The sequence below is a fragment of the Lactuca saligna genome, chromosome 1 (genome assembly GCF_052625555.1).
Source record: "Lactuca saligna cultivar CGN05327 chromosome 1, ASM5262555v1, whole genome shotgun sequence".
Taxonomy (NCBI): domain Eukaryota; kingdom Viridiplantae; phylum Streptophyta; class Magnoliopsida; order Asterales; family Asteraceae; genus Lactuca; species Lactuca saligna.
This window is the reverse complement of record NC_136417.1, coordinates 24,120,274-24,192,362: the sequence shown is the minus strand read 5'-3', so window position 1 is coordinate 24,192,362 and position 72,089 is coordinate 24,120,274. Positions and strand designations below refer to the sequence as shown.

Here is a 72,089-nt window from a genome sequence, read left to right as displayed (position 1 = left end):
ACACAAACTCCCTAACTATAATGTTAGATTCTCGAAAACCTTCAAGGCATCTCCAAGTGTTCTTGAATTAAACACTTCCATTCTTCAACAATCATCTACTGAAATCACTTAAGGTGAGTTCATACCCCTACATTTTCATGTTTTCTCAAGTTTTTAAGGGGGGAATACAAGTTAAAACACTAAGAACATAACTAAATTTCTCTAACAGCCTTCATCAGAAAAGTTCAACTCCATTCACGGACTGTTTTGGGCATCTTAAACATTTTTGTTTTCAAAACTGTACAAGGTGCAAATAATTCAAGTTCTTAGCTTTAAAATGGCTACTTGCACATCTCCATACGATTTTTCTACAATTTATGGTGATTTTTACAAAACTGCTTATCATTTCAAACAACCATCCGGACCAGTCTGTGATTTTGGACTTATTCACTCAAGTTGGAAGTCATTAAAAATCGTGATAAAAATTATGAGTAAACTAGACACATTTTTCGAACTCTCAGAATTTACGGATCTAGTTTTCGACTTCGTATGATTTTTCTATGATTTTTCCAAAAACAGGGCAGAATGGCTAAAGTTAGCCAACAGCATGTAAATATCATAACACTTTGTATTATGTTGAGCAAAGTGTATAATCATAAGTTCTAATATTTGAATGTGTTTCCTTGTTAGTTTACCATTATGAACTGAAACTAAGTCATTCATATTAAATATTATTCATTCATTTAGAACACGTATTATTTAACTATAAAAAGTATAGTTTGAAAAATTCACAACACTATTACATTTCCGTAAAAGAATTCATACATATTACATACATTTTAGATAAACTATAATAGGTATAGTTTATGATACATCACTCAACGCACTCGTACAAAAAGGGTACATTCATACAAGAAAGATTTATATTCACACACACATTTCACGTAAACTTGTTAACCTATGTTGTGAGACTCTCTCTCTCCCCGTACGTCCGAGTGCGGGATATAATTCCTGGTAGTTATAAACAAAATCTCCTTGAGGGAGAACGTGATACTTGTATATAGATCTATATTGGGTTTGACACCCCACACCTTGCTGCTAGCTACAGTGGGACCTGCAGGTCTACGGGTGACAAATGTCATTTCATTTTCGCGACGCCTGAGAAACGTTGTGGCAGGTTCACATAGTCACAGTATGATTATAGCGACTCACTTAGGGAGATAACAATTCATAAAGTTTACGGGGTTTCATAAAACCGAAGTAGGTTTTTGGTTGATAAAAGAAATTTACTTTCCATATCATTTTAAACTCACAATATTTCTACTAAGAAACGATGATTTCTCATACATTCTAGTCCTCGGTTATAAGGCTACATTTTTCGGATTTCAAGGAAAATATCGGATTTTTCTGAAACAAACGCGACATTTGCATGCGAAAGACTTTTACTAAGTTTATTAATAAAAGCTTATGAACTCACCAACCTTTGTGTTGACACTTTTCAAACAACTTGTATTCACAGGAAAACACTAATTAGGTTATCAAGTGCTTTTGAGGATGGGACGTTAAGGCGTCAAACTTTTCATATTTTGTCAACATATTGTAATTGATTTTGAAACATGTAATTCATACAAGTGATGTAACTTTTTCAACTATATATATGTTGGTTGTGTTTGCTTAAATTACTATTGAAATTGTGGTTATGATACTATACATGAAGTCCTCCACCCCCGGACGTTTCCGCCATCCTTGGTTTGGGGGTGTGACACATAAGCATAAACAGAACTTACATTTATTTACACTAAATGATTTATGTCTCCTTTAATCTCTCAGTAAAATATGTCTTCGTATTGATACCTGTGATACAAAGAAAACTGAGTGGGTTAGGCTTGGGAGCCTGGTGAGCATATAGGGTTTTCAACCCACAATAAAACATTTATTATATTCAATTATCAACAATCGACCCAAATACCCATCCCCATTATCTTCTTTATTTATTAAGGTTTTATCCTAAGAATCGATTATACTTTCTTCATTCATTCCTAAGGATTTGCCTAAGGAACTGGCACACAGTCCATTTGCTACCACGGTTTATACAACAGGCACTACGTCGCATAGTCACCAGGGTTCATACAATTGGCACTACATCTCATAGTCACCACGGTTTACACAATAGGCACGAAGTCACATCATCACCAAGGTTTATCAAATAGGCACGAAGTCGCATCGTCACCAAGGTTTATCAAATAGGCACGAAGTCGCATCGTCACCAACTATTCCATCTACCCATGTTCTACCCAACATTTTTGTAGATATACATACTAACACAATTTAAATCATTTAACACCCGTATAAAAACATCAATTCCAAATCCATCTCAAATAGATAGTTAATATATAACACATAGCACGTATTTCATAGCTAATACTTTATATTTATGTATTAGAAAAAAATACTATGCACTCACGCATATAAACAACAATATATATTTATACACATAACACGTATTTTATAAACTACTTCATATTTATGTGTAAGATGAAAGTGACTATACACTTACTTGATCAGAAGATGATCGGGCAGCACTACGGCTTGCAGAAGTAGTGTTTCTCCGTAGATCTGGAAGGTCTTCACAAAAACCGGGCTCCTCGCGGGCAGCGCTTCAGCTCGGGAATAACGCTCTTCGGGATCCTCGGGGCTTCGGATCTTACTTCAGGGCTCGGGAATATTACCGGGGCTTCGGGGTATGATTGGCACGCAAATCGAGGCAAAACTTAGAGAGAGGGAAGAGTTTGAACAAGAAAAAATGGCTGAATTCGAGTTCTATTTATAGGCTGCTGGGTCTGGGATTACGCGGGGCGTAATCTCAAATTACGCAGGGCGTACTCAGTACGCGGGGTGTACTTTGACGTCACTGCGTGCGTCGACTGGTGGCACTCGAGTATCGGTCAGACAAGTTGCATCCGACTGAGTACGCTGGGCGTTCTCAAATTACGCGGGGCGTAATTGACTCGTCGAACTTCTAAATTGTGTAACTTTCGCATACGAGCTCCGTTTTCGACGTTCTTTATATCCACGCGAAGGTCAGACCATACTCTACAACTTTCATTTAGACTCCGTTGGCTAATTTTGACTTTTATTTTTATTATTTGTTTTTAGAAGGCCGGGACAGAAAAACTTCGTTATAAATTCATAACTTCTTCATCTGACGTCCGTTCTCGCCTAACTTTTCATCGTTTCGCTACTAACAACGAGATCTTCAATTCTCATTTAGATTGTTTCGGCTAAAAACCGCTCGATCTCAAATCGAGTATTCGGGCTGCATACCGCTAAGTCGAAACTTCGAAAAATCATAACTTCCTCATACGAAGTCAGATTTTGGCGTTGTTTTTATGCACACTCACGGTTTAACGAACTCTACAACTTTCATTTAGATCACTAAGGCTAAATATCGCTCTAACGTAAACTCACTTTTTACGTCATTCAGCGTCATGCCGGTTCTGTCGCGAAACTTCGACAAGTCATAACTTTTTCGTTATAACTCGGATTTCGGCGTTCTTTATATGTACGGAAACCTTGTAACATATATTATAACTTAGTTAGGATTAATCATTCTAAATAATCTTTCATCAAAAATTCATTTTTTTGATGCCTATCGTCTCTAAATTGACTAGCCCTAATCTACGGGCGTTACAGTTTGTTTCTTTGAAATCATCAATTGAAAACTATTTGGAAACTATTAATTTTTAACACATGAATTTATATTTATACAAATATAAGATTTATATAATTTTTGATTAAATAGACAGTCGAATAAATAATTCTACCCCAAGCCTACAACCAAACAAGAAACAGGAAATGGAGTCAAATCATCAATTCTAACTATGTTGAACCCTAATTATATAATTTATATATACATAAATATATAATTTCATTGATAGCAACAAATAAATATTGAAAACATTTATATTTTAACACAAATATTTTTGTGTTATACTTGTATTTCTCCCCCTAAAACAGTGAAAATTTATAAAAAAAAGTAGGGGTATGAACTCACTTGATAAAGGTGGTGCTTTGGACAACACTTGGCTTTTAGAAATGATTTTCCTTGATGAAGCCGGTAGTTTTTGTTGAAAACCGGGCTTTACGATGGTAGAGTTTCAAACCGAAAGACTCTTTTCTTGTGGACTTCAGGGGTTATAGGATGGTTTAAAGGAGTAAAAGGTGTGAAAAATGGTGTGAAATTAGCAACAAAACCGGGAGATCTTGCACCCTTATATAGGGTTGAAGTCTCGCATCCGGAGAGAGGGGGGGGGGGGGGGGAGGGGGAAGCGTCGGACTCGCAGGCGAAATGGCGGGGGGGACACATCTTGGATTCGGACACGCCACAGCGTTGGACACGTGTTGGATTACGGAGGTGCCACATTTCGGACTCGTCACTGATCGGACACGCGTCATGCTCGCGAGGTGTAGGGCGACGTGGCTGAACCCAGGCCTAGCATATGCGAAGGTTCTCGGTTTTTGTGTCCAAAACTTCAAAAATTCATAACTTTCTCATACGAGTTCGATGTTCTTTATATCCACGCGTAGGTGAGACTGTACTCTATGACTTTCGTTTAGACTCCGTTAGATAATTTTGAATTAATTTTTAATATTATATTTTTAACAGGCAGGGAGAGGAAAATCCGTTAAAAGTTCATAACTTCTACATCCGATGTCCGTTTTTGTCTGTCTTTTTACTGTTGAACTACTATTGATGAGATCTTTGATTCTAGTTTAGGTTGTGTTGGTTAAAAATCGTTCGATCTTTAATTCGAATTTCGGGTTGTCTACTGCTATGTCAAATCTTAGAAAAATCATAACTTCTTCATATGAAGTCAAATTTGGACGTTCTTTTTATGCACACTCTTGGTTTAACGTATAATACAATTTTAATTTAGATACCTAAGGCTAAAAATCATTTTATTGTAAACTCATTTTTTACACTACACAACGTTTTGCCGGTTTTGTTGTGGATCTTCGATAGGTCATAACTTCTTCGTTATAACTCGAATTTCGGTGTTCTTTATATTTTCGGAATCCTTGTTACAATCTTTACCACTTTATTCATACCAATTAAGTTTATTTAACATTTTAGTTTTAAGGATCAAATAAGTAAATGCACATAGTATTCAAAAATTTCTCTTTATTACTTTAAAAAAAGTAGTTACAAGCTAATCTAAACTATATATTGATTTGAAATAACGGGTCGTTACATCGGGGGCTACCCAATTGTTTGTATCTCTTTCACTTAGTAAGTAGTTTCGGGATGCAACGGGGATTTTAGATTCCCCGCTTGAGGTTGAGATTGTGGATGACTGCACTGTGAATCTTGCGAGGGTGTATCGGGACTGTGTTTTGAATGTGCTTGGGGAGAGGTTTCGTGTTGATCTAGTCCCGATACTGTTGCGAGGGCTGAAAGAGATTATCGAGACAGATTGGCTAGGGGTCAATGGAGCCATTATAGACTGCGAGCGCCAGATAGTGAAAGTTTGAACCCCAAGTGGGGGAGAACTGGTTATTCATGATGAGAGGGCCTCATAGGGGCCAACACTCTATTCCATTGCGAGAGCTAGGAGGCTTCTCCATCAGGGTTTTTCGGTATTTTCGGCGTACATCTCAAATACGAGGGTTGAGCCTACGATAGATTTGGGTAGTGTGCCGGTTGTACGAGATTTTCGAGATGTCTTTCCCAAAGAATTGTTGGGGGTGCCTCTGGAGAGGCAAGTGGAGTTTCACATTGATTTTGTACTGGGTGCTACTCCGATAGGCAAAGCACCGTACCAGCTGCCTCCGCCCGAGTTGCAGGAGCTATCGATGCAACTTCAGGAGCTGCTAGACCGAGGGTTTATCCGTCCGAGCAGTTCCCAGTGGGGAGCACCGATCTTTTTCGTGAAAAAGAAGTACGGGTCACACAACATGTGTATTGATTATCGAGAGCTGAGAAAACTAACGGTGAAAAACCTTTACCCTCTACCGAGGATTGAAGATTTGTTCAATCAACTGCAGGGTGCTTCTTGGTTTTCCAAGAGTGATCTTAGGTTGGGGTACGATTAGATGAGGATTTAGGATAAGGATATATCGAAGACAACTTTTAGGACTCGGTATGGGCACTATGAGTTTGCGGTGATGCCATTTGGGCTCACTAATGCCCCAATAGCATTCATGGATCTGATGAGCAGAGTGTATAGACCGATGCTGGATCGGTCGGTGATTGTTTTTATTGATGATATCCTGGTCCATTTCAAGATCAAGGAGAAATATAATCAACATCTATGGTGTGACAACCCGATATTCTTCCAAAGCAATGTAACACTTAAAAGTCTAATACAACGAAACTATTTGGAATTAACAGGATTAGCCTAAAAAATAAAAATGTTCAAAATCTAAAGTTGGGATGCATCAAAGGATAGATATCGTGCCAAGGTTTCCAAAAACATAAAGAACATTCAAAACCGAGTTGTAATCAAAGATTTCGACTACTCAAATATTCACGACACACCAGGTGAAACATTATTAAAACGTAAAATAAGAAATTTCAATAAAAATGCATTTTAGCTTTAAGTATCTAAACGAAAGTCGTAGATTTCGTTAAACGGTGAACGTGCATAAAAAGATCTCTCAAATTGGACCTCATATGAAGAAGTTACAAATTTTCAAAGTTTCATAACGGTAGTAGAGAGCTACAAACTCGAATTGAAGATTGAACGATATTTAGCTAACGCAACCTAAATGAGAGTTGAAGGTCTCCACAATAGGAGTAAGATGACAAAAAGACAAACGAAAACAGACGCCGGATAAAGAAACTATGAATTTTTAACGGACTTTAGCAGTCCCGGCCTATTAAAAACATAGTATTAAAAATAAAGTCAAAACTAACCGACAGAGACTAAATGAAAGTTGTAGAGCATAGTCTCACCTACGCGTGGATATAAAGAACGCGAAAAACGGAGCTCGTACGCAAAAGTTACGGAATTTAGAAGATTGAAGCTGGGATTATGCCCAGCGTAATTCAGGGGTACGCCCAGCGTACTCAGGTGCAGGGTCGAGTCCCATCGGCTGCAGCTCTATGCCTAGCTAGACTCGAGTCGTAAGCCATGACGCAAAGTTACATCCAACGTAACCGAAGTACGCCCAACGTACTCCGGTGGTACGCCCAGCGTACTCGCATTTTCAACCCTATAAATAGAGGGCATAAGCTCCGGATTTTAGCACACATTTCTCTAACTCACACTTACTCTCACACACTTGCAAGCACCAGAGGCCTATCCTGTTAGCTACAGTTAGACCGGCAGGTCTGGGGTGACAAATGTCATAACACTACAACACCTGAAGAATGTTGTTACAGACAGTTTGTATCGATAGTATGGTTATAAAACTCACACGAAAGTATAAAAACAAACTTGATTTACGAGACTCATAAATGCATTCAGTATTTACTCTATTTTGAGCACAAGATTTATCTTTATCATTTAAGTACGAAAGATACTAACGCTCTCCAACTTTGGGAACTATTCGAAAACTATATGTGGAAAATATTGGATTTTCTGGAAACTACATTCATCTACTTTCTTCCAAAATGACATACTTTTCTATACAAAAACTCCTATGAACTCACCAACTTTATTGTTAACACTTTTTCGAAACCACTTGTATTTCTCAGGGAATCGGTAATACAGGTAACGACCAGCTTTTGAAGAAGGAACGCCATGACATTTATTATCAAACATTTTAAACCATCTTATTGTAATATTCTTTTGGAAACATGTATAACGCAACAATGAACGTTTTTATTACATATATGATGGTTGTGTTACTTTCTTTACGGTATTCAATTGTTATGGTACTACGTGAAGTCATCCACCCCCGAATGTTTCCGTCATTCTGGTTTGGGGGTGTGACATATGGGAAGTATTGGAGACACTGAGAACGGAAAGACTTTATGCTAAGTTCTCAAAATGTGATTTCTAGCTGCGAGAGGTGTAGTTTTTGGGGCACATCATCAACCAGGAGGGTATTTCGGTTGATCCAACCAAGCTTGAGGCAATGATGTGGTGGGAAGTACCAAATTACACATCTGAGATTTGTAGCTTCTTGGGTCTAGCGGGGTACTATTGAAGATTCATCCAAGATTTCTCCAATATCATCATGCCTTTGACCTACTTGACCAAGAAGAATGTGACATTTCGATGGGGCCTGGATCAACAATTGGCTTTCGAGACCTTGAGACAGAAGTTATGCGAGGCCCCAATTCTAGTGCTTCCTGAGGGGCTGGATGATTTGGTAGTGTACTGTGATGCATCAATATCAGGGTTAGACGCGATATTGATGCAGGGGGGTCATGTGATTGCTTATGCCTTGAGGCAATTGAAGCCTCATGAGGCGAACTACCCCACTGACGACCTGAATTAGGGGCAATGGTGTTTTCCCTCAAGATTTAGAGGCACTATTTGTATGGAGCTCGGTGCACCATTTTCACTAACCACAAGCGTTTGAAGTATTTGATGGATCAGTAGAGCCATCACATACGACAAAGGAGGTGGCTGGATGTACTAAAGGATTACGATTGTGAAATCTTATACCATCCAGGGAAGGCCAACGTGGTGACTGATGCTTTGAGCCGGAAGATGGTAGGTTCCCTGATTGGGAACGTTTGTTTGAGGATAAAAGTGATATCTCCATTGTTGGACATGATCAAGGAGGCTCAAAATGGAGGGTTTAAAGAGAGAAAATTGGAAGTTAGAGTGGATACAGGGTTAGATGCCTCTTTTTGTCCGGGATGGTCGTGGTATTTTGACCCAGTGTGGCCGAGTTTGAGTTCCAACATCTGGAGGAGTGAGGCAAAAAATATTGGAAGAGACACACAAGTCCAGGTTCTCTATACATCCAGGGGCTACAAAAATGTATAGAGACCTGAGGTTGAGTTACTGGTGGCCTTGCATGAAGCAGGAGATCGCCTGGTATGTAGAGCGGTGTCTGACCTGCCGGAAGGTCAAGGACGAACATTCGTGGCCTCATGACAAGGTTCAACCGCTACCCATCCCCATTGGGAATTAGGAATAAATCACCATGGACTTCATCACGAAGTTACCAAGGATGACAAGGGGTGTGGATATCATATGGGTTATCATCGACAGATTGACGAAGAGTGCCCACTTTATTCTGATTTTCGAGAGCATCTCCGTTGAGAAATTAGCAGATATTTATGTGCGAGAGGTGGTGGCTAGGCACGGGGTGCCGGTGTCAGTATTTTCTGACAGGGATGTTCGATTTACATCTAGATTCTGGAAGAAGTTCCACGAGGAACAGGGCACTCAGTTACTTTTCAACACAACGTACCACCCCCAGAAAGATGAACAGAGTGAGAGGACGATCCAAACACTCAAGGATTTGCTTCGGGGCATGCGTGTTGGACCTTGGAGGGATTTAGGATATATACCTCCCACTAGCAGAGTTTTCATATAACAACAGTTATCATTCTAGTATCGACTGACCTCTGTTCGAAATGTTATATAGTCAGAGGTGTAGGACCACGATTTGTTAGGGCGAGGTTGGACACCGAGTCATGGGGAAAACGAGGTAGTGCTCAAGACTACCGGGTTGATTCAGCAAGTACTCAACCGGCTACAAGTCACACAGATCCATCATAAAAGCTATGTTGATGGGTGCCAATTGGACCTTGAGTTCCAAGTGGGGGATTTCGTCTTGCTGAAAGTGTCACCGTGGAAGGGTGTCATTAGGTTCTGAAAGAGGGGAAAGCTAGGGCCTCGATATATTGGACCGTTCAGGATCACTGCCCGGGTACAACCGACACCTAATGTTTTGTTTAAGGACTTAAATCATGTTTTAACCCCCATCTATGCATGAAAAGACATAAAGTTTGTAACTTTATGGATTAGGATATCTTAAAGGATCTAGATCTATGTTTTGGATGTTAGGACTTAATGGATTAAGTCAAAAAAGGAGTCTTAAGGAAGTTGACTAGTACGTTGGGCGTACAGCCTGGTACTCTATGCGTATTGGGTTAACTTCCCACTTCTGGTCAAGGCCAGCGTACGTTGGGCGTACATGCCAGGTACGCTGCGCGTACGCATACAGAGTAACGGATATGGGTTTTTGGGTCTTAGAAGTTTGAGCCTAGATTATTGGGCCTCATGACCTACTGTGAATTAGGGCCTTTAGGCCTAAAACTGAGATTTATGGTATTGGGCCTTTTGGGCCATCAAAATTTATTTATGTTGGGCTAAGAGTATGTTGGGCTTTCGATAAGGCCCATTTGAGTAGTTGTGCCAAATTTAGAAAATTGGGCCAATGGTGGGCCACTAGTGGGTTTAGGAAGACTATTTAAATTTGGGCCTTTCATGTTATGGTGTTGGGCCTTAGGCATTGGCCAAATTAGATCAGGGGTAAAATGGTAATTTTACCCTAAGAAGGATTATTAGTTTTTGATTAAGTGTTATTGTGGTAATGATAGCTTGAGGATTCGTCAGAGCTGCCGTTAGAGATTTCTTATCATGAGATTCTGCATTCAGCTTTGCGAGGTGAGTTACCTTCTAGTATGAGTGGGTCGAAGACACCAATACCGACCCACTAGTAGTTGTTGTAGTAGAGATGATTGTCTTTGTGATAATTGTCTGGCTTGCCACTATCTGTTATGTTTTATGTGCTTACTTGTTACAATATTATATGGTAGTGGTAGGGGGTGAAATAGACTTAGTATCCTGTTGAAATAGACTTAGTATCCGGTTGAAATAGACCGAAGGGGAGGCCAACACCCATATATGCTTGACAATATTCGGTCGAAATAGACCGAAGGGGAGGCAAGCAGCCAGATATGCTCGACAGTATCCGGTTGAATTAGATCGAAGGGGAGGCCAACACCCAGATATGCTCGATAGTATCCGATTGAAATAGACTGAATGGGAGGCCAACAACCAAATATGTTTGGCAATGTATTTGTTATATGGTATGTTGTATGATGGGGTAACTCACTAAGCTTTGTGCTTACGGTTTTCAGTTTTGGTTTCGGGTACCTCTTCTTCGAAGGAAAAAGAGCCGGTGTGATTGCAGTGCATCACACCATGGTTTTCGCACATGAGATCTCCAGGAGTCATACTCTGATGTTGTTTTACTATGACATGTTTTGATTAGTGACATATTGAGTTTTGACATGGATGATATTATGAATGTTTTTGAATTACTGATTTTGTAATTCCTTAATTAATAATAAAATTTTTGGTCTGAATTTTAGGATGTTACAACAATTGCCCTAATTTCCCTGTTGTATATATTGGGTTTTTAGTCTTGGTGTTGATTTTTTTTGAATCATTGCTCAAATCATATTCATGTTACAATACAAAGCTGTTGGTTCTAGAAGTTTGACATGATGGAAAAGTATTTAGTAAAAAGTGAATCTTTTACTGTGGGTTCCCAATTGAATAAGAGGCGGATGCCAAGAGGCGGATGCTCTACGAAAATGTGATGTTGGTGAAGTGGCATAAGTGTTTTCAAAATCCAAATGAAGTCTGATTTGAGTAAAAAATTGACATTTTGCCCTTGAAGTGGTCACGAGTATTACATGTTGATGTTTGGGTTTTTGAAGAGTGATGTTATGGTGGAATTTGGTGTCAACAATAAGCTAAATGGGATAGAGATTTAATTAGAAGCTTCCTTCTTTTTGGGTAAAAAATTGGACTTTTTCCCCTAATACAATGGAATTGCCCAAAACTCTTGGTGCTCACCACTTTAAAAGCGCCAATCCTTCTTGCATGCTTTCTTTGTTGGTGTTGCGTAGTTTATTGGCATGTTTTCAGCTTTAGTGATCATATATGCTTTTAGATGTCTAGTTTTTTTAGTTCTTTTTTTCTTATATTTTTTTGATGTCTAGCTTTGTTAAAGAGGTCAATTAGATAACCGTTTTATTTATCATAAAAACAAAGTACATAGTTATTGTGGGTTAAATATTATACGTGCATTGCTATATTTGTGTGTTACTATGGGTAAAAAAGATTATAAGTATGTTATCTTTTAGCTATGTTTCATTTGAAGATACATTACTTTTTCAACTATGTTTTACTGCCATTTAGTGTTTCATACATTAAATTTTATTATTTAACTGTCTCTATTTATTTATTTAATTATTATTTTTTTTTAATTTTCATTTTTGCCACGGGCTTCAAATTGGCTTGGGTCGGCCATGATGGTTCGGGAGTAGGCAGCAAGAAGTCGATGATCACAGAACATGAGTCAACTGTCGACGGTCACAAAAGGAAGTAGATCGATGGTTTAGTAATTGGCACAATACATCCATTTTTTTTTTCATTAAACCAATTGGGCTTACACCTCTTTGTTTCTTTAAACTAGTTGACATGAGCTTAAAATTTTTGGACAATTTAGGCTAGTTTTTATTTTGGATCATTTAGAAAAAACCTGATTTTTGTAAGGTAGCTTAATTTTTATGGGGTATAAACTTAACGTAAAACAAATTTTTTTTTTGAAACATTACTAAATTTTTTTTTAGGGGCATCCGGTGATCCTAGGAGCCAATGTAAATCCGCCTATGGTGTGAACACCTTTAATTGGATAAAACTTATGTCCAAATTTTGTAATTTAGATTGACCGGTTTGGTCTATATCTACTACTTCAAACTTCCGTTGTATTTGACTTGAGCGCCTTGCTTAAATTGTATTATTTTTGGTAATATATTTAACTTGCTTGCCGTTAAAAAAATAAAAATAAAATAATAATAATTAAAACCATTTTATTCATGCGCTTTGAATTACAAATTTATACCATAACGAGTTATTGAGTTTAATAAAGAAAGAGATGGAAGTCATAAAAAGGATGAATAAGCTGGTTGCTTGTAACTGAAAAGCAAACCTTTCTAAAGCGACTCTTTTGGCAGAAAAACAAATAATAATGGAGTATAATTCTTGTAAGTTGTTTTCACTTTTCAATGACAGACGAATTATCCCCCCCCTTTTTTTTTCCCATGTGACACAACCACACATTGCTCGTCACTTTCCACACGCGGCTAAATTATTTATTTATATAACAAAACATATACATACTAAAATAGTGTGTATAAGTACAATACAACCAATTTTATACGTATAAAATTGTAATGATTTGAAGTTAGGTAATTAAAAAAGTATGCTATATAAAGATTGTAAATATATATTAAAATGGTTATCAATAAAAAAAACGTCCAAAAATATTTCAATAAAGTTTTTACATGGTGAAAAATGGTAAATTTCAAAAATAAGCATGTTATAAAGATTATAATTATTTAATGTTCTATATGTCGATGACACGATTCAAGAATGTTGTCTCCATGAGATCATAATAGTGCTAAAATTTATCCGTCGCTATTGCAGTTATTGCCTTTGACATCGTAGATGTTGTCTTTGATGTGTCATTTGGCATTGTGTTGATATTTTGGGTGTAACTCTCTCTCATTCATCCATACAATACAATGATACATTGCACTAATTTTTTATTAGAAATAATATTTACATTAAAGGGAAGGCTTGAGGACCGATAACGTTTTCAGCATCAGTAAAATATGACTTAAACTAAATTAGATATAAAAAATAAAAAATTATTTCTTAGTTTCTATGCGCGCGTGATTTTAACATGCCTCACCTGCGCGTGGGTCTTTTCAACTCCACTTCCGCTACATTATTCCGTATATTCCTACTTTCGTCTTTCCACTTGCTCATACCCGCGCGCGCGGACCCTCTCTCCCTTTTCCCAGTGCAGCGTTCCAAAAGTCGGCATGAAGCTGCCGGAAAATGAAGACGACGCCGTCGATGCTGAAACCATGCACGTTCTTGAATCGCTACTCGATTCAATCCACAACATTCAGTCTTTCAAAGGGAAATGGTTGCTCATGGAAACAAAACTTTCTGATCTCAAAGTCCAACTCTCTGAGCTTTCCGACTTCCCTCCGAACTGCCTCTCCGTCGACCTCCTCCGTTCTCTCTTCCGGACTCTCTCCGACGCTTTGACTCTCTCCCTCACCTGCCACAGCTCGAATGTCCCTGGCGGCAAGCTTAAGACCCAAAATGAAGTCGACTCCATCTCAGCAAAACTCGACAACCAAATTAGAGACTGGGGGGTTTTAATCAGAAGCGGCGTTCTCAACGACGGAGTCGTTTCTTCCTTGTCGGTTTCGAAGAGGGAATCCGTACGAATTGAGGCGAGGAATTTGGTAACCAGGTTGCAGATCGGTTCGGTTGATTCTAAAACGTTAGCTCTCGATTCACTCTTTAGGCTAATCCAAGAAGACGATAAGAATGTTCTGATCGCCGTCGCGCAGGGAGTAGTTCCGGTGCTTGTGCGTCTTCTGGATTCCGGATCTTCAATGGAAATTAGAGAAAAAACGGTGACTGCTATTGCTAGGATTTCAACAGTTGATTCGAGCAAACACGGGTTAATGGCGGAAGGTTTGCTGTTACTCCATTATCTCATTCGAGTTCTCGAATCAGGTAGCGGATTGGCCAAAGAGAAATCGTGCATTACGCTTCAAGCATTAACCCTTTCCAAAGAAAACGCAAGAGCAATTGCTTCAAGAGGTGGGATTTCATCGTTATTAGATATTTGCCAGTCGGGTACTCCGAGTTCACAAGCATTCGCCGCCGCCGTACTCCGGAATTTAACCACCTTCGCAGACACCAGAGACGATTTCATGGAAGAACATGCGATTTCTGTACTTCTAACACTCGCTAGTTCAGGAACTGCGCTAGCACAAGAGCATTCAATTGCGTGTTTAAGCAATCTCGTTAGAGAAGACGATGATATGAAACTTTTAATTGCTCGAAAAGGAGGAATCAATAGTTTGAAAAGCTTTTGGGATTCTTCCCCTGTTGTTCGAAGCTTAGATGTTGCAGTTGAGTTTTTAAGCAACTTAGCTTCCGATCAACGACTGGTGGAACTCATTATCACGAATGGTTTCTTAAATCGGCTCATTACTGTGTTAAATTGTGGGGTGTTAGGTGTAAGAATTCATGCTGCTGAAGCAATTTACAAGGTGGGATACAACACAAAAACTCGAAAAGAATTAGGCGAATTAGGGTTCATTCCACCATTGATTAGAATGCTCGATGGGAAAGCTATGGAAGAAATCGAAGCTGCTGCAAAGGCGTTATCAACGATCTTGATTTATACAGAAAACAGGAGAATTTACAGGAAGGAACAGAAAGGGATAATTAATGTGGTTCATCTCTTAGATCCATCGATAAAAAATATCGACAAGAAATACCCTATTTCAATACTAATGTCCTTAACCCATTCGAAGAAATGCTGCAAACAGATGGTGAATTCAGGTGCATTGTTGCATTTACTGAAGCTTGTAACAATGGAGGTTGAAGGTGCTAAGAAATTACAGGAAACAATTGGTGGTGGGAAGCTGTGGGGTGTTTTCAAAAGGCATTAGAAAATGATTCTAGAAACAAACTTCCATGTAAGTAGCAAATCACGGGTTTTGATCTTTGATTATAGACTTTTTATTTATTTATTTTGTTTGTGCGTTTTTAGTGGTGTTGTTTTTGATTGTTGTGCCATTGTTGATACAGTTATTGGTAGGAAGTAGTTGCATTTTTATCGGCGTTGAAAATTATGGTCAGTCGTATTTGGTGACCTAACGTGGACTAATAAAGTCGTAGCTTTTGTACCAGAACTTAATAATGGATAAAATATTAATGGCATCTCTCTCTCTCTCTCTCATACATAAAATTTCTAACCTCTCACATAGGATTAGAGAATTTCGACTAATTCTATTATAGGGTTCTTTATTTTTGCTTTTAGAGTTTGTGGTCTGACTTCATTAGAGGAGTTCTACTTTGGATCCTTCATTCTCAGCAACAACTAGAAACCATAAGACCTCAAGCAAGAAGCTAAGATGTTAGTATGTACAGCCAAGATGTTAGTATGTACTTACTTGTAGTTTTATAAAGTGCCTTGCTATAACTAGTAAAACCTAGATCTAGGGTACATGTAACAGTTAGTGATATGATTGTTTTGTTTGTTCAGTGGTACGAGTGAATACCATGTCGTAAGTTGAGTCTTCAACCTAGTTTAGAAGATGAGCGAGTGTCTCTGTGTAACTCCCCTCGCAAGGGTCTATTTTAATTAGCCTTAAAAAATCTATCAAAATAATTCCAAAGTTTATGCGGGAAAAAGATTTTCAAAGTTTAATTCAAATACTTTACAGAGTTTAAACACGCATAACGATCCCATTTAAAATTTTCCAAAAACATTTAGTGGTTTTATACAACAATCATGCGAGATATCAAAACATAGGTTTAAGAAGATATTACAAACCAAATGCCTTCTAAATATCCAAAGCTTATAAGTCTCTTTAGCTTATAATAATATCTACTGACCTGCAACCATTTATCAACACGTGGGTTAAGCTATGTGGAGCCTAGTGAGTATGATCCTAGGGCTAGATATTATGGACGGTATATGAATGTACATTGTGGTTCATACACCAATATACAAACCCATACAATCTCAAATGAACAAAATCAACATCAAAAGTCAACTTGGAGGTAAATTATTATATTAATCAAAGTATATTGTCATGACAAATCTCATAAAACTTCACAATTGAATAAACAATATGAGGTAGATGTACCTCAATTAAAAGCTTCTCAATAATCAAAATCAGAGCATGATCATATAGAGCCAAATAATACTCATATGAGTTATAAAACACTAAGATACGATCATCTGATCAATAAGCATGTGTACAAAACTTGACACTTATCCACATACACAAACATATGTGTGTGTGTGTGTGTGTGTATATATATATATATATATATATATATATATATATATATATATATATATATATATTCAAGAAGAACAATCCAAATGGATAATACAATACATGTAAGTAACCCAACCCATGTCAATCTCAAAGTCCAACTTACAACAATTGTCAGAGGTGAATAACTCATGACAATTAACCAACTTTTGCACTCACATCTGAAAACAAAATAATGATGGTCGGGTGTGAAGAAAGCACAACAAAGTAAATTGTTGAGTCATCCTTACACCCATAACAAAACAGGCACTAAGGGCCATCAAACCTAGGCCACACGAGGGTAGCGAGCCTCTACTCGTGAACGTGGGGAGTATCTAGAAATCTACTTATAATAAACAACAATCAACAACAACTGTCCAACTAGGTACCCAGGACCACAAAGTCACACCTATCCTATCCTAGCATGATATATATGTAGGCAATAAGTAGGATGCCAAAAATCTCTTTTCTCAAAATAAATATTTTTGCTTTATATCAATCAAAACTATTTCTGAAAATAATATTTTATGAATGCACAAATAATTCCCATATGGGTAACTGAAAGACCCCAACTTTCGTATTTTTGAAAGACCCAAACTTTCATACTTCACAATATTATAACTCCAAAACATGCTACTTGCATATTCATAAAAGCAATATTTTACATTGATAAAGGGATTACAAACTACTGGATACAAACCGACTATTACAAAGTGTTATATATTACATAACTACCCAGGATATTGTAAATTATAAAAACATAAATTGAAGTACAAAAGTACTATTACAAACTATTCTAAATCTTTCAACAGTACGTGATCATACTAGTTACTTATCACTTGCAATTGTTAAACATTGATAGGGTAAGCGGTGACGTTTAGTGAGTTCAATAATAGATACAATATAACGTTATGCCATATATATACTTCAATATGGCAAAAGCAAAGAGGAACAACAAGACATATGTGAAATCATGTGACAAGCGTTCATATCAATCAAAGACTTTATTCAAATATATACTTTTCAATGTTAGATATACATCAATAAAACTTTGGCCCAAATGACATAGAAGACATGCAATTTCTGATTAACATCTTGTTAGATTTCAAACTTATAGTCATGTCTAACTATTTGCCAATGCCATAGAATAGAAGTCATTCTCTTATGGAGACATGCTCTACATGGCCAGAGGCTACGTACCAGTACCAATGTGAATCTAAGTCCTTTCACTGATCACATGGTCAAAGGTATTACATTTGCTATAAACATAGCGAATAAAATAACACGGGAAAATAACCCGGAATAATAACACTGAAAAGCACATAGCACATATAACACATAACATACAATTGTTCCTATATATTGAACTCACCTTAAATTAACTGGGGGGTTAAAATAGTAATTTGGACAGCACTTCGGCTTTAAATATGGCTTTGTATGTTGAAAACCGGGAGCTTATTTGAAAATCGGGCTCTGTGAAAGTAGGGCTTTAAAACCGAAAAAATAAAATTTTCGGGCTTCTTTGGAGCTTCGGAACGTGTTTCGGGTGCTAAAATTGATACCGTGGCCTCGGGGAAAGTCAAAATAGTGAATATATGGAATTAGGGTGAAAAAGTGTCAAAATTTCAAAGTTACCCGGGAAGGCTCGCAGCCTCCCTTTATATAGGGCCGATGGTTCGGTCCTTGTGGCTGAGAAGAGTCCACGTCGCAGCTACGAGGTTCGGTCAGGAGGGGTGACGAGGCAGGCGCGAAGGCTCGGACGCGACATCAGATGCGAGGCTGGTAGGCGGGACGTGGCTCGCGTCGGATTGGCCACCGATGCGAGACACGTCTCGTTCTTACTGGACCTCGGCCTCCGACGAATCAGAAGAGGAAACGCGCTAGTCTCGGACTTGGGCCACGTCTCGGATACGTTGCTGCTTCATGCGAGGTGACGTCGCTTGCACTATTCATGCGAGATTTCTCGGATTTTGAGCCCCGAACTTCTAAAATCCATAACTTTCGCATACGAGTTCCGTTTTTGACGTTCTTTATATGCACGCGTAGCTAAAATTATGCTCTACAACTTTTGTTTAGACTTCGTCGGATAATTTTGAATTTATTTTTAATATTATTATTTTTAACAGACCGGGACAGGAAAATCCGTTAAAAATTCATAACTTCTTCATCCGACATCCGTTTTCGTCAGAATTTTTACCGTGGTACTACAAATGACGAGACCTTCGATTCTTGTTTAGGATGTATCGGTCAAATATCGCTCAATCTATAATTTGAGTTTTTAGCTATCTACTGCTAAGTTGAAACTTCGAAAAATCATAACTTCCTCATATGAAGTCAGATTTTGGCGTTCTTGTTATCGAACTTCTTGGTTTAACGAATACTATGACTTTCATTTAGATCACTAAGGCAAAAAAATAGTTTATCAAAAACTCACTTTTTACGTCAGTCGGTGCCGTACCGGTTTTGTCGCGGATCTTCGATTGATCATAACTTCTTCGTTATAACTCGGATTTCGACGAGGTTTTCGCCTAAACACTTCTAAAGAGATTCTCTACAACATCAAATAATAAAATTTTACTTATTTAAAATTTTGTATTTTCGCTAAATTTTACTATTTGGCTTTTAATTGGAATGTCATAAGACTTCCAATATTTTCTGAGTGATTTAGTTTTACTTCATTTCTAGTAAAAACCATCTGTTAGAACTCAACACGCAATTTCACATAGTATTTCACAATTTTATTCATTACAAAACACAAATTTAAAACATGTATGTTATAGTAACTAACAATCAAGTATAATTTAAATAGTTTCAAAACACCAAAAACATACGGTATGGGATGTATGCTCTGCTAACTTGCAATATAAACAAAAAAGGGCAATTATATCCATAATACTAAAGAGAAAGTTTAAACAACGCCCCCCCCCCCCCCTCCTAAAAAAATAATAAATAAAATAATTAAAATAAATAAATAAATTTCTTAAAACATATCCTTAGTTCAAAAGGACGTCCTCAAATAATAAACTATCATAACGAGAAAACGAAGCATATATTTCCAAATAAATTACATATGTATAACATAGCACAAAAAACACAAGTAGGTTGCTAATTTTTGGAACAAGTGGTAAATGTACTCATAAAAAATTATAAGCTTACAATCACCAAAGTTCTTCTAATCTCGAGTTGTGGCACCTCCAACTCCAAATTTTCCCAAGTCAATCACTTAGTATTATAACAAGGTGTCAGATGACCAAAATACCCTTATATAGGTCAACTTATCATTCTAAGCTTAAAATACTCGAAAAATGATCTAAGGTGAATTCAGGATGCCAAAAAGGACCATAGGATTGATCTAGAATCAACACAAAGGATTACAATCATAAAATGGAACAAACAACATTTTGGGCTTTATTTTTCATTTATCCAACCAACTTCCAGTAAAACTTCAAAAAAAAAATCAAATGGCCTAAGGACATCCAACATAATTTATAAAACTTCAAAAGAACATAAAAAGGATCACCAAATGGTTCTTTTCCTTAGATTAAACACTAAACATCTAGATTTCATAAAAAAAATCATTTAAAAATCAATGTGAACTCGACCCCCAAAAGTGAATTAATTCTTCACACGACCAATTGACTTGATTCTACATATACCAATACATGTCAAAACCATTTTCATGAGGAAAAGGTATGAAAGCTTTAAACTTGAAATATAGCTTAATACCTAAACACAATAATAATTCATTTGAACACTAATTATGACACCAAATAAGCGTATTACTTCCCGATTCCTCGAAGAATGTTTGAATACCAAAACTAGACAACATGTTATGTTCCATGTGAGATTTCAAGCTTGGAACATAGTTCCATAATCAATAAAGTTGGAATCCCAAATCAAAGTAAAGTTCTAGTCTAAATTTCATAATCTCACCATGAGAGAAGAATTATCAATGGATTAAAGATTAGAATACTATATATATAATCCAAGTGTTCGACCCAAAAATCAAGGGTAAAAATTTAATTTTTAATATAGCTAAAACATTGATACCATTTATTTCAAACATTTCAAACTATCATTAAGTAAAACATTTATCATAGTTCATCCCAAAATCATTCATTGCGAAAATTATAGGTGTGTACACTGCGATTAATTCGAGCCCTTCTTTCCAAATCGATGATATATGAAACCAAAACTATAAACCGTAAGCACAAAGCTTAGTGAGTTCCCCAGAGCATACCCATACAATCCACATAATCACATATTTCATATTAGCTATAGAAGCTACATAAACCATAACAATCACATATTTCATGCATATAAACATATACGGATGTCGTGGGCTCATCCACAAGGTCTTATTCCAAGATGCCATGGGCTCCCCATATGGGCTTACACCTAAGTGCCATGAGCTCTCCCATGGTCTTTAATAGGAAAGCCATGGGCTCTCCACATGGTCGTACATCTGGATGCCATGGGCTCTCCCATGGTATTTAATAGGAAAGCCATGGCCTCTCTACATGGTCTTACATCTAGGTTCCATGGGATTTCCCGTGGTGTTTTATACAAGCATACAACATATACTACTAGCATACTTCTTAGCACATAGCCAACTAACATGCCATATAATAAAAGTTCAACTAGTGTACCGCATATCATAAAATGGGCCAACCTTGGTGCCTTCGACCCATTGGTATGATGATGAGACTCACCTCGTACTGATGAAGTCCCGCGGATAAAACTCTAGCTGCTGGTGGACAGGTTCCCAAACTGTCAACATTAAAACGACACCAAATTAATAATTGGGTTCCAATACGTAACCATAAGTCCATGCTTGGGGTAAAAAGACTACTTTACCCCTGACTTAGCTTTATTCAGTCCAAGGCCCAAAAGTCAAACTATGGACCAAAGCCCAATACATGGCCTAATTTTCCAAATTAGGCCCAAACCTCTACATGGGCTTATCTTAACGCCTAACCATTTAGTCCAGTCCAACTACTTGGTATTCTGATGTCCTAATAGCTAATAGGCCTCAAGGCCCAGTGATAGCCCACGTATGGCCTAATTTTCCAAATTGGGCCCAAGCCTCTCTAATGGGTCTTATCTTAAGGCTCAATAGTTTCCTTATTCCATAAATATGTTCCCAATTGGCCCACAAAGGCCCACATCAACTTAGTCCAACAAACGACACAATAAGAAGCCAAACCCAGTTAGGTTTTTTTTTTTTTTTTTTTTTTTTTTTTTTTTTTTTTTTTTTACATAAAATGACGATTAGGGTTAAGTACTCCTACTTAACCCATTAAGGACTTAATACATTAAGTCCATTACTTCACTAGACCAACTTAGTCGGGCATAGTTCAAAATTCCAAAACCAATGGTCCAACGCGGGTCCCAATAAATCCAAAATACACATTTCCAAAATTAGGGTTTTCCGAACCCTAATTAGGGTTTCCAACCCGACACAATCTAATAAGGACCAAAAGCTAAGTCCTATGGCCCATTAGGGTTTCATTAGGACAATTAGGGTTTTCTCTAGTCGGGCACCGCCTACCACCACCTCGGGTAGTGGTGGTCAACGGTGGCACATGGCGGAGGCCACCACCTTGCAGTGGTGGTTATGGTTCTAGTCCATTTTTTTCCAAGCATCCCAAATGAAATCTAACACACACAAAAGCACACCGTCACCCAACACAGCGGCTGGTGGCAACAGCCACCACCTCACAGTGGTGGTTATGAGTTTTCTTTTCATTATTCCATCACGATTACAATTTACAACACAAATCCCAATAACACACACACACTCACTAATATAAGCACACACATACAACTGCCCTAATGGTAGCTGTTGTTGGATTAGTGTCTAAGTCCATAACTATTTTGGTATGTACTTGACCCGATGGTGCATGGTCCTTTTGGGTTGCCTTCACCAAAGCAACTTGATTGGAGAAATAAATAAAAAGAGAGAGGTTATTATGATTTATTAATATGTTATAAGAATAATATATTAAAGGAGAAATCATATTTGCTTAATTAATATTGGTCAATAATTAATTAGGAATTAATTTTGTGATCAAGTGTAATTAATTAAACTAGAGGGGCTGAATTGTAATTATGTGGTAGTTACAAAATATGGTAATGGTTATCCTAAATATGGGTTGAACGAATTCAAGGAGATAAGGTTCCTTGAAATCGTCCAAAGGATAAAGGATAAGGGTTTTCAAGGCTTATCTTATGGTTGCTTTATGGATAAGCAACTAGATAAAGATAATGACTGAAACCCTATCTCTACACCTATATAAAGAACCTAAGGCCTTAGAATTCGTGTACTTGTTCCCAAGAAGTCCTAAGGACGAATTCTAACCTCTCTCATCTCTCTTTATACCTTCTCCATTTGATCTTGGTGTTTGTAAGCCATTAGAGGAGTGACACTTGTGACTCTAAGCATTCCAAAGTCAATACAAGGAGATTTGGGATTGTTATTGCTGCATAACAATCAAGGTAACACTATAAACTTTTTCTCATGTTAATATGATTATGTGTATGCTAGAATTAAGGTTTATAGTCTTGGATAACTTGCATGTACAATAGAGAAACCTAGATCCAAGCTTTAGGGTTTGTATAAGCACATAGGATGTCTTATGACCAAAACCCATCAGTGGTATCAGAGACTAGGATGGTTTCAATTGTATTGATGCATTGTATATCTAAAAAATTCGATTTTTTGGTGTTCTAGAGGCTGGACTCGCCGAGTCCATAGCTGAACTCGCCGAGTCCAGGGTGACTCGACGACTCCAGGCTTGACTCGACTAGTCAACTCGTCAGATAATGCTTATCTCGGGATTTCTTGCTGTTTTTGCATATGGATAGTTACCTTATCATGTTAGATCAATATTAATCCGATTATATGATATATTTGACTATATTTTTGATCTAAATGAAGATATTTATCAATTAATAAGATAATTGTTTCCTTATAAGATAATTGATTAATTATTTTGAGTAAATTGATAAATTGTTTTGCAAGAAATCATTAAATAAATTAAATATGGATAATTATGTGATTAAATGTTAATTTAAAATTATTTGTTATTTGATCCTTGTTGTTATGAAAAGTTTCATATTTTCCCCTTTAGGTTTTATAGTTTAAATTTGAACCCAAAAGTTTTAAAGTTTTGAAATTTAAATAGTTAAAACCCTAATGTTTTGAAAAAGGTTTCAAAACTTGCCCTCAAGTTTTGGAGTTTAAATTTTGATTAAAAAGTTTAATTTTGATGTATATTTAAATTCTAACCCTAATGTTTTGAAATGTTTCAAAACTTGCCCTCAAGTTTTGGAATTTAAAAGTTGATTAGGAATGTTAAATTCTAAAACCCTAGTAATGTTTTGAAAAGTTCAAATCACTCCCTTATGGTTTTATTAATTGATTAATGTGTATAATTAAAAGAGATTTAATAAATCCATAGAAGTTTAGGTTTACCATTTAATTGAATTAAAAGTGTAATTGTTAAAGTTAACCACATAGTATTTTATATGTATAAAATGCACCCTATATATATAACATTAAAAGTCTAACATTATATATATGTATGAGTAAAAGTCAGTCTTACCGTTAGTAGGCCTCATTCACGAAGCTGGTCTATAAGGGGTGTTTAAGGAAATTGCCTATAAAATGGCGATTGAATGGGTATCCACTCTTACCCACTGCACTCTTGACTAGTGGAGGGTCGTTAGCCGAACGGGTAGGATAGGACGAAACCTTCCATTATAAGTATAATGAAATACAAAGTAACTAAATGTTTTTTTAATTCCAATCTTAGTTACTTAGGCAAAAGTGAATTGATGCAATTCCATGAAATTACACTTTGTGCCCTTGCGAAGACGTTAGTGGAGCGTGTGTGGTTTACCGGCACACTAAATGGTTCTAAGCAAAGGTTGTAAAGGGTGACTCAATGTTTGTCATAGTTCGGTGGAGCATGTGTGGTTTACCGGCACATCGAATGGGTGATTGTAACATGTGAGGGCACCATGTAAGTTTGCATGGTTATTCACACCCGCTTTGTGATCCTCGACATCCCAGTCACAAACAAGAGGGGCATATCGAGATTTAAACATGCCATTGAAAGTTCAATGAATATCAAAGGATCTAGGAGTTTTCATAGATTTAAAACTTAAATTTCTTTTTCGTTATTCATGGTGGAAATTAGTGAATCGTCATTCACTTACCTTCAAATATTCTGCAACTAGATTACGACATCCCTTTTCTAGGTTGTAGCGTATTGTGTTGGGTCCTAGCCTTAGTATTTCATTTGGGTGATTTACTAAGGACTCAATCTATCAACTAACTTGAATTTGTTTTTTCTCCCATTTTGTAGATGTCAAAGTTCGACAACTATGGTCTTCTCAAATCCCGTGGAACAAGCATTCCACATGAAGATGATATTCCACGATTCGATCGAGGAACAAGAAATCATGCTTCACTTCCTCCTCCTCCTCCAATTATTCTCCCTAACCCACAAGATTGTAAAATTGAAAGGTTCAATATCACTCAAGCCCTTTTGGCAAGTAAACATAAAGAAGGAAAGTCGGTGTGTGCACACGTCTTAGGGATGAAGTCACACATTGATAGGTTAAGAATGATGGGATCCGTTGTCGGTGAAGAGATGGCTGTTGATTGGGTTCTTCAGTCACTTCCCAACTCATATAGTGAGTTCGTAAGAGAGTACTATATGATGAACCACGACGTGACCCTTATGGATCTCATCTACATGCTTATTGCTGTTGAATCAGCAATGGTTTGGCGCAATAGAAAAGCAAAGTTGATTGGTGAGTCTGCCTTCAAGACCTCTATGGATATAGACAATGGCAATGAAAGACATGCAATGATCGAAAAGTTTGATCATAAGAGAAAGGCGATGTCTGAAGTAGTTCCATGTGTTGTTCCAAAAGAGTCAATTTGCTTTTATTGCCAAGAGAAGGGACATTGGAGACGAAGTTGTCCTAATTACCTAAGAGATCTAAGAGATGGGAGAGTCAGAACGTATGGCTCTACTTTAGGTAAGAATCCACTATATAACTCCATTAAGTTCCTATTCATTGATACATGATGTGATAAGATTGCATTTGAGTGTTTTTTGTAGGATCGGTGAAAAGAAAGGAAACTTGATAAGAGAGCAAGATGAATCTAATCACAAGAGATGGATCTCGATCGCATGGACTTGAAGATTAGATTTTGAGCTTAGAAAGTTATGATAGAGTTATTAGAAATTTTCTTTTGTACATAGTTTTCAATGGATTTTGCATTGTAAGGACAAATTTTTCCGCTGCTTTTATAAATAAAATAAATTTTGTTTGACTTATTTATTTATTTATTTACTTCCTTGCAATGAAATCATTATGAAAATTGATGTTTGCATTTTTCTACAACGAATGGATATGATTCTTAGTTATGTTATTTATGGAAATGTCGAGAATTTACCAAATAGGGAGAGTTTCTCATCGCCCAAATTTCAATTGGACTGAAATTTGGAATCACGCAACTTGCTTGCATGATGAATGAGAAATTTCATATTTGGAAATTAGACAAATTCGTTGACAAAGTGTCAAGAGGAGATCGAGTACACAAAGTTGTGTGTTGATCAAGTTCACCATAAGAGTAACAAAGATATTCGTCATGATTTACTAAAGGATTAGTAAATATGATTATACTTACAAGATTAAGTGTAATTCTGAATTGATTAAAGGGTTTAGATCAATAGTAGAACGAATAAGAAGAATCAAGTAGGCAGAAAAAATAAAAGTTTCTCCATTCTAAGAAGAAGGGAGAGTAGCTTTTATGCTTTATGATAGATCTTAATGATTAAGAATCATATCTCAATTGATCCTCTAAGTGAGTCTTAGTACAATTGTATGTTTATGAAGAGGAATCAAGGATTGAAGAAATGGTTAAATCAAGAAGTCCATCATAACTTCGTTCCAATAACAAGTCTTAAAGTTAAGATTGTGACAATGAGTGAAAAGTGTTAAAAGGTTTATAACTTTCATCAAATGTGGAAAGTTGTGATGTCTTGGATAAGACAAAGACCAACTAGGACCAATTTATGAAGTGTTTTGATAGAAGCTACACTAACTCTTGAATATGTGTTTTGTCAAGAAATGGTTATTGACAAGAGAATCTTATATGTCAAGGATTCAGTGGGAGTCTTAATGATCTTGAAAGGTTTCAAGAACAAATCAAATAAACCTTATCAATCATCACTAGCACACGAGTTAAGGTTTACAACCTATCGGAATGACATTCTGTGCCAATCCAATCGAGTTAATTGTGCATGAGAGTTCTATGAGTTCTCATTTTGAACGCATAAAAGGCAAGGCACCTGAATCAATTAAAGGTACATTGATAGGAAAAGGTGAGCTGCTTAACTACTTGGAAGACGTGGTGGGCAGCTGTGCTACCATAAGGCAAGAAATCAAAATTAAGAAAGTTCGGTCCATATGAGTTTGAATTTGTTGTAAACTCTGGTTTTAACAAATTCACATGGATAAGAACAAATACACCGCTTAAAATCTAAGTGTCATAAGATTTCCTCCTTCATGAAAATGATTGTGAGGAAACGCTTTCACTAAGAAAGATTTTAAGAAGATAGTGATTGTAAAACTGCATTCTCGAATTCGATTATGTTTACGGTATCCCTTTCCATAATTTGAATTGTGAGGTTTGGCAATTAGTCTTAATTGTTGAGACACACATATGAACTATCTAAAGGAAAAGGTGTATAAGTTCAAGAAGCCTTGATAAAAGATTATCAAAGCATTAAGTATTAGAAACATGGACTTAAGAAATTCAATAGGTATTGTTTTCTGAAAGTTAAGATGTTTATGAATACATGTCAAAGCTAGTGGGAGCATAAGTGTTATGTCTTACAATAATCATCATGATAGTGGGAGCATAAATGTTATGATTGTATGATTATTAAGGCACGTATTGCAAAGTTGGCAATATTAATTATAGAAAACAAGAGTTAAACCTTGCAAAGTAGTAAGGGTTATAAAGTTGTTTTTCTATAATTAAGGGAGAGAATATTATGCTTCATTTCAAATCTAAAGTATTAGGTTGTGGAATGTTAATAAATTTAGTCAAAGGTACATTGTGTGTTCTTAAAATTTCGATTATGATTACGGCATTCCTCTTCACAATTCGAATTTTGAGAACATAGCAAATAAAACATTATGCGTCGTGTCCCATACGCTTCGGGTATAGGATCGATTGCAAATGCTTTAATGTTTGACCATTCTAAAATTTTCCAAATGTCTAGCGCATTTAGAGGGAAAAGGGACTATAATTGGTTTTGACTAAAATAATTAAACAACTATCAAAGGACAATCCAAAGTTCGACGAGGATTGGTCGCTTGTGAGTAGTTGGAAGTATAGTATTGGAAAATATGGAAATGTTTCCATATTGGATGGACCATATCGACATCATTACAAATAGAAAAGATTCTATTAAGAATGAGTTGTCATGAGGAAAATATGGAAGCGTGTTCATATTAGGAAGTAAATATTGAAAATCTATGTCTAGATTAGAAACTTTTATGCAAAAGGATGTTCAAAGGAATGTACTTTGAGTGAGAGACATCATATCTAAGGAATTGTCTTGTAACAATCTCCGATAGAGGACTTTGTAATATCATTGGCGATAGTCTTCGTGACTTTGGTGCAGTGACATTATGAAAGGATCGTTGCATAAAGTGTTAGAATCTAGCATATTCTATAAGTAGCAAGAATTTGATATTCTTACACTTATGAAAAAGGATTTGGAGTTGTAAAATGAGAATGATTGGAAATGTGTTCAATTTGTCTATTTCACAAAAGTAAGAACCATAGGTAAACATTGTGTGCATGCTAGGAGCATGGGACAAGTGTAATAATTCAAGTAAGAAGCTGATTACCCGAAACGACAAATAATGAGTAATCGATATGGTGATAAATAAAACGTGTTTTATTTATGCTCAAAGGGTTGAGGCCATATGGGATTAGTATTATTCTTGTGTTTCACTTTGCATGTTTTGACTTCCAGAATAATTGAGTTTATTAAGAATAATCGAATTATTCAAACAGGCCACAGTCGTTCATATGTTGGAAGTAGATATGAATGAAGACTGTCGTGAATTGGTGTGTGGATTGTCTAAAAGAGTTTTGGACATAGGCAAATGTTTGCTGCAACATTCATGAGTGCTTATAAATATGAATTTGAGCATTGGATTAAACCCACGCTCACTTGGATCACTCCATGAATTGTATCACGAGTGATTGGTGAGACGATAACATCTTATATTCTTGAAACCGAGATGTGTGAGTTGTATCTTGCTAATCGGTTGCACATTGATAATATGTAAACGCACTAGTAACTTGGTGTTATAACTTGGTGTTATAAAACATATTGTTGTGTGTGGTTTGGTTAGTAAGTTCAAGCAAGCATTGTATCAAAGTTTATCCGTTCCTTTTATCCAAAGAAGAATAAAAGCGATATCTTTGGGCCCCTCGATGGTTTAGTGATGACAAACGTAAATGCTCGACCGGCCTAGGGCTAATTTGATTTGTTCAATTAGTCTGTCGTCATAAATCAAAAATCGAGATATACTACAAAGAGAATGATTTGAAATCATATCTCATATGATATCTAGAATGGAGGAATATATGATCCCTTATCTAAGGACACGCGTATCTGATAGGATCAGAGTTGACAACGGCTTTGGAAAGCTACTATTGCAGATCAGGATCTGAAGTCATACGCAGAATAGTTATTAGACTTATCCAAGTGGGAGACTGTTGGATTAGTGTCTAAGTCCATAACTATTTTGGTATGTACTTGACCCGATGGTGCATGGTCCTTTTGGGTTGCCTTCACCAAAGCAACTTGATTGGAGAAATAAATAAAGAGAGAGAGGTTATTATGATTTATTAATATGTTATAAGAATAATATATTAAAGGAGAAATCATATTTGTTTTATTAATATTGGTCAATAATTAATTAGGAATTAATTTTGTGATCAAGTGTAATTAATTAAACTAGAGGGGCTGAATTGTAATTATGTGATAGTTACAAAATATGGTAATGGTTATCCTAAATATGGGTTGAACGAATTCAAGGAGATAAGGATCCTTGAAATCGTCCGAAGGATAAAGGATAAGGGTTTTCAAGGCTTATCTTATGGTTGCTTTGTGGATAAACAACTAGATAAGGATAATGACTGAAACCCTATCTCTACACCTATATAAAGACCCTAAGGCCTTAGAATTCGTGTACTTGTTCCCATGAAGTCATAAGGACGAATTCTAACCTCTCTCCTCTCTCTTTATACCTTCTCCATTTGCTCTTGGTGTTTGTAAGCCATTAGAGGAGTGACGCTTGTGACTCTAAGCATTCCAAAGTCAATACAAGGAGATTTGGGGTTGTTATTGCTGCATAACAATCAAGGTAACACTATAAACTTATTCTCATGTTAATATGATTATGTGTATGCTAGAATTAGGGTTTATAGTCTTGGATAACTTGCATGTACAATAGAGAAACCTAGATCCAAGCTTTAGGGTTTGTATGAGCACATAGGATGTCTTATGACCAAAACCCATCAGCTGCACGGTGTTACATGGCGGCAGCCACCACTTTACGGTGGTGGTGGTGGCCTTTTTTTTCAGTTTTTTAGCCAAACAACCACATACAACACTCTATCTGAAATAAACATTTACAGAACACCAAAACACACATACTCATCGCAAAAAACACAAGAATCTCAGCCACCCTTGTGGTAGCATGAGTCAGTTGAATGGAGAAGCGGCAGTGGAATAGTCTTCGGAGCCACAACATCGACGCAGCTCCGGAACACCAGGATCGGTTGATGCCTCGTTGCGACGATGACCCGTCGTTTTACACACCGCGTTCATCCTACCACTGGGAAAAGCGACTTGTGTATGTTGTTACCGCCGCGGTGCCCCATCGTCGAAGACATTCAACCACCGCCTGCTGTGATTGATGACATAAACCATGTTAGGGCATCATTTCAGTCGGGATGTCGTCGTTCATGCATCGTTGTTGTTGCTCGTGGTTCGATGTATGCCACCACCACTGTTGGACATCGTGAACATCAGAGAACTTCCCATGGGATGCTGGAGACCTTGAGATGAGGGTTCGAGCTGATGCTGTGATAGTGGGAGAGACCAGTTGGATTTGTTGTTGTTGGGTCTCGATGATGCCGCCATCAGCCGCTACTAATTGTCGTTGATGTTGCTGTCCCCGTCGCCGTGCGCCACCAGGTGGGTGACTATGGCAAATATTCTAGTTGAGGCGTATGTGATATGTTGGGTGTGTGTTGTGTGTGTGTGGCTAGTTGACCGGATTTCACAAGAGGGCCACCACCACCACCAACGTGAGGTGGTGGCTAGCACCTTCGACCATCACCTGCCACTACAGTGCGACTGTGTGTGCGATATTTATATGTGTGTTGATTGGAAGTTCAATGTAAAATTGTAATCGGCCAGAAAAATTATAAAAAACTTATAACCACCATCATGAGGTGGTGGCTGCCGCCAACAACCACCGTGTTGGGTGGCGGCATGCCTCGTTTACGTTTTGACTCGTTTGGAATGCTTGGATAAAATGGGCCTAATGAAATCCTAGTGGACCTAATGAAACCCTAATGGGCCCAATGAAGCACTAATTAACCTAATAGCCCAACCATTTGACTAATGGGCTAGTATGTGGGTTGGAAACCCTAATTGGGGTTTGGAAAACCCTAATGTCATGAAACCCTAATTTTGGGGATTGATCGGGACACACACGGGAATTATTTAATAAAATTAAAATATTAATTAATAATCCTTTTCAATTAACCTAAGGCAACATTGGACTTAATAAATTAAGTCCTTAATGGGTTAAGTAGGAAACACTTAACCCTAATCGCCATTTTATGTGCAAACTTTAATTTCACTTGGGCCATGAGTTGGGCCTTCCTATTAGGCTTTGTTGATTGGACTATTGATGGGCTATCCAAAAATAAGTAAATGGACCAAAATAATTAGATGGGCTTTAGCATAAGGCCCATGTGAGGTCTAATTTGGAAATTTGGGTAATTGTTTAATGTTGACAGTTCAGGAATCTATCAACCAGTAACCGAAGTTTTGTCTACGGGACTTCAGCAGTGCCATGTGAGTTCCCCTCACTATATCGACGGGGTCTAGGGCACCAATGTCAGACCTTTAGATTGTTATCTTGGTTATAATATGTTGTTATGATCTGTATGATATGTGCTTGTTTTTTGATTGAGGCGGTCCTGCTTTGTGCTGTAGGCCAACATACCCAGGGCGGTCCGGATAAACTAAAGGCCCTACAAAGGGGTTCAGTCAGGTCAAAGGACCAACTAGCGGTCTGTATATGTTGTAGGCCCTACAAGGTGGTCCAGACATGCGGAAGTCTCAGAGAGCGGTCCAGATAGGCTGAAGGCCTGCGAGGCGCTGCAGTCAGGCTGAAGGCTCATTATGCATACTGTTTGATAGGATTAGTGATCTATTATTTCTGCATCCTGGTAGATAGGATGGTACTATACTTATTGATCTGTTAGGTCTACATCCTCGTAGTCAGGATGGCATGATGATTAGTGATCTGTTAGATCTGTTTGATTGTTATATATGCTAGCGTATGATATTTATGTGCACATGCTTGTTGATTGGGGCTGGGTTGAGGCGATCCTGATTTGTGCTGAAGGCCAACATACCTAGGGCGGTATGGATAAATTGAAGGCCCTGCAAAGGGATTTAGTCAGGAAGAAGTCCCCGCGAGCGGTCCGAATAGGTTGTAGGCCATGCGAGGCGGTCCAGACGTGCCGACGGCTTGGAGAGCGGTCCCGATAGGCTGAAGGCCTGTGAGGTGGTCTAGTCTGGTTGAAGGCTCATTATGCATGCTATTTGCTTATATGTTATTGATATGCTTTATGGCATTGGTATTTTGAGGGTAACTCACTAAGCCTTCGAGATTACATTTATCGATTATTGTTTCAGGTACTTCTTATGATCGTGAAAGGAGAAGGCGTGATCGTGCACCTCATTATATTTTCATGATTGATTCTGGGGATACTCTGATGTTTAATTTTTTTTTTTTAAAGTAAATTGTAATAACTTAAGGTGTTTAAATGTTTTAATTTTTTTTAAATTGGCTTGAATATTATGGGTGTTACAAGTTGGTATCCGAGCCTTGGTTTGAGTGAATTGGAGGAACACTCGTGTGAATCCAGTATCAAATCAAGTAAAAGATTTTCAAATGGTTTTTAAAATAATAGAGAAGGATGCAAGTGTACGATCAGCCGGAGCTAGTAAGTAGACCCCAACATACCATGTAGTTATCAGATATTGAGATATGTTAGAACGGCATTGCTAATAATAGGCTAGGGATCTTCAGGAATTGCATGATAGAATTTCCTGATTATATGATGTCTGGTAGCCTAGGGTTTTCCTTATATGAAATTGACATCATTAATGTAGTTGCTTGGTGTATGCATCACGACTGTACATAATTAAGATCTTATAGCCTGAGAATGTTTGGTTTGAAAATATTTCCTATACTTGTTTGATGAAGGGCTTAGGGTAGGATCAGGTATTTGAAAGTCTATTGGGTCCAGCGTTATGTATGGTTAGCATACTCGAGTGCTGCAGGTTGGTGGAAGTTTCATGGGTGGGTTGTGAGAGGCTGGGAGGCCAGTTATGAGATATTTAGCATTCCTTTAGGAGTGAGGATTGAGCGCTTGCTATGTTTATGTATATTGTTAGGGTGTTGTTGCGATACTTGAGACAAATATGGGTAGGTGTGGAAGGTAGTATGGGCTCGTACTACTGAAAGCACAAGACCCATACGCGTAGCAAGGAAGTCACAACCCCTAGGGTTTAGTTGGGAGTTGGTTCCCAGTTATTTTATGGATTATCCGAGATCTCTCTGGTGTATTATCAGATTGGTGGTTACGAGACGTCTTGAGATCAAATCCGGGTTAGGATCGGGAGCTGGCAGCCAGGATAGGCCAATATTGTCAGAGGATCGTGTCAGTGAGATCATCCGGGAGGAGGTGATCAAGATTTTCCCAGGGACAATTGTCGGAGATGTGTGGGTCTATTAAGACCACCATGGTTGAGTATATCTACGATCGCTATGCAGCCCTTGTTGAGATGGCTGCCGTAGCAGCTACATCTACTATAACGACAACAGGGAAAGGAGCTGGCTGAGTGTTCCAGTATCAGGACTTGTTACTAGGACATATTCTAATGAGCAAAGTGTTGCATTCACTTCGGATTAGAAAGATGTTTTGTACTAGTTACATTCCACAGGTTGAGTGGGAGAGGCTAGCACATGAGTTTCTAGATTTGAGGCTTTTGGGGTTTTGCTCGAGGCCGGAATGTGAGTCACGGGGACTTCGGAAAGAAGTGATGATTATGTTCAGATGGGGTTTTGCAGCTTGAAGTATAATGGTTAGATGATGGATTGGAATGTCGTTTTATAGGGAAATGATTGTGCCCTTTCAGTTTTCTAGATCAAAGGAGTGAGCAGACTTGGGACTCCAGGATCAGGTTGTATTCTAGCTCGGGGTCAGTTAGTTGTAGGGGTTGTCGACATTATTTCAGCGCTAGTGAGCGCATGTGGGTCTACATGGCATAAGTATCTTGTGAGGCGTACATGATTACCGCCCCTACCCATAGGAGTTAAGATCCGATTCACTTTGGATCTATTATACCGGGAGATAATGAATAATTGTGCAATTTATTGCACTTTTGGGATCGAAGTCTATGTCTTGGGAGTAGTTTGTAGCCAGGTATAGGGCAGAGGTTGCTTTAGCTACTACAACTCAGCTGTGGAAGACTGAGCTAGTGAGTGAGTCAGTGTGCGAGACCCTGAATGTTATGATTTCTAGAGCTCGAGAGCGGGAGATTTGTTTGGAGCACCTTGGGAAGAGGGATATTAAGTGGGAGGTTCGCGGAAAGTGTCCCACAGGATGGTTATTCAACATTGATAGGATTTAGTGGTTTTAGTAACCATTATTGATTGGCGGATGAATGTGCCAAGGGAAGTGGCTCGTTGTGTAGGTAGTAGTTGGAGCACCTATCTTTGGTCTTCAAGATGTGAGTGTGGGATCATTCAAGCATTGGGAACTATTGGTTTCACTAGGATTTATGAAGTGTTCATCTAGTTCTTAGAAGTGTGTAATCATTTGGGATTGGCTAGTAATGGAGCACTAGTTGGAAAGAGTTGGTTGTCATCAGATCGATCATTGGAAAATGAAAAAGATTGGGAATTCTCAAATTTTCATGTATTGCGAAGACTTAGTTAAATGTAAGTGGGGGAGAATCGTATTGGAATGTAGAAGCAGGATCGGTTTTGAAACTGGGATAAGTTTCACATCGTTTTCAGGAAGGAAGACAACCCACGTGGCCGTTTGGTTTGAGTGTTAAATGTGTGAGTTGGGAGTTCGGTAAAACTCCCCAGCATGTGAATCGCTTCTTCTCGGTGCTTGATAGTAGAACTTGGGGAAATCAGGTTGGGATTCCAGTCAAGAATTGAGTTCAGTTCGAATGTTTGGTCGAGTGTGTGTGCTCGACTCTGAGGGTTTTTGGATTGATATATTGAGGGTAAGGTATCGGGCTATGATTGTGTTAAGGAGAAGGTGTTGTAAGACTGCGGGGGTAACCGTAGCATTCACGAATTCTTTAAGATGATTAGGTCAGGGTGGACCAATTCGCAAGATTTTGGGTAGACTACAACATGATTGAAATCTGGAAAACGGTAGGTCGTTGGAGACCAGGCGTGATGTAAGACTACAGTTTTTCTGGTAGCGTTCACTTTTAGTATTTGATGTAATGGTGACAGGTTGTCAGGATGTTATGATCGGATGACCAGAAGGATTGGTAGAGCCATAAGATGATATAGCTAGGGCATTTATTGCTAGTCGAAGTTTCATTTGGAGGTTGCACGGAGCGACTATAACATTGCTCGTTGGTTCAGCAACCGGGAAAGGATCTGGTATTCTGGATGAGTTTTCTGTCAAGTATAAGTGTACTGCAGTGAAATTAAGTCTTTGAATCTATCTTCTAGTAGGAACCCCGGGTTATCAGAAGTGAGTAGCCAGTTGGGAGTTAAGTGCAATGAATTCGGCAATGATTCAGCGTGGTTGGACTGTCAGGGAGCTAGACCCCTTCGAGACTTCAGATTTTGGATTAATTAAATGTGATCATATCGCAAGGAATTTGTTTATCTTCAAGTTTCAAAACCCTGCGAGGGTTGGTTACAGTTGCCTTATGAATGCTAGAAATATGCACGAGATTATGACCATGTAGTTCAAGTTGTCTGGCGTGTAAGGAATGATAAGAAATGATTTTGAGGATGAAATTAAATTTAAGTGGGGGAGAGTTGTAACATCCCGTTTAAAATAGGATAATTAAATAATAAACCAAAAACTCCGCGAAGTATTTATTTATTTATTATTATTATAGTCCAAAATCAAATAATATTTAGCGGGGTGTTGGTTTCGGCGAGCCAAATGGCATAATTTAGAAGTTGGGGGTTAAAAGTGTAATTTTTGGATTGGTTTTGTAAGTAATTATGAAGGCAAGGACTAAATGTTAACTTCTGGGACTTCATTTGAAAAGATCTTGGACGCAAAGGGGCTGATTGGTAAGATTTCGGACTTGATTTGTAAGGGTTTTCAGAAGGAGGGGTTGAAATGGTAAATTTTGGATCGATATTGAAAGAAAAGGGTGGAGGAGGGACCAAATGTGTTGTTATGAAAGGAAGTTTTAAGCGATCGGGTATATGAACCCGTCACCTTCATAAACCCTAACCCTAACCACTCTAAACTTCAGCCGCAACCTTTCCTTCCTCCATCGTCCGACCGCCACCACCCATCACTCCTGTCTTGTCATTCCGACCAACGAAGGCCATCAAGAGAATCGCCGTCAACCTCCATTCTTCCCCCACGATAGGATGGTTCAAGATCGCCGTGGAGTGGCGGACCTGTAACATTCTATTTAAAATATAATAATTAAATAACAAACCCGAAACCCTGAGGAGTAATTTATATTATTATTTTATATTATTATAGTCATTAAATAATAATTAGTGGGATGTTGGTTTCGGGAAGCCAAATGACAAGAATTGAAGTTCCAGGGGTTAAGGTGTAATTTTGGGGATTATTTAGTAAGGATTTTAGAAAGTAGGGTGTAATTGGTAACATTTGGACTAATTTTGAAAGGAATCTCCGAAGTCAGGGTAGAAAGAGTAAAATATGGACCTATCTTGAAAAAAATGGAGGAAGGAAGGGATAATAGTGTCATTATGGACCAAATTTTATATGGATCGAGGTTTATACGCGGTCATCCCTCTGCAACCCTAACCCTAGTAGCATTTCAGCCGTCACCATCATCCCTATGCAACGTTGCTACTCGCTACCGTCGAAGTCGCAACCCACCATTGAAGCCCTTGCCACTGGCGACAATGAGGGCCATCGGGAAACGAAGTTACATGGGTGCTGCCATAGTTTTCTCGCTAGACTGCCTTTCCTTGCCGACAAAATTGAGTAACCGCTAGTCCCCCCCCCCCCCCCCCCACCATCTTTTTCTTCTTCTTCTTCTGTCGCTACAAAATCGCAACTCTGGGCGGCTGTTTTTTTGTGGTGCACTGGTTGCCTTCCGTCTCCCTAAGCGGCTGAGATTGGATGCGTTTTCCGGTTGCTCGCGACATTTTGGTGTTCTGTGATTCGTGGTTTGTGAATAAGTTGCGTGTGCGTGTGGTTTGCTACTGAACTCTCAAAGATTGATAGGTTTGCTAATGGACTGCCCACAGACTTTGGCCCAATGGTCAAAATGGCAACTACCTTGAAAACAACTGTTAGGGCAGCTAAGAATATAGAGACACAGATAAAAGAAAAGGGTCTAGAAAAAGATAAGGCAGGAGAGAAGCGGAAGTTTGAAGGATCTTCAAGGTCCAACAAGGAGAGCAGATTCTCAAAGCTTGGAGGAGGAGGTGAAGCAAGATGGTGTGATAAATGCAAGAAGAAACATTTTGGAAAATGCGGCAAAGAGGTGACATGTTTCAAGTGTGGAAAGTCTGGGCATTACATCAATGAGTGTACATCCAACAAGAGGTTGTGTTATGAATGTAAAGAAGGGGGCATCTTTCAAAGAATTGCCCAAAGAAGAATGAATCAGCAAGGCCAAACATGCCACCAAGGCCAAGGGCATTTCACATGACCCTCGACGAAACAGAAAACTACGCGAGGAATCAAGGATGAAGACTTCATATCCAAAGATCAAGTTATGCAGTAGCCATAGTATTGTATGATGTAGCCTATTAGAGGCATAGTCTAGGGTGAACTTGAACACCTATGTAATAGTTTCAAGAAATAATAAAGCCTTCGTTTTGTTATCTCATGTGTTAAACTATTATGTGATTTTCTTGTATGGTGACTTGGAAAACTGCGAGACAATACTTGGGACGACTATGTGTAGGTGTGAAAGGTAGTAGATGCATATACTACCGGAAGCACATGACTCACTCTTGGATTAGGGAAAGTCACAAGGTTACCAAGAAACTAGTAATTGATTTTGTTTTATTCAAGTATGTTGTTACCATTGTTTCGGTAATGACTAAAAAGATGATTGTTATTTCGACCCTAGTGGTCATATGAAATTGAGTCCCACTAAGACGAGTATGTTACATGGTTCAGAGAACCAAGTCCAATGTAGCATCTAACTTAAGCCGGAAGATTGAAATAAAAGATAATCAAAGCGATCATTAGAGGTATCATGATAGTTTTTTTTTGAAACAGAAGGTATCATGATAGTTGGTTGTAGCTAGAAATGCTACCTTTTAAGTTGTGATTATATCACATTAGAACATGATGGAAGGTATAATATGTTCTGGAAGACTCTAAGAGACCTGAGTCTAAGCGTTGGAACAGACGATAATAGGTCATTAGAATATAACACATCGTTCCATTGCAGTAATAAAAGAACTTATCTTAAGTTCGTATCCAGTGAGGATCAAGATTGTGACTTGAAGGTCATAATCTGGAGTCTAACGTGAGATAGGGAGCAAGTGCAAGATCGAGCACTGCTTACAGTTAAGGAGTCTAAGAGTTAGATACTTATTCGAAGAAACAAGGAAGTTACGATTATTACCTAGGATGAATAGATAACGTTTGGAGTTATTATACTACCCTATTTCGTTGATGATTTCGAGAGATAATCATCCTAAGGGGGAGATAATTGTAACGCCCGTAGATCCGGGCTACTCAATTTAGAGGCAATAAGTGTCGAAAACGACTTTTCGACAAAAGATTATTTAGAATAAATAATTTGAACCAAGTTGTATTATATGTTACAAGGTTTCCGTACATATAAAGAGCGCCGAAATCCGAGTTATAACGAAGAAGTCATAACCCGTTGAAGTTTCGCGACGAAACCGACACAATATCGGGAAGCATAAATAGTGAATTTACGATAGAGCGAAATTTAGCCTTAATGATTTAAATGAAAGTCGTATAATATGTTAAGACGAGAAAAATCCATACAAAGAACGCCCAAATCTGACTTCGTATGAAGAAATTATGATTTTTCGAAGTTTCGGATTAGCAGTGTATAGCCCGAAATTCGAATATTAGATCGAGCGGTTTTTAGCCAACACGACCTGAACGAGAATTGAAGATCTCGTTAAGAGTAGCATAACGAGGAAAAGATGGGCGAAAACGGACATCGGATGAAGAAGTTATGAGAATTTAACGGACCAATCCTATCCCGGCCTGTTAATAATATAAATTTTAAAATAAAGTCAAAATTAGCCGACGGTGTCTAAACGAAAGTTGTAGAGTACGTTCCCACATTCACGTGGATATAAAGAACATCAAAAGCGGAGCTTGTATGTGAAAGGTATGATTTTTAGAAGTCGGAAAGTAAATTTGCGAGACCTGTTGCGAGATGGATGACGTGGCTGCATCTGGGCAATTGCTTGTTGACCAAGGCTTCGCTTCGGATCGTGACACGTCACTCTCGCAGTACGCACCGCATCCAAAGAAGTTACACCCTGCATAGCTCCGATCTGATCCATCCGACGGTGCGAGACAACTGGCTTCGGCTGGCAACCTTATCCGAGGTGTATGCCCAGCGTAACCGAGGCTGCTAGCGCCTATAAAAGGGGTCCGAATTTCTTACACCTTTCTCATATATATATATATATATATATATATATATATATATATATATATATATATATATATATATATATATATATATATATATATATATATATATATATATAAACTTTCTCTCTCTAAGGGTTTTAACCCTCCCCTCAGCCTAGGTGATCCCCTAGCACCCTAAGGAAGCCTCGAGGCTCTCGGAGTCCCGAGAAAAAAGGTCTTTCGGTTTTGGAAACGCTGCTCCGAGCAAAGCCCGGTTTTCTTTAAAATCCGCTATAAGTGAGCTACGCTTACGCAATTTTTAATATAGCTTCCAAATAATTATAGTAATGTTATTAGGTCCTTAAAATAACTATTTGGACTATTATTATAAGTTATATAAGTATCGTTTAACGCTTATATAATAGTAATAATAGTCAGACTATTAATTATCGCGGTTATCATTAGACTAAACCCTAGTGGTATTGATACTAGGTTTTATCGAAGGAAAATTGTTTTGAGAGTATCGAAGTGCTGTCCGAGTGCTAAGTCACCACCTTTCAAGTGAGTGCATAGTTACTTTCAGTTTACACATAGATTTGAAGTATTTTATATAAATTACGTGCTATGTGTGCATATTATCTGAATACTTGCTATCTATGCTGGATGAAGAATTTTATACACGTTTTAAATGATTTAAACTGTATATGTATTTTATATCTACGAAAATGTAGGGGTAAGACATGGGTAGATGTAATTGATGAAATATGAGTTGGATGATGAGTTGAGAGGTAAAATAGACCGTGAGGTGAGGGTGAGAGGTGGACGATGTGAGAAGCCTTTTTCCCAAATGATGGCCCCATCATTCAGCAGAGTATGGATGACAACCACAGACTATTCTAGACAGTCCAGTGGAACACTAGCAGACTCGCAACCTGTAGGTGTTGTCAACCATGTGTTCACCGGTGTACTCTAAAAACCCATTGAGATGTATTGCGAGTGGACTCTCAAAAACAATATTGTTAATAAAACCCATCAGATGCACCTAAAGGACTCTACCGGTAGAAGCGCCTAATAGAGAATCTCATAACCCTGGCAGATGCGCCTAAAGGACTATTCCAGCAGATGCACCCCATAGAGAATGTCACAATTTTGGCAGTTGCGCCTAAGTGACAGATCTAGCAGTTGGGCTTGACAGATGTGTCATTTACAACGATGGAATTCGTACCTATTCCTTAGGATACTCCTTAGTAATGAATGAACAAGAAATAACTGATTCTTATGGTAGATCCTTAAGAATAAAGAAGATAATGCGGATGGGTAATTGGGTTAACTGTTTGATGATTAAACATAATAATTATATTATTGTGGGTTGAAAACCCTATGTACTCACTAGGTTTCCCAACCTGACCCACTCAGTTTATTTATATCACAGGTGTCGATATGAAGTGACATTACACTGAGAGATTAAAGAGATGTAGATCACTAGTGTAAATAAATGTAAGTTCCGTTTATGCTTATGTTCCTGTATTGACAATGACATCCCAAACGTTTTAAAATGAATAAAATACGTTTCTTCGAAAATGTTTTGATAACGTATTGATCGTATTTTCTGGGAACAAATTCCGCAATATTTTTTATGAAAAGAAGTGCTCTGATTTTTATAAAGCATAAACAAAATCGGTCTTTTCTGGCGTGAAAATGGGGATGTCACAGTTTAATACCCCTTTTTTGGCAGGGAGAGTTGTTGGCTATGATTGATGCGGCGTTGCGTGAGGTTTTAGTCAGCATCATGATTTAGGTGAGTCTCCTCACTGTACTCATGGGCCGAAGGTACCAACACCAGTGCACTGATTTATGTTATATAGGAAGACCAGGGGTGACCCCTGACATTTGTATGAAACACTTGGTGGTGTCTCCCGGCAAATTGTATGCAAGACCAGGGACCAGACCCTGGAAGTTATATGTAGTATGCTAGCTGTCTTTGTGATAGTTGCATTGAAGACCAGGAGATGGCTCTCGACACTTGTCTATAAGACACATAGTTTTGTCCCCGACCTAGCAAGGAAAGACCATGATACGTCTTATGGCATAATGACAAGACTATGGTTGGCACAAAGCAATCTGTATTGTATGTATGGTATGTGGTATTTTGGGAACTCACTAAGGTTTGTACTAACGGTTTTATATTCATAGTTTCAGGTACTTCTGATACGAAAGGGAAGGACCCGGAGTGAATGCACGGAATCCCCCCACGTTTTCCGCATTAGCTTTTTATGACTTTTACTCTGATGTATAAATGATATAATTACTTCGGTTGTTTTTGGAACAACTCGTATGTATTGTTTATGGTTTAAAAAAATAGAAATTTTACTATGAATTTTTGAGACGTTACAATTTGGTCTAAAAGCTTCTTGTTGCTTGGCATTCCAATTCGACTATTTGGGTTTGTAAATGCAACTCTAATGAACCCATTGATGCCCTTATGAATTGCATAAAGAATATGACCAATTTATGATCTTATAAGTTATAAATAATATCAACTTCCCTAAATTTCGCATGATTATGTTAAATATGAAAGTTTGTAGACCCTATTCAAGGATTCTACGACCACATGTTGAAATGGATACTTCAAAAACACGGATAAAATTTAGCTCCTTATGTTTACATACTCAGCTTCTGATATGCTTTTTGATTATATGAAGACCTGCACATCAACCAATTTTACCCTGAAAATTTAGAAAAACTAATGAAAATATAAAAAACTATTTTCACATTTTTAGGACCTAAAGAGCCAAAACACCAAAACATAAGTTCTAGATAAATAAATACAGTGTACTTGAAACCATTTTTTGTATAAATTGGTAAAAAGAAAGTGAAAATAGATTGCATAATTATGCATTCAACCCTATAATAATATATAATCTGTAATTATAATAGAGAAGCCATTGCAAAGGCCTAAAAACATGCAAATTCCAACCTATCAATCAAGAAATCATTATAATTAAAACCTAAAAAAATGACAGAAAACAAATGAACATGAAGTTGAATCAGAGCCTTACAAAAAGGAGATTATCAGATTCACAATACCTAATCTTCCATAGCAGCAACATAAGCCATATTCACACCCATGTTTTGTGGGTTGAGAAAAAGACTGTTTCCATGTGTTGTGGATTGGGATATAGAAAAACTGATATAAAGCAGATGTGACATTGGATTGAATAGGTTGAAGAGGTTCTACTCCTACCACCATTAAATATATATCGACAGGTATATTAACACGTATCGTCAAAATATATTCTGATCATGCAATCTGCTAATTTTCACTTCCATCAAATATATGATATAAATTATGAATATGTTAATTCAATTGTAGCAATAATCAGTGATGTAATATACAAGCAAATTCTTGAACTATATATATTACATTTTAAAACTAGTCATTTCCTCTCGACAACTCATTTTCTTAAATGATAAAGGTTACATTAATTAGATTAAACTACTCATTCTTAATTCGTTTCTTCATCATCTAATAGCTCTCTACTCGAGGACTCTTCTTGAGTAACCACACTAGAACCACATGATGAAGAAGATGAAGTAGTTTCGTCGCAATTGATTGAAATTCCATCATCATCATCATCATCATCATCATCATTCGTAAAATTTGGACGCATTTGTTCCTGTGAGCCCAACCTCTTCCCAGTATAATCTACAAAGGATTTTCGACTTCTTTTGTTCAACAATACATGACACAAAACCCAATTTCCCAACTGAATCCAAGATTTCTGCATATCAAAATTAAGACATCCAACATCATTTAAAAATGAGTATGAATGTATGATCATACGCTTTTGGCTTCTTGAACAGATTCTTTTTGTACAATTTAGTTCAAGAATGTTACCTTATCGTTGGTGGTGGTTGTCGGTGAAGCAGGTGAATGAACAAGGTGATACTCATGCATGATCCAATGAGTTCTAGTCGTTGATGGTTTGTTTTTATAGAAAACGAGCGTCTTCTTCATCCCTGTTATGGTATCTTTCTTTCTTGAAATGGTATTGTTACTGCAACATCTGGTGATATGCTTATCAAAACCAGTTGCTTTCCAATACCCATCACCACTCTTTCTATTTACTCTATTTCCTTGCCCATACTTGGCCTCCTTCTTGCTAAAGAAGTATCTTTCTTGCTCCCACTCACCTATGAACATATTTCCAAAATAAAATAAGCAAGTTTTTTTTTTTAATTAACTAAGGTCAACAGTAAAATATATAAAATCATTTAATGCAAATCTTACATAAGATGGTAAAAATGACAAATTTTACATAAAATAATAAAAAAAAGTGGTAAACTTTATATATAATAATTTCTTTTTGTATTGATCAGTAAAATAATAAGCTATCTAGCAAAAACTGTTTGCAGTTAACCCAAAAATTATATAAGACTTATAAAATTGTGATCCACCATTTAGAGTTTTTAGGGTTTTCTTTGGTTTTATAACAATTCTAACCTGGTAAATCCCAAGGATTGAACTTGCAAATGTTGATGATTTCAGGGATGATGGAGGCAGGCAACGGACAAGAGAAGACCTTACGAACCAGATATTGAAACACAATCTCTTGATCAGTGGGTTGAAACCTAAACCCTGGTGGCAATTTGATGGCTCCATCTCTCACAAAATTGAGCTTTTCTTTAACATCAAAAGTAGCGTTTTGTGTATAGTACTTCTTATCTTCAGTAGACATGAATTACGTTACAAATGTTTTTTTCGGGAAAGAAAAAGGATTAGTCTTGAGTATAAGTAGGAAACATAAGGGGACCCTTTATATAGCAATGGGGCGTTCTCAAGATTATAGAATCAAGATTTAAAAGTAATGGCTTTTGGTTAGCTATTGTCATTTAGAACAACTTTTTCACATGGTACTTGCCCATTAAGTTTTGTGGGCATATATGCATCCCCTATTGTTAAATCATATATTGGACCATAAATGATTAAGTATTTAATTTCTAGTAATAGCTTAAAAGAAACAAACAAAAATTTATAAGCGGTTTTATGAGCAACAAATAAAATTTTAAAGCAATTTTGTGATAATATGGACTTGATAGTAAATCACAGAAATTGTCCGTTTAATTAAATTTTTTGTGGCCTTTTTTTTCGAATTATATTATATAAATTATAAATAGAGTAAATCACAGAAATTGTCTCCTGGTTTAAGCAATATTGACATCTACTTTCATTTTTGTTTCAATCTTGTGTCTAAATTTGGAACTTTTGACTTTAGTCTCTCATCCATCGACTTTTCTTGACTTGTGACTTGACCAAGTCATAACACATTTCTTGATTTTTGGCTCGACTCGACCAAGTTCGCCTCGAAGGAAATGGTAACCCGGTCATGGAAATTTCTAAAAAGACTTGATCATTCAAAATTTTCAACTTTTTCATTATCGCTTTGATCGTCCCGAAATTTAACCCACAACTATTAGTATAACATTTAGTACAACATTAATGATTTTTTCTAAAAAAATATATTTAGAAGCCCATTTTTTATTTTTAGACAAAGCCTACAACCAAGAATCTTTAGACCGTGGGGAATGGTCACCATCAACCCACCGAAAAGTGATGTCAAATCTCCGTCACATCACTTTCACCATCAACCCACTTGATATTATATTGGAAATGGTTACCACTTCACAATTTGTTTTTTTTTTTTTATTATTTTATGATTGAATTAAATAAAAACATAATAAAAATACTTTACATTAATTGAAACCACATTACATTAATTAAAAAACATAAAAATTAAACCTAAAAAATAAAAAATTAAACCTAAATTACTGAAAAAAACATAAAAAATAAAATAGAAAATTAAAACTAAAATACTAAAAAAACATTAAAAAAAACATAGCAAATTAAAACTAAATTACTAAAAAGGATAAAATACATATAATTTAGTTGCGATATTTGTCTAGAACTTCTTATTGAATTTTTAAAAACACCCTTGAATTTTTCGGATCGAGATTCGGTTGCGGCACTGTGTTTATAATTTGAAGATCGGTGAGTTCCATTTTTCGCCGACGAGCTTCTTCCATTGATTCAATTTTCTTTTTTAAAAAATTTAGAGTTTTGTATATTTTCTCTGCTAGTACGTCCTCGTTAGTTGATTTTTGGTTTGAAGATGCTCTTTTTCTCGCTTTGTCCTTTCCCAGTGATCGATGAAGTTAGACGTCCGGTGGATCCTCCCCTTCGGTGGCAACGAACTCATCATTGAGGTCGAGGCTAACACAAATGTCCAACTCGGACATTCTCGGTCTTTTGTTGGAGCCAGTAGTAGATCCTGAATGTGTCATATCCGGATAAATGACCTATTTTAGATCATTACGACAAACTTTCTACGCTTTTTGGTTGGCAAATGGTTTACCATTGTTGGCAATTTTGAACTGGTTCAGCACGGTTGATAAAATGTTGAAATCATTGCTACCATTTCTATGCATATTTTTAATATAGTCAAATACACCGTTAAATTTGATGCAAGCCGCTCAAAGGTTACGCCATTTTGCATTGGTTGAGTCGTATGTCCGACTCGTTTACCTTCCTAATAACGCTTGGAAGTGGTCTAAAACACGATTTCAAAAACTTTGATTCATTTGTCCGTTGCCGACAACCCAGTCTTATGATATGAAAATCGAAACTTTAGCTAAAGTTTTCTCATCCTCTTCAGTCCATTGCGTAGTTTTCTTTTTCCTTGGATCTTTTGATTTTTTTTTGTCTTCTACAACTTGGTTGTGTTTCTTCAACCTGTTCGTCGTCGTCGTCGTCATTGTCGAGGATAATAGGTTGAAATTGAGATAATGGAACTTGAGATTGCTGTGAAGGTTGTTGATGTTGAGAATTTTGAGGCTGAAATTGCGGAGAATGTTGTTGGTAGTAGTGTGGGTGGTATGAAAGATTGATTAATAGAGGTTCTTGTTGTATTGGAAATGTTATCAATTGCATATAACTAAGATTTTGCCAATGGATCATTTAGAGTATTTGGTGTGTTTTGGATCGGTGGGATATTTTGATTTGGATCCATAAAAATATATAAAGAAGGAGTATTTTTTGGTGAATATATGTGTTTGTGTTGAAAGAGTGTGTGTGTTTGAAATGTAAAACGAATGTCATATATAGAGAAATTTGTTAGTAATTGAATTATATATATATATATATATATATATATATATATATATATATATATATATATATATATCAATGTTGTAAAAATCGTTCGACGATAGCTCGGCGGTCGACTAACGATAAACGATTAATCGGAGTAGACGGGGATTAATCGGGGACCCTTAATTATTAATAAAATCATTTAAAAAAATTAATATTCCCTAAAAAACTAAGTATTTGAAAATTTAAAATTTTGAAAACTTTAGTTTAATATTTTAAAATTTGAAAGCTTAAAAATTTGAAAATTTAAAATTTTGCTGTAATATTTGAAAATTAAAATTGTTTGAATTTTTTTAAAAATTCTCGCCTATGACCGCTGAGACCGCTAAGGGCCGCCAAGGACCGTTAAGGCCGACTTTGACCGATTTTGATCAATTTCCGCCAAGCACCCTAATCGTAATCGGTTTAAGACCACAAAACGATTAATCGTTGATTAATCAGCTGCCAAGCCCGATTTCTACAGCACTGCTATATGTATGGTCGAAATTAGTCCCACTCACCCAAACGGTCGAAAAAGGGCCAATCAAATCATCCGTTTTCGCATCCATGCCACAGTTAAAGCATCAGCCTTGGGAGCGGTGTTCACACATCTTGGAGGGTGACACGGTAGCCTCCCATGCGTCTTCCACCTCCCATATCGGATAACTTTAAATAACTTAGGTTGCTACCACATGAGATCAAATTGCTATAACACCTCACCTTTAGATCAAGAGTCTTAAAGGGAAGGTTTAATTATGAATTGTACTCGACTACTCGTGGAGTTGTATTGCATTAACGTCTTGTTCCCGAGTTCTACTTAAGGAGAGAAATGAGAGGATACAGAGGGAAAGTGAGAGGTGTTAAAGGAGAATCGTGTTTCTGAGTTTCATTAATGGAATGAAAGTGAGGGCAGGGAAAGGATTTTGGAGACATATTTTCCTTCCAAATTTTCCTTCTAAATTGGGTGGATTTGGGAAGAAATAGAGAGGAAGGAAAATTTTAAGTTTTATTTTCTTTTTCCTCCTAACTCGGGAAACACAAAAATTTTAAAATTTTCTTTTCATTTTCTTCAAACTCGTGAACACAGAATATTAAATATTTTCCTTTACCTTCCTTTTTTTCTGTCAAAATTTTCATTTTCTTTCCTTTAATGAATTTACAAAAAAAAACTCGGGAAGAAGACGTAATGACATGTAATTCCTATATTTACTCCTCTTGGTAATTTCTCGGTGATAAAATTCCTTTGAATATATATATATATATATATATATATATATATATATATATATATATATATATATATATATATATATATATATATATATATATATATATATATATAATTTTTATCTTTTTCTTATTTAGACTTATTAAATAGTTTAGCCTTTTCGTTAATATAACTGACTAAGCTTTACATTAATTTTTGTGAGATTTTTAGTCGGTCCATGAAGTTAACCTTTTCTTTAATCTTTTTTTTTGTGGGATTTTAGTCAGTCCATGAACTTAACATTTTCTTTAATCTTTTGAGTCTTGAAAAGAGTAAACAGAATATTGAATGATGTTATGAACACATATTTGACTATTTAACGGATTGCATATACGCAGTGGCGGCCATGGAGTGTGCGAGAGGTGTACTCACACGGGGTCTCGGATTTTAGGGCTTTTTCAATTATGGGATAAACATATAGTTATGGTATTCAATGGTGGATTTACTATATATTCTGGGATAGTCCGGGATAACCCTCAAAAAAAATAATAGTGTCATTTTTTCCGGAATTTTTTTTTCTTATTGTGTATTGCGCGGTTTGTTTTTTTTTTTTTTTTTTTTTTTTTTTTGTCGGGATACCCATTTACTTGTTGGGGATACACTTTACTTTGATACTGGATCCGCCACTGATGATGTTGCTATTCTCCTAAAATGCAACTTCATATATTGTTTTGAGAAGGTTTTTGATTGTGTGAAAGTTATTGCTTCTGATTTGGGAATTCATCTGGTGTTTTTAAGAAAAATATTAAATGAAGAATTTAAAAAAATTTATCGTGAATTTGTGATGATAGTGATGTTGGGTCATCAAAACAAGTAAATGAACTTTCACCTTTAGAGTTATTCAAGATTAATATTTTTTATACATAGTTGATCAAACTATCGGTTCATTTGAGCAAATGTTTGAAAAATACAAACAATAATAAGATATTTTGGTTTTTTGTTTACAACATAAAAGTTGAAATCACTAAATATTAATGAGTTAAAGGCAAGCTGTAAAAAATCTTTAAAATAGGTTGCAAAACGGTCATATCTTAGACAACGATGTTGATGGTTTATTCAACGAACTAGAATTGTTACAAAAATATTTATCAGTTAAACATAATACAACTAACCAAGGTTGTAAAAATCGTTTGACGGTAGTTCGACGGTCGACTGGTGTTAAGGATTAATCGGTCTAGACGGGGATTAATCGAGGATTAATCGGAAATCATAGATTATTAATAAAATATTAAAATTAAATAAATATTAATATATCTTAAGAAAAAAAACAAGTACTTCAAAATTAGAAAATAAGAAAAATTGTAATTTAGAAATTTGGAAATACCAAAATATGAACATTTTGGTATAATATTTGAAATTTTGGAGTAAAAAAAGAAAGTTTGTTTTTTGAAAATTTTAAAAAAATTTTGACCTTTTTTTGACTTTTTTTTTTTTTTTTTTTTTTTTTACTTTTTTCGACTTTTGTTGACCGATTAATCCCGCCAAGGCCGATTAATCTTAATCCTAAATTTCCGATTAATGTCCTAATCCTCGACGGTTGGAGAACATCAAACGATTAATCCACGATTAATCGCCGATTAATCCCGATTTCTGCAACCATGCAACTAACATAATACTAAATTTCTTAAAAATGAAAAAAAAAAAAATTATCCAGTTTATTGTCTAACATATATTATTGTTGATTATTCTTATTTCAATTATATCAACGAAAAGAAACTTTTCAAAACTAAAACTTTTAAAATTTTATTTGCGATTAAATTAGCTTCCTAAAAATAATGATTATCAAAAGTGCAGCAGATGAATTAGCTTCTACAATTGTGAGAATATTGATTATCAAAAGTGTAGCAGATGAATTAGCTTCTACAATTGTTAGAAAATCGATGTTTAAAAATAGTAATGCACTATCTTTATATATATTTTTTAGAAAAGTTGTTTGTAAGAGTTCTAGTTTATTACTAATGAGTGAAGACATAACAGTAGCAAATTTAATTAATAATATTTTATAAAAATTTTTATGTGGTTTTACTTTGATTTTTGCACAAAACCTCCAAAATATCCGGACCTCCATATACGAACTCGAAAAGAAATTATTTGTTGTTGGATTTTATCGATCTTTTACCGTGAGGTTATATTGATTAGGTTTTTTTAGTTATCTATGTTTTCTTTTTTCGATTTGACTTTGGTAATCTTTTGGTTTGAAATAGAGTTTACTTTTCAAATATTTTATCAAATAATGGATGTATGACATAAAAGGGGCATCGATCCAACAAAGAACTCTTTCCACTTATTTATTTGTTTATTTATTTTGTGAATCCAATTTTGATTTCAATAGTCACGATCACACTGTACTTGGTATTTGATAAAAATGTTTAAGAAATACAATGTTTTTATTATGTTTATATTTACTCCACGTTTAATTCGTTTGACCCGTTTTTAGATAATTATTATAACCATTTAACCAAGTACACAACAAATAGAACCCAAATCGACTATGTGTAAATGGGTCGAAATTGCCATACTCAAATATATGATTATGATGAAGTTTGAATTATCTTGAACTAGTTTAATATATTAAATAAAAACATAAGGGGCCTAAGTTTGGTGCCTTCCTTCGTGAAGAAGATGTAGCTTTTGTTGTAATGGTGATGTAGTCATAACCTCACCTCCATTGGTCAAAAAGAGACCCCATGGTTTCTTCCTACTAACCAACTAAGTATGATTGATCTTATTAAACAGGTTGAAATTATTTAATACAACCTTAAAATATTGGGTTTACTTTGAATTCGATACTTAAATATGGTTAGTCGATTTGGAACAGAAAAATACCTAATACATTTCTTATTTAATAAAATGGAAAATAAGTTAACATGATAATATGTTTCATTTTGTGTACATCTACTTACTGGAATGTTTTTGTCCAAATTTGACTATATAATTTTTTTTTTTTGTCTGTATCCAGTTTTTATAATCGGCTACTCCAGGTTAAGTCGGAAAAAATGACTAACTAGGGTAATATAATTTTCAGCTTGTACACATTTAGTCCTTATGATCTGTTTCTTTAGATTTTGCTCACAACATCATATAAAGGACAAGCAATAATAAAGTGTTTTCATACATGACTTGTTATTCACTTATATCATCAGTAACCAAATTCATGAATCGGTCAAATAATATGGATGTCCTAGTCTTCTCCAAACAAAAGATGTTTTCATTTTCGGTTTCATCTATATATCTCCATAGCAAACATCGAGATTATTTGTGATTGCTTCCTTCTAACTCGAATTTGCACTTCCAAGAAAAAAGAGTTAAGGAAGATGCTAAAAAATTGCACTCCCAAGACAAAAGAACACGCTGACAGAAAGTTTCACCTATGTGCATAGAAGACAATAAGATTATTTGTGAATGCTTCCTCCCAATTCGAATTTGCACTTCCAAGACAAAGAATATGTAACGTACCAAAAAATACAAAGAGATTTTTTAATTTTAAAATATAGTAACCAATTAAAACTTGTCACACTCCCAAACCAGAACGCCGGAAACGTTCGGGGGCGGAGGACTTAAGGTAAGTATCACAACACATGCAATATACTAATCCAAGTACAAACAACGATTGTATTAATAAGTATAAGTTTTACATAAGTGTTTAAACATTACATATTCAAAAACCAAAGTAGGTACAGTAGAAGACAAGAGTTGCGGTACGGTACTAGGTAGTCTTCTCAAGAACTTCGGGAGTGTACCTGTCTACTGGATTCCTGAGAATACAAGTTATTTGGAAAGAGTAGATCAACATTTAAATTGTTGAGTTCATAAGTATTTTAGTTATGTTAAGTATACTCTAGGTTCTTTGGAAAATTTCATTGGTTCCTCCAGAAAATCCTATATTTCCCGAGGTGATAAAGTGATAACCTCAATATTTTCCCTATGTAATTACTTAGTTTATACTAACTATGTATAACATAATATCGAACTGATAGTTAAATGGTTGTATCTGCCCTAAGTCCACAACCAAACAAGGAACAAGAAGTAAGGCGGAAGTCACACATTTCACTGTCAAACGGACATTACTTATATATAACTCTGATGTAACAACTAAGGACTTATAGAATTAACCATTAAAGGTCTTTTATGTTATACTAGTTTATAGAGATTGAATGACTAAGGGGCTGTTTGGCAGGATCTGAATTTTTAAGATCTGAATTTTTAAGAGGTCTGAATTTCTAAGAGGGTCTGAAATTTTAAGAGCTGAATGTTTAACATGCTGTTTGGTTGGGACCTCTGAATTGTTCTGCTGAATTATTAAAATGACCATTTTACCCTTCTGTTTTATTTTTTTAATTAAATTCATCTGTTTATTTAGAAAATAACCTAATAAAAATTCTTAATTATGTATTAAAAAATATATAAACACCATATAAAATTCAAATTTAGCATAAATCAAAATTAAACACAAATCCAAATCAAACATAAATATTTTTAAATCCACAATATCATACTAAAATCCAAATAAAATCCTACAAATCTAATTTCATCCCAATTGATTCGCAATCTGGTCACGTAAATTATCCATGTATTCATTTCCTTGTGAACCCCATTCCATATCGTGTACGTTTTCGACATCATTTTGTCCCCCTTGTGGTTGAGCATTGTTCTCCTCGAACGCCATAAATAACTCATCATGAATATCGCATTTCCTTATGAAATTGTGGACTGCAAAACAAGCAACGACTATATCTCTTTGCACTGAAAAAGGAAAAGGAGCCATTCGCTTTAGAATTGGGAATCTCGCCTTCAAAACACCGTAAGCACGTTCAATAACATTTCTGAGTTGCGCATGTGCATGATTGAATTTTTCTTCCTTAGTTAACGGACGTCGCCGTCGATAGTCGGCTAACCAATACCTCGTGTTGCGATAAGGAGTCATAAATCCACGAGTGTTGGTGTATGCAGCATCGCAAAGGTAATATTTATCTGTACACATGAGTAAAGGAAGTATTATATATAGAAATTTAATATCGTATTTTAGAATAATCTTAAAAAGAATTAAAAACCTGGAGGAGGGAACGGAAAGCCTGAAGTCGGGTTACATGCAACTTCTTTCAAAACTCGCGAATCATGTGTTATACCCTCCCAACCGGCCCATACGAATGTGAACATCATATCAAAATCACAAATTCCTAAAACATTTTGAAAGCATTCACCTTTTCCTCTTCCCCTATAGCAAGTTTGTTGATCAGCAGGCACAACTGCATGTACAAGAGTTCCATCTAGCGCACCTATTGCTCCAGGAAAGATTTCTTTTAGCTTACGATGCCTCTCTGAGGAATTCACAGTTGCATTAGAATTCGTTGGCACTATAACTTCTTTTGCAAAAATCATCATTGCATTTAGCACCTCATGAAAGCATCTATGAACTGTTTCTGTGGAGTGTTGAAACCTTCGTTTGATAATCCTGAACCGTTTATTATGTGCTATAGTAGTTAAGAACATAGCCATCTTTTCTTCAACGCTTATATGCCTACTACTTTGCAACCAATTATTTCGTCTAAAATGATTGCATAAAAGTACATATGCTTCACGTGAAAGACGCATCAAGTCTTTACATTGTGTAGAAGTTCCATGTAACAATTCTTGTGTATGTTGATGACCACTCATTTCCGAATCATTATCAATTGCCCTTCCAATTCTGTTGAATGCTAGATTCAACCAATAGCAACATAGTAACATGAAAAATGCAATTTCTTCATCCGAATCCATAAGCAATCTGTTATTTTGAAAATACATAACAATTATATTAACAACATATAATATAAAAATTCATCAAGCCATTAATATCAAATAATCCAAAACATCAAGTAATCCAAAACATCAAGTAATCCAAAACATCAAGTCATTAATGTCAAGTAATCCAAAAAAAGAGCCATCTAGTTCAAACCAAACATCTAGTTATCCAAAAAAAACCATCAAAACATTCAAAAAATCTACTTAGCGAAACATTCCGTAATGTGCTCCAACGGTCTTGACCCAATTCTCACAAATAGCTGGATCAATGGTTAACCACACGTGCCTCTTATCCGCACTTTCACCAAAAAGAGCAACAGCAGTAGTGTATCTTGGATCAAATATTCCCCATCCTAATTTCTCCAATTTTTCCATACACGCATCCAAATTTGAAGAAGAATGCTTTTCCACAAATATTTTAGCAACTGTGGCAATATCTTCACCGATTTCAAGCAATCTTGAGTTGGATGCATCTTTACCCTTATCTTTACCCTTGTCTTTACTTTTATTTTGACTCTTTGCCGTATCTGTAGTCTTTTGTTTTTTTGATTGAGCGGATGACTCGTCACTGAGACCTACAGTTTCTTGTTGAGTGCAATCGATGTCATAAAAGTCATGCAAACTATAGTGGCTTGAGTCTTGAGTAGGACGGGGAAGGGTAGAAGTTGGTCCCCAACTATGCATGCCTGTCGCAGTCGCGCCTTCAAACAACTGTGTGCAAAGGTCGGGATACGGTAATGGTGTGCGTCTCAAAGAATCCACATGTTTGTTTGACTGTTTGGAAAAAAATATTTTATTATTTAAAAACATGAAAATCAATTTTTTATAAATTAACAAAATACCTTCGCTTCTAGTTCCCATTCTTCTTTGGAAAGATTAAAGGTGTTGGTTGTTGAATTGTACACATTACCGGTTTTGTTTTTTAACTTCAAAAAAGCACCAAACTTTGACTTTAGGTAGTCATAACGGTTCTTCATTTGTTTTTGGTCGGCAATAAAGTTATGTTCAATTTTTAGTGTTTCGGCTACATTTCTCCAAGAAAGTGCTTTCAAACTACTCCCTTCCCGTCCATTGATCGTAACTTCACGTAAACAAGCTTCAAGAAATGTTTTCTCTACACCTTCTACCTTCCAACTAATCATATCCTTCTTTTCTCCCATTTCTTTGATCAATTCAACAAAAAAAAATGCATATTTTAGCAACAAGTTATGCATTACAAATACACATAACATCAACATATAATGCATTACAAATGCACATAACATCAACATATAATCCTAATAACAACATTTCATTATGTCCATTGAAAACATTAGGATTCGTTCATTTAACATCAAACTCAGCGTATAACATCAACATATAATGCACATTTCCTAATAACAACAAGAGCATATATGATTTCAAAAATAAATAAAAGTACATTGTTACTTCTTATACGTTCTCTTATTTTTTTTTTATGGTTATTAAAGTTATATGCAATCTATTTTCTTGTAGAGGAAATGTAGCATATGATGTCCCTATTGAGGCAAGTTCTTTTTGACATATTTACCCTTTACGCTTAGTAATTTCTATTTGGAAGTGTATGCACATGAAAAATCGTTAATTTATGATGCTATACAAAAAAATTTATTACATCTCTGTTTATTTGAAATGATTATATATAAAGGGCAAATAAGTAATTATACATTAACATCATAACTCATTTTCAGGTTATTGGTGATGTTCTACGAATTCGGCAAATTATTACTACTACGTTTCTTAACACAAGATAAATGCATATCTCCCAAATGAATTATTTATTTATACATGAAAGATTACATATTCCATGTATGTATAAATGAAGGAAGAAATGCTGTGAAATTTACTCACGAAGGGAAGGTTAAGAAATCAGGAGCAAATAACAAATAAGGAAGAAATCGGTTTCAGAAGAAGGAAGAAAGAGCTGCTGTGAAATTTACTCCCAGCAAGAAATCGGTTTCAGAAGAAGGAAGAAAGAAGAATAGCAAAAAAAAAAAACGATTTTCAGAAACAAATAAGGAAGAAAGAAGAATAGCGACGTACCTGAATTGTAACATAAAAATCATACAATATAACCAAATTAAACATAAATTCTCCTAAATTCATTTCTTTCAATCCAACATAAAACAACATACAATAGCCAAATAAAAAAATACTTCTTTCAATCCATGGTGCAACTAGTGAACCAAAGACCTATTTTCTGCATACTTAAGAAACAACCATACAATTTATCACTCTTTTATCAACAAAAAATTAACCAAAACTTTTCAGCACAAATCAATAGAAATCATCAATTTCAGCAAGAAATTGCCCATTAGCAAAAGATATAATAATCAAAGTTCATAACACACGTCTATTGGAATCGTTGAATTAAAAGTTTGCAGAACATACATAAATTATACGTAATCTTGATTAAGCAAATAAAAATTCGATTCGCTTATTAAAAACTCGCAACAAATGTTAAAATCTCTGTAAAGCATGAGTCGCATAAAGGGTAAAAAAGTTTTTGAGAAAAGGAAAAACTCCAATGGTTGAATCTTTACACATACCTCATTGTCGTTAACTATTGCTGCCTTAAACTTCACTTTTGCGTAGACATAAAACAGAGTATAAACTATCAATTTCATCAATCGTATTCAACATAAAGACAAAAAAAAAAAAAAAAAAAAAAAAAAAAAACCCTAAACCGATTTCAAGCATATCAAACAATTTTATGATTTATCAAACATCAGATTTCAAGCATATTAAACAATAACATCATATTATAGATTTCATCAACATTTAAGGGTTTGATTTCATCGTGACTTGCAGATAAAATATACAAACCTTCTGATTATGCAGAGAAAAGATTACATAGCAGAAGAACGATTACATAGAGAAAAGATTACATATTAGGAGAAAGAGAGACGATTGAAAGTTTACCTGCAGAAGTCGTCAGATGTGCAGCTGTCGGAGAGGACGCCGACGATCCCGGAGGCGGAGAGGAAGCCGACGACGATGTCGGAGGCGGAGAGGAAGCCGACGATTGCAATGACGGGGAGGGAACACGACTTCTCAGCGGATCGGGAGGGAGGTTCTGGTGTGCGGAGATGAGAAAGAAAAAAAGTGGAGGCATGAAAGAAAGAGCGAGACCTAGGAGAGGGAGGGTAGCGCGGTCATTTTTTGTTTTCAGATGCGGGTTGATCTCTTATTTTTTAAGAGGCATTTTTTAGATTCAGAGGTTTTTATTAAGAGGGTACCAAACGACCCACATCTGATTTTTTAAGAGATGACCTCTTAATTTTTCAATTAAGAGGTAAACAAACGGGGCCTAAGTTCCATTTGATAAGTAGTTTAATTCCATAAACCGTTTCATTTGTAAAAGTGGTTTAATCCCATAACCGTTCCATTTGTAAAAGTGGTTTAATCCCATAAATCGTTTCCTTTGTGTAAGTGGTTAAATCCCATAAACCGTTTTCTTTGTATAAGTGGTTAAATCCCATAACCCGTTTCTTTTGAAATAGTGGTTTAATTCCATAAACTGTTTCATTTGTAAAAGTATTCTTAGTTATATCTCTTCTATAGTAAAAACCTTAGTATTAATCCTGGAAAATATTATATTATCCATAATACTGCCTTGTGGTTTTAAATGTTCAAAACCAGAAGTACAAGTATATTTACCATACTTGATTTCATGATATGTAGCTTTTACTTTAAGTAAAAACTACAGAAGGTATATTTGGTCGGGATGTAATTATCTTTTCTTACTGTTTTAAGAGAAGTATATTACTTAGTAATTCACTCGTTGTTTTATCAATGTGAGTTATATTAACCATACTAATATGATTGATGTGCCTGATGCGATGTTTTTCAGGCGTCGGAAACGATATGACATTTGACACCCTAGGCCTGCTGGCCAAACTGTAGCGAACAGTGAAGGTGCGGGATTGTCAATCCCATATAGATCTATACACAAATTCATGCCCTCCTTACAGGAGATTATGGTTAATAAGTCAGGACTTAAGGTCGTACTTAGATAAGTACACCATGAAGGGTCTCACAAATTTATTGTTTCAATGAGATTTACGATGTATTATTACCCCGTGATTGCTAACCCTAGTACTATGTATCCTACCTTTGTTAATGCAAACCCGGTATGATGTATTATTACCCCGTGATTGTTAACCCTGGTAATCTGTATCGTACCTTTGTTAATGCAAACCCGATATGATGTATCTTTACTTCTTTAATATGTTGTTTTTATAATAGAGGTATTATACATATCTTGGTATAGCTGAATGTATTTTGGTAATTTCCTTGGAAAGTATATAGTCGTGAATCATACATGTATATTTAGTTTTGAATCATAAATTATACCTATTATAATTTATATGTTCTATCTGATTAGCATGAATTCTCATGGATGAACACCTTTGCTCAGCCTGATACAAAGGTGGTGATACCAAAAGGAGTAACCTTTTGTAATAATATATGTAATATATATATATATATATATATATATATATATATATATATATATATATATATATATATATTAAGAAGGAAACGACCTTCGATTTAACATGGCTTTAAGTTATTTTGGAAGTATTTGATAATTCTTAAAAGCATACGGAAATTTTCTATGTGATTATTATCACATACAGTTATTAACACAATTTAATATTGTGTTAAACTTGTATTCCCCCCCCCCCCCCTCCATCTTAAAAAGCATATAAAACCATTTAAAAAGGTATATTATAGGGGTATGAACTCACTTTGATTAGCGGTGATTCGGGCAGCGTTTCGTTTCCCGGAAAAGAGTTTGTTTGACGAAAAACCGGCTCAAACCGGGCAGAGTTTCAACAGGAGAGAGGATGAATTCTCGAGAATTCCGGGGATTCGGGGCTTGCTTCGGGATTTAGACGCGATATCGGGGCCTTCGGGGGTCGTGAGAAAGTCGAGGGGGTGAAAGGGTGTAAAATGGAAATTTAGGGTGAAAAATCCTTCAAATCCGAGAAGGCTCGCACCCTTTATATAGGGGTGCGAGGGTTCGGCCGAAAGGGGACAGGTGGCGAGGCGAGGGTGAGTCAGTAGCCATACGTTAGTCAGCAGCAAAGCCACATGTGAGGGTTCAGATCTAGCAGCTTCTGATTGGGCCCTGCTTCGGTCCAATAGGAGGAGTACACGAGGCGAGGAGGGTGTCCGAGGAGCATCCGTGGGGTGTCTCCAGCGAGCCTGTCCAAAGCTTAGTGGACCGCAGAGTTGGTCCAATTAGAAGGCGACACGCCAAGCTCGGTCCAACCAGAGGATGACACGTGGAGGCCTCGCATGCGAGGTGACGTGTCCGAGGAGTGACTCAGCGAAATTTCCCGGTTTTCAATATTTTCTTGATTTTTTGCCAAAAGCTTGCGACAATCATAACATTTGCATACGAGCTCCGTTTTTGGCGTTCTTTATATGCACGCGTAGGTAAAATCATACTCTACGACTTTCGTTTAGACTTCGTTGGCCGGTTTTGAATTTATTTTTAATATTATTATTTTAAACAGACCAGGACGGGAATCCGTTAAAAATTCATAACTTCTTCATCCGACGTCCGTTTTCGTCTGTCTTTTTACTGTTGTGCTACTTTTGACGAGACCTTCGATTCTCATTTAAGTTGCATCAGCTAAATATCGATCAATTTATATTTCAAAATTTTAGCTGTCTACTTCTAAACTGAAACTTCGAAAAATCATAACTTCCTCATACGAAGTCAGATTTTGACGTTCTTTTTATGAACGTTCTCGGTTTAACATATTCTACAAGTTTCATTTATATTGTTAAGGCTAAAAATCCTTGTAGCAAAAATTTGCTTTTTACACTGAATAATGTTTTGCCGGTTTTATACCGGATTTTCGATTGGTCATAACTTCTTCGTTATAACTCGGATTTCAGTGCTCTTTATGTTTTTGGAAACCTTGTTACAAACTCTACCACTTGGTTCATCCCAATTATGATTATTGATCAATTAATTTTTGACCAAACTTTGACTGGTGTCACAAAACCTTTGTTTCAAAACCATCATGTAACATTCATTTGATTAAAACCATGCAATATCATAGTTAATTTACAAAACTGTAGAAACGAATATCTTCAATGAATGTGTACAGTCTTGTTGAGCTCTTCTTGTGAACAATCTGCATGAAATGTTTAGTCCACAACTGTAAGAATAAGTCTTAGTGAGTTTCTTAATATACCCCATATTCCATCATACATACAATGCATCCACACAAGAGTTCGGCTCTAGCGTTGAGCAGCTCAATCTCTTATTTACATAACCATACCTAATAAACATACATGAAGTAACAGGTTTTCTCCAACCTTGGGTGAATGTTATGGGCCAATTTGGTCTTATATCTTTCCATAGGCCACCCCATTGGTCTTTCCTTACAATGTCATGGGCTACCTCCATGGTCTTATGAGCAAGTGCCATGGGCTACCCCCATGGTCTTCCCCTACAATGTCATGGACTACCCTCATGGTCTTATGAACAAGTGCAATGGGCTAGCCCCATGGTCTTTCCCTGCAACGGAAAAAATGATATGTAATCATGGATCAAATATACAGTCAAACATATGTTCCACCTGAGAGCGAACAATCAGACAATAACATCACAGTTATGCATTATACCAAGAGATCTCAGGCTATCAAAACTAGACTAGATATAACCCAAGTTATCACTCCCACATAACCATACAACACACATTCACATCATAATCTATCATAGTACATTTCATTGGCAACTAGCCTTCCTTAGTTACCCAACCCTTAACCACTTCTTTATTCCTTCGTTGATCAGTCATACATAATCATGATAACTAGCCTACCCCAGTTACCATGTCCAAACATAACTCCTATCAGTGCCATAACAAGTAATACTCTACCAGTCTAGCATATAATGACACTATGTGTCCCAGACTACATATATACAATGGATTATCCCAACCACTAACATATTTGTGTTCTTACATCATATTTATCCTAACATAAAAATGACATATAATGAGATACGTGGCATAGTGAGAAACTCGCCTGATTGGCAGAACCGGCGAAGCACAACAACACTTTAACTCCTTGCACTAATCAATCCCTCAAACCGACTAACACCCACACAAACAAATCCTCAATTAGCAACCCAATTATAACGTCCCGTATTTTCAACCCAAAATTTTCATTTTTATTTATTCAAAACAGTTAGTTACATTAGAGTATAATTACATTATGCAGAAGCATGATTACAAATGTGTGTGTACACTCGAGCCTTACCCTTCTCACGGACCAATGAAGTGCCTGAAAAAAATATATAGCAACTTGGTGAACACTAATCTTAGTGATTTCCCCAAAATACCATATATCAAAATACATATACATGCATACATTGAGTATCTAGGCTCACAGTCGCCTAAGTTGCTAGTGTCGCTATTCGACTCACAATCATTTAAATTTCTATTGTCGTCACCTCGTCTTCTGAGTATCTAGGCTCACAGTCACTTAAGTTGATATTGCCATTATTTAGGCTCATACTCGCTTAAGTTGCTATTGTCATCAACTTACCATTGGCCTTTAGAATAAAGCTAGTCTCCCCGCATCTTGGCCTTCCGCATGAAGTCGGAATGCCTCAGCCCTTAACTGATCACATATACAAGCAACAACCTAACAAGTCTACCAATACAAGCACATATAATCTACACTATGGGCTCTACTCTACTAGCTCCTATATTCGAGCATATATGGATATATACTGGAATACATAATATAGTGAGACGAACTCACCTGGACAATGACTCGGAAATTCACAGATATCTGGGCTATTCTATTGATGATCCAACTAAAGGATAGCATGTCGAACAAATATTAACCTATAATACTTGAACCTATTAATCTTTATGACAATCTGGTAATGAAAACTAGATCTTTCACTAATCCCAACGAATCTTGAGAGTTCTATCAAATAAGGATCAACTAGGCTAGATAGTTGGGAGGCAGGACCATTTCGGCGTATAGCCTTTCTAAAATCTAACAACCAACACTACATGATCATTCTAGACACCTCTCCCGTAAGTTGATCAATCAACATTATAACTGGAATTACTTATAAATTATATATATATATATATATATATATATATATATATATATATATAACGATTATGAATATAAATATAAGTTACACTAAAAGCTTAGCTTAACTCATAGGGATCCTAGCGAAAAGCGGGAAGATCACAAGCAGGGCTTCGATACCAAGCACTAGTATTGGACCAACTCATTGCGTCAAAGCTTCGCTAAAGCACTCCAAAACCCCAGAAGGTCGGAATCGAGGGGTGGATGGTCTTTAGAGAGTTTGGAGTGAAGTGAGTGCGAAGAAAGAGTGAGAAATGAAGGAAGCCGAAGACATCTATTTATAGTAATAATGCACGTTGTGCACTGTAGGTACACGCTGCACACTAGGGTAACATCGATCCATACGCTGCCTGCCACATGTCAAAACTCATGTAGTCCACGTTGCACCTTCTAGAAGTTGTGCGCCGCACGCTTTGTACACGTTGTGCAAAACGTGGATTTTGTAAATTTCATATCCATTTCATACAAGTTCTGTTTTCGACGTTCTTTATATCAGTGTGTAGCTACTGACGAGATCTACAACTTTCATTTAGACTCGGTCGGCTAATTTTGCCTTTTATTTCAAAGTTATATTTTTAACAAGATTAGACTGTTAAAGCCTATATAAAAATTATACCCCTCTCATATGAATTCCGTTCTCGGTTGTCTTTATATCGACGAAATCATATGGACGAGATCTTCAACTCTCGTTTAGATTGTTTTTCCTAAAAACCGGCCGATCTCTATTCCAGTTTCTGAGTTGTACACTACTATGCTGAAACTTCTACAAATCACAACTTCCTCTTATGAAGTCGGATTTGGACAATCTTTATACACATATTCTCGGTTTTGCGATTACTATGACTTTCTTTAAGACTATTTATCCTAATTATTCATTTATCCAAATCGTCTATTTACGTGACTGGGCTATTCTAATGTAAGGCGAATAATGGGGTGTTACACCAATCCTCCAAGTTTGACTCCAAATCAAACTTGTCAAAAGTCAAAAGTCAAAGGCACAAAAAGTCAACGATCAACCCAGTTAAAGTCAATGCCACGCCGCGGGCATTCTTTGGTCACGTTGTGAGGAAGCAAAGACAAAACAGTAGCGAATGTGGTTTTTTGTCATGTCGTGACGAATGCCATGGGTTAAATTTTTGCATTAAGTAATTAATCTATTAAGTCCTCTACTCAAACTTTCTAGAAGGCTTCCTTTCCTTCTAAAGGGCCATAAAAATCCTTAATTTATGGATATGCATATCCAATGCATGTCCTTCCCTAAAACTAGGTCTAAAAGGGTGAAAATGGAGCCAAAACTCCATGCGTTGCATCAAACACACATGATAATCTAGATTTGGAGTATATAATAACTAAGGGACTTCAATGAGTGATAAAGATGCCAACTTATTTAAACCAACCAATTATAACCACAAACCATGAAGGAAAAGACTAAAAACCCAGATCTACAAGAGATGAACCAAAAAGGTAAAAACTTGGAGACTTACCCAAGTCTAGAAAGTGCACCAAATGATGTATTCAAGCTTCTTGGATGATCCTTTCCTCAACAAAGTCTTCCTTTGGTCTTTAAGGGGCCAAAACACCATTAGAGAGTTTAAAAGGGAAGATAAGAGGATATGGTTGTGTTTAAGGGGAATCGAGGATGAAGGAATGACCTAACCCTAAAGTTAAGGCTCTTAAATTGTAAGGAAACCCTATAACTCATGGGATTGGGTTGCAGCTGATGTTATGTCATGACATCTATTCAAGATACACGATCTTCATTTTGTATGCCACATTGTGAAACCCTGCATGTCACGTCGTGGCATATGGTTTTCCTTAAAAACCATGCCTTTTACTCCTGTATACTATCCACCACTCCATTCTGGAAAACAGGTGATACAGAATCTCGTCGTCTGCTATGGAGATAGATGAAACCAAAGTCGAATACATATTTTGCTTGGAGAAAACTAAGGCACCAACATTATCTTACTGATTCGCGAATTAGGTTACTAATATAAATGTGGGACGAACCACGTATGATAACACCTCATTAATGATTGTCCCACGTAGGATGTCGTGAGAAAAAACCTACAGAAATAGGTCATAAGGACTAAATATGTACAGAAATATTAAACGTGTACAAATTGTAAATTATATTACCTTATTAAGTCATTTTTCTGGCTAATATGGGTGGAAAAAAAAACAAGTTAAATAGTCAAATGTGAACAAAAAAATCAGTGACTAAATATGTACAAAATGAAAAATACATTACCTTATTAAGTATTTTCCCTTAATAAAATCATAGTCAAAGACTAAAACAAAAGTTCAAAGGTATGTATCCATCATACTATCTCTATAAGTTATTCAAACTTAAAATTTGATCGACTGTTAAATAGTAATAAATCTCTAGATAATACTATATGGAAAAAAACTACAAAAATGGTCCCTATGGTATGCACTTTTCCCAAGGTTTAGTCCAAACCTCAAATTTTTTGGCTTTATGGTCCTTTTCATGTAATTTGTTTGTAAAATTAGTCCCTGTTAAACTTGAAAAGAATAATATACCCTTTTAATTTGTTTTTCAATTTTCTTAAATATTTTCCCTTTTATTTAAACTTTTAAAAGTAAAAATAAATAAAGTTGGGGTCCCACCTCTCTCTCTCTCTCTCTCTCTCTCTCTCTCTCTCTCGGTCACCCTTTTTCTCTTTCTTCTTAAAAACACAAAACTCTATGAAGAACACATTAAGAAATTGACACCAAAGACTCACACCTCTCTATTTCTTTCATAAAATGGTTTTCGATGTTGCTTCAGTCGTCTCAAGCTTTGATCGACCATTGGAGCTTAAAGCTTTCAACCAAACAAAAAAATCACACACACATAAACAAAAAACCCAATTGGACAAAAAATTCTACCTAAACCCTCTATCTCCGTCTACAGTCGATTTGTATGCAAATTCAGGTAATCAAGTTTTCAGAAAACCCACTTCGTTTGATCACTTCTAGTTTAATGTTGAAAAAATTCATGGTAAATTTTATTATGGATTCTGACGACTAGAGGTGGTAGACAACACAATATTTGAAAAGTGATCTGTCTCATTTATGTTCCTCTCATCCATTCCACCGTTGTCATCTTCTTCAAACATATGATAGAAATTCGTGCACTGCCATGATTCTGGGGACCTAAGGGTGATTGCAGATTAACATTGAGATTGAATAGAGTAAGAAGATTGAGACAACATTATATGAAGAAATTAGAGACAGAATGATGAAATTGGCAGCGGATTAACATACAATTTTGACATAAGTGGGTATTATATGGTTAGTAGTGGATTGATTGAAGATAAAAAAAGAAAATGGAAGTGAATCTCATCATAAATTTCGTCACCATAAACTATCGCCGACAACTAATGTTCATCGGATTCATCACCTAAAGAAAACATCACCAACTTTTCTTGGCACCCATTTTCTGCAACCACGGGATCACCATTTTTTTGACCTACTCATCTTCTTTCCTTTTCTCATACCTGCAAATAAAAAAAGGAAGCATGGTCGATATTTTTGTGGGTTGGTAATGAACCAGACTTCATACTTACAGTAATTGATTTGACTCAGAAGAAGAAAAAAGGCTTTGATTTTTTTGTTGTAATTGGAATACTTGAGAGCTTCGATTTATATATATATATATATATATATATATATATATATATATATATATATATACATATATATATATATATATACATATATATATATATATATATATATATATATAATCTCCTTAAGTCCCCAAGAGTTGGCCTCTTTATCAGCCTCCATTCCCCCAAATTGTCCTTTGCAACCCTAATCATCTTTCCCTCCCATTTTTAGCTAGTTTGGTGTTTTTGAAGCTAAAGAAAGAAGAAGGTGGAGGTAGGAAGCAAAGATCTAGCAAGTAAGCCCTCATTCTTCAGTAAGCACTATAGACTCGATTTTTATCATTCCAAGTTGCTAGATCTTGAGTTTTGTCCCAACTTGCTGCTCCAAACTAAACCGCCTACAACCACTATGTGACCCACTTCGTTAAAATCCCAAAATACTAAAGATACCCTTAATGTCAAACTTGGTCAACCATGGTTAAAGTCAAGGTCAAAAGTCCATGTTGACCAAACCTGTCGAGTGCATCTAGCAACTCGCTGATTTCCTTCAGAACTCAGAAAACTAGGAAAACCCTAACTCGTCGAGTTATCTCATCAACTCGCCGAGTTTACTCAGAATCCAACAGGCAGGAAACCCAACTCAACTTGTCGAGTTGGCTAAGAAACTCGCTAAGTTCCTTCATCATTTTCATAGTCAGTCCTTTATAGTCGAATCCAAGGCCCAAAACCACAAATCCAATCCCCTAGGGATAAGATGACACATAATGTTGCTAACTTTAATTCCATGCATGTCATCCAAGGGGTTAAAACACTCATATGAAGCTTAATAAGGTTTTTAGGGAATTAGGGAGGGCCATAACTTAATAAAGATGACAACTTTTCAACCAAAGAGCCCATGAGGAGTCCAGATCTGAGACCATGTCCTCATGACAAGCTCAAAACCGAGAGTGACTCCATTTTGGACTAGAAATGACCATAGTCTTGCATAAGGAAAGATCTAAGAAATTGAAATCCAAGGTAAAGACTTTTTACCTCCAAATGGTTGCTCACACAGAGTAGATGTTAGATCTACAACCTCTCCCTTTGCTCCAACCTCTTCAAGCTCCAAAATCCTTCATAACCACACCAAAATCACTCTCCAAAGCTTTTAGACACACCCAAGAAGGAACAAGGCTCGAATTAAGGTTTTTTAGGTTGTAAAGATGACGAGGGAGGCCAAAAATGAGCCATAAATTCTTTATATAGGGTGCAAAACCTAGAAAATTAGGGTTTTTTCTTTTAGCGTCTACTCGTCGAGTCAGGCCTTCCAACTCGTCGAGTAGACCCTCCACCCCGCATCCAAAATGATCCCTACTCGACGAGTTAGAGCTCGCCAACTCTTCGAGTCTCAGTCCAAAACCCTAAACTGTTAGAGAATTAATTGATACCTGAAACAAGCGTTAGATTAGATCTCATAAAGTCTACAAATTTATGGATCTCTAAGTCAAGGTGGTCTAGTAGTGCCTTGGATCTGGTCTATAATCAAGTTTTGAAGTCATGCATGGAGATTAGGTCATAAATCCTCATTTTGACCTAATATGGGTTTAATACGTGCATTGGCATGTATGTCTAAAAAGCACCAACCTTTGAGATGGGTTGGGTGTTAGAAGCACTTCGGGAAAGGATGGACTTTGTGCTTTAAGGATTAAGTGCTTATTGGTTAAGCCCTTGCAATATGAAGCCTTATGGTTTGGATTTTGGACCCTTTTTGGTAGTCTCAAACTTTACCCTTCTAAATCTCATTTTGGTCTAGATCTGAGCTTTGGAGCTCTTTGAGTTTAAAAAGGCACCTTAATGTGTTAAGTTATTGGAACTCAGGAAAACTCGACATGTTTGCAAGTCAACATGGCATGTTGGTTGGGGTTTCCTCTACTATTTGGATGATGGCAAAACACGATATGTTTGCAAGTCAACACGGCGTGTTGGGTCAAAATGGTTTCTTGACCTTGACCTTGACTTTTGTCTTTAACCAAGTTTGACCTAAGGGGGGTGTTTAGGTATTTTGAGTTGTATTAAGTATTGGTTACTATTTAGGTATCGGGTAGAGATGGTATTTGAAGCCGGTACCTATTCAGAAATCGCTCAGATTCAAAGGTGAGTTTCCTCACTGTGTTTAGCGGCTCGAAGGCACCAATGCCGACCCATGATCTGCTATGTGAGAGTACTCGTTGTCTGTGTGACACTTGTAAATATGCTTGTATGCTTACTGGGTCGGGCCCGATGATTACTCTGTATGTTATTACATGGTATGCTTGTATGAAATGTATGTGCGTGCGGCCTGTTATGTGTGTTAGGGCGAGGCCCGTTATACACATTGGGTAGGGATCGTTATATGAGTTAGGGCGGGGACCATTATACTCATTGGGTGGGGCCCGTTATGTGATATGTATGTATGGTATGTGGTATCTTGGGAAACTCACAAAGCTATGTACTTACAATTTTCTTTTTATGTTTCAGGTACTTCCAGTTCCAAAGAGAAGTGCTCGAGATGATTGAAGAGAACACACCACCTCTTTCTGCTTTTTGGTGTTTTACTCTGATTGTTATGATGTGTGATACATTATTTTTGTTTGGCATGTATCGATGATGTGTTGAAAATACTGGTTTTATTAAATCAAAAATGAAATTTTTGGAAATTTTTTTTGGGAAGTTTCAAGTGGTATCAGAGCCTTGGTTTTAGAGATTCAGACATAATCTCATGTGTGTCTAAACTCAACCTAAGGTTTAGTAAAGTTTTTAAAAAAATGTATTTTTAAGAAAAGAGTTTTCTAAGACAAGAAAGGGTGTGGTGCATGTAATCAACCGATCTCAAGTAAGTTTTCCTAAAATACCCATACATGTTAGCTGATATACTTTGATCTGTGAATCCGTGAATCGCATGCTAGTTATGGCTAAGGATCTGCTCAATTTTTTCTTTATAGAATGCTAGGAGAGATGCCTTTGTATGCCTAATGTATGAACATGTAGACTTGGATTAAGATGGCCTGATTAGGTAATGCTTGGTTCCGATTACTTGATGCCCGAATGCTGCTTGCTTTGTGCTTTATAGGAGTTCTAACTAGATTTAGCTAACTAGTAAGCGAATATGCTAAGTTACATATTATGAGAACTTGATAATTTGAGAATTTTAGGTTTTAACTCTATTGCACAGCTCTTGTCTGAGTCCAACCGTTTAGTATGAGGTCTCTTATTCGACGAATTATCTAGTTTTAGTAATATGTAATTGTATTCGTGAGATAGCTAAAGGAAGTTATTTGGAGTTCTTTCTGTAGTTGATGGCATAGAGTGGTGTGGAGTTTGCCCTAGGAAAACCTAGGATGAGATCTAGTCTTGGGAGCCTTATCTGAGATGTGTAATAGTATGGTTATAGAGTGATTTATTGGAGTGAAGGCAATTCTTGACGAAAGTATGAATAAATGTGGAAGGTAGTATAGGCCCGTACTACTGGAAGTAAAGGATCCATACTCGATTCAAGGAGTTTTCCGATGAAATTAGGGAGCTTGTGGAGTTTTTGATACCCCGATATGTATATTTCAATACATATTCTGATGTTTATATGGTCTATTTTCAGTATTGTGATGTTGGGAGGCTGACCTATTGGCAGCTCCGGTGTTAGAAAGGGTTAGGGCTTAGGATCTGGAGCTAGGAAGATAGATGACCAGACAAGGGAGTTCATCTCATCTGAGATTACACGCAGTATCCTTGAGCAGACTCTTGTGATATTTGGCACGGTCAAGGAGGGTATTATGGAGATTCAGGATGAGCGGTTGAGTGCTTTTTGTGCAGAGATGGCGGCCTAGGTTGGGGTGTGTTCTTTGAAATTCAAGGAGTTTTGGGCATGCGGAGCTCCAGATTATCATGGGACGAAGGACCTGGTAGCAAGCAGGAGGTGGTTAGCGGATGTTGCTAACGCCTTTCGTACTAGCCATTGTCCTGAAGGGGACAAGGTCAAATTATCTTCGTGCCTTTTAATAGACAGGGAACGATACTGGTGGAAGGAGGTAGGGCATGAAGTGGGTGATGATGTTGTTGATGTGATGCCGTGGGATGATTTATTGACTTGTTTCCAAGCTGAGTTTACACCGGTGATTGAGGTGCAACAGCTGGCGCGAGTGTTTCAGGATCTCTGCCAGACTACGAAGATGGTAGATGAGATCACTGTGATGTTCTGGGAGAGGGCACTTCAGGTTCCAAAGTATGTGGAGGACGAGGAAATGAAGAAGGCCCGATATCATGAGATGTTGAGGAGTGACATTCAAAAGTTTGTGAGCCATTCCAGCTGCAAGACGCTGGAGGATATGATAGCACGAGCTAGGGTAAGGGAGATTAAGTTGGAGATGCAGAAGAAGAGGAAGCTGGATTTTGTGTCCAGTGCTGAGGGTTCGAGCAAGAGGCCCAAGGTTGTTGTTTTGAGAGGGAAGGGACAGCAGGGTCGCATCCATTGTAGCAGGTCTCACGAGGGCATGTGCAAGGTGGGTGGTTCTGGCTGCTTCAAGTGTGGCCGGACTAGTCATATTATTAGGTATTGTACTGCTACCACCACCATCACCCCGATATCTGATCTGATTTGCTTTAATTTCAATCATAGGGGCCTCAAGAAGGCCCATTATCCGAGTTTGGCTGCAGCAGGACCGGTGTCAGCACCCGCTCCTGCAACTCTTCGGCTTACGGAAGGCCTCCAGTGCGAGCAGATGTACCTGTGGTGAAGAGCAGGACTTTCAAGTTGACGGCCGACAAGGCGCGTGCAGCTCCTGACATGGTTACGAGAATGTATCTCCTCCTTATGTTTTTATTTATATTGAATTTCTTGCTTATGTTTATGTGTTTTATTTTTGGAATGTTCCTTGAGAATGGTATCTCTACATTGTTTTTGTTTGATTCAGGGGCTACCCGATTGTTTGTATTGCTTGCGCTGAGTAATAGTTATATTGGAGCTTCGGTAGAGCTGGATTATCCTCTAGATGTCGAGATTCCTGATGATCGGTCCGTTCGCGTTGCGAGGGTTCATTGGGGTTGTACCCGCCAGTTATTCATTGAGTAGTATCCGGTTGATTTGGTTCCCATTCCTCTGCATGAGAACAAGGTTATCGTGGGCATGAATTGGTTGAGACCTAATGGGGCAGTGATCGACTATGAGCAACAGTTGGTTCAGATTTGGATCCCTAGTGGGGGTGAGATAGTAGTTCATAGGGAGAGATCTCAGCATGGGCCAATTTTGTGTTCAACAGTGAGGGCCAAACGCTATCTTCGATAGGTTTGCTCTGGTTATGTCGCCTATGTCATGGATACCCGATATAAGGGTAAGGCTACCATTGATAATGCGCCTATTGTGCGAGATTATCCGGATGTATTCCCGAAGGATTTTCCTGGGGTGCCTCCGAAGAGGCAATTTGAGTTCATGATTGATCTGGTTTCAGGTGTGGCTCCGATAGCCAAAGCACCATATCGGTTGGCTCCTACCGAGATGCAGGAGTTGTCTACTCAGCTACAGGAGCTAGTAGACAAGGGATTTATTCAACTGATTAGTTCTCCTTGGGAGCACTGATCCTGATTGTAAAGAAGAAGGACACGTCTCATCTTATGTTCATTGATTACCGAGAGTTGAATATTGGAACAGTGACGAACCGTTATCCACTTCCGAGGATTAACAATCTTTTTGACCAGCTTTAGGGTGTATCTTGGTTCTCAAAGATTGATTTGCAATCAGGTTATCATCAGATGCGGGTTAGGGATGAGGATGTGCAAAAGATAGCTTTTCGAACTCGATATGGTTATTACGAGTTCGTGGTGATTCCTTTTGGGCTCACCAATGCTTTAGCCGCATTCATGAATCTCATGAGTCGTGTGTGCGTACTTATGGTTGACCGTTTTGTGATAGTATTTATTGATGATATATTGGTTTATTCTAAGACTTAGAAGCAGCATGAGGAGCACTTGAGGGAAGTGATGGAGACTTTGAGGAGGGAGAGACTTTTCACAAAGTTCTCCAAGTGTGAGTTCTGGTTGCG

At 36.8% G+C, this 72,089-nt stretch overlaps 4 protein-coding genes across 4 annotated transcripts; 1 reads left to right on the top strand and 3 right to left on the bottom strand.

Moving 5' to 3' along the window:
• The first annotated feature begins 13,716 nt into the window (after positions 1–13,716).
• LOC145029072 (uncharacterized) lies at positions 13,717–15,551 on the top strand. The gene has a single exon (XM_078977706.1). The coding sequence runs from the start codon at positions 13,793–13,795 to the stop codon at positions 15,449–15,451; it is 1,659 nt and encodes a 552-aa protein (XP_078833832.1). The 5' UTR covers positions 13,717–13,792; the 3' UTR covers positions 15,452–15,551.
• A 27,819-nt stretch (positions 15,552–43,370) lies between these two features.
• Positions 43,371–44,842, bottom strand: LOC145029059 (NAC domain-containing protein 83-like). Its single transcript, XM_078977701.1, has 3 exons — positions 44,539–44,842; positions 43,933–44,228; positions 43,371–43,816 (listed from the first exon to the last, which is right to left on the bottom strand). The coding sequence occupies exons 1-3, from the start codon at positions 44,771–44,773 to the stop codon at positions 43,541–43,543; spliced, it is 807 nt and encodes a 268-aa protein (XP_078833827.1). The 5' UTR covers positions 44,774–44,842; the 3' UTR covers positions 43,371–43,540.
• An 8,060-nt stretch (positions 44,843–52,902) lies between these two features.
• On the bottom strand, positions 52,903–53,947 carry LOC145048769 (uncharacterized). The gene is made up of 2 exons (XM_078997368.1): positions 53,539–53,947; positions 52,903–53,458 (listed from the first exon to the last, which is right to left on the bottom strand). Exons 1-2 carry the CDS (start codon positions 53,867–53,869, stop codon positions 53,016–53,018), a joined length of 774 nt encoding a protein of 257 aa, XP_078853494.1. The 5' UTR covers positions 53,870–53,947; the 3' UTR covers positions 52,903–53,015.
• A 464-nt stretch (positions 53,948–54,411) lies between these two features.
• Positions 54,412–57,514, bottom strand: LOC145048760 (uncharacterized). Its single transcript, XM_078997357.1, has 3 exons — positions 57,209–57,514; positions 55,111–55,430; positions 54,412–55,042 (listed from the first exon to the last, which is right to left on the bottom strand). The coding sequence occupies exons 1-3, from the start codon at positions 57,399–57,401 to the stop codon at positions 54,473–54,475; spliced, it is 1,083 nt and encodes a 360-aa protein (XP_078853483.1). The 5' UTR covers positions 57,402–57,514; the 3' UTR covers positions 54,412–54,472.
• Between the last annotated feature and the right edge of the window lie 14,575 nt (positions 57,515–72,089).

Coding starts and splice junctions, on each gene's coding strand:
- LOC145048760 (XM_078997357.1), bottom strand. CDS start 57,401: ATGCCTCCACTTTTTTTCTTTCTCATCTCCGCACACCAGAACCTCCCT. Junction 55,431..57,208: donor ACATCTGACGACTTCTGCAG/GTAAACTTTCAA, acceptor AATTGATCAAAG/AAATGGGAGAAAAGAAGGAT. Junction 55,043..55,110: donor AATGGGAACTAGAAGCGAAG/GTATTTTGTTAA, acceptor TTTTCCAAACAG/TCAAACAAACATGTGGATTC.
- LOC145029072 (XM_078977706.1), top strand. CDS start 13,793: ATGAAGCTGCCGGAAAATGAAGACGACGCCGTCGATGCTGAAACCATG.
- LOC145029059 (XM_078977701.1), bottom strand. CDS start 44,773: ATGTCTACTGAAGATAAGAAGTACTATACACAAAACGCTACTTTTGAT. Junction 44,229..44,538: donor CAATCCTTGGGATTTACCAG/GTTAGAATTGTT, acceptor ATATGTTCATAG/GTGAGTGGGAGCAAGAAAGA. Junction 43,817..43,932: donor CAACCACCACCAACGATAAG/GTAACATTCTTG, acceptor TTTGATATGCAG/AAATCTTGGATTCAGTTGGG.
- LOC145048769 (XM_078997368.1), bottom strand. CDS start 53,869: ATGATGATTTTTGCAAAAGAAGTTATAGTGCCAACGAATTCTAATGCA. Junction 53,459..53,538: donor CTTTCCGTTCCCTCCTCCAG/GTTTTTAATTCT, acceptor TCATGTGTACAG/ATAAATATTACCTTTGCGAT.